Source organism: Trachurus trachurus (genome assembly GCF_905171665.1).
Source record: "Trachurus trachurus genome assembly, chromosome: 6".
NCBI classification, from domain to species: Eukaryota; Metazoa; Chordata; class Actinopteri; order Carangiformes; family Carangidae; genus Trachurus; species Trachurus trachurus.
Window position 1 is genome coordinate 30873098 of NC_139897.1, and position 65791 is coordinate 30938888.

At 40.9% G+C, this 65791-nt stretch overlaps 4 protein-coding genes across 4 annotated transcripts in view; all 4 read right to left on the bottom strand.

The window, feature by feature from the left end:
• LOC310987938 (cadherin-related family member 5-like) overlaps nt 1-6097 on the bottom strand; it is a gene marked incomplete at both ends in the record, with an annotated part of 8770 nt that extends 2673 nt beyond the window's left edge. The window contains 12 exons of the mRNA XM_083974407.1: nt 478-669; nt 1339-1405; nt 1488-1598; nt 1694-1894; nt 1990-2087; nt 2197-2287; nt 2432-2611; nt 2725-2826; nt 2959-3048; nt 3209-3298; nt 4253-4425; nt 6007-6097. Of these exons, the coding sequence (XP_083830533.1) occupies nt 478-669; nt 1339-1405; nt 1488-1598; nt 1694-1894; nt 1990-2087; nt 2197-2287; nt 2432-2611; nt 2725-2826; nt 2959-3048; nt 3209-3298; nt 4253-4425; nt 6007-6097 (1486 nt within the window). The remainder of the gene's footprint in view (nt 1-477; nt 670-1338; nt 1406-1487; nt 1599-1693; nt 1895-1989; nt 2088-2196; nt 2288-2431; nt 2612-2724; nt 2827-2958; nt 3049-3208; nt 3299-4252; nt 4426-6006) is intronic.
• Nucleotides 6098-23528: 17431 nt separating this feature from the next.
• LOC310987939 (E3 ubiquitin-protein ligase TRIM39-like) lies at nt 23529-24854 on the bottom strand (the record flags this gene model as incomplete). The annotated part of the gene is made up of 1 exon (XM_083974408.1): nt 23529-24854. One exon carries the CDS (start codon nt 24852-24854, stop codon nt 23529-23531), a length of 1326 nt encoding a protein of 441 aa, XP_083830534.1.
• Nucleotides 24855-29553: 4699 nt separating this feature from the next.
• Nucleotides 29554-47582, bottom strand: LOC310987574 (ceramide kinase-like). The gene is made up of 13 exons (XM_083973891.1): nt 47289-47582; nt 43652-43792; nt 42904-43026; nt 41745-41870; nt 41576-41642; nt 39571-39716; nt 38159-38233; nt 37346-37498; nt 37142-37247; nt 36310-36389; nt 34660-34865; nt 33540-33760; nt 29554-32028 (listed from the first exon to the last, which is right to left on the bottom strand). Exons 1-13 carry the CDS (start codon nt 47434-47436, stop codon nt 31941-31943), a joined length of 1680 nt encoding a protein of 559 aa, XP_083830017.1. The 5' UTR covers nt 47437-47582; the 3' UTR covers nt 29554-31940.
• Nucleotides 47583-51216: 3634 nt separating this feature from the next.
• On the bottom strand, nt 51217-57730 carry LOC310987940 (zona pellucida sperm-binding protein 3-like; the record flags this gene model as incomplete). The annotated part of the gene is made up of 9 exons (XM_083974409.1): nt 51217-51281; nt 51958-52046; nt 52171-52253; nt 52357-52474; nt 53329-53506; nt 54031-54134; nt 54228-54349; nt 55810-56117; nt 57625-57730. The coding sequence occupies 9 exons, from the start codon at nt 57728-57730 to the stop codon at nt 51217-51219; spliced, it is 1173 nt and encodes a 390-aa protein (XP_083830535.1).
• Nucleotides 57731-65791: the final 8061 nt, after the last annotated feature.

Sequence of the window (65791 nt, forward strand, 5' to 3'; positions counted from 1 at the left end):
GCGGTGCTCACTCACTCACTCGCTCGCACTCACTCGCTTGCTCGCAATCACCCCACCCGTCGAGAAGGTGACCATGACCTCTGAGAACAAAAAAACCTGTTTAGCATGACTGGGACGACTGGGAGTATTTCAGGGGCATGAAGCAATGAGGCGAAGATCTAAACCATTTTACGATATGTCTGCTGCCATGAAACTCGCGAAACGTGCTCTCTGGCTGGCTGGATTTTCCATTCGGGCCGCTACATGGCGGCACAAGATAGCAACACTCTCTAAAGCAGGACGTATATAAAAGAATAATTATAAGGCTATGAAAACCAAACAGATTTTATTTTATAGTGATTATTCACTTATACAATATGTATCATGGGCAGTATATTCAGATTTTGCCAGTAAACCTCGCAAATTATTACACACTGGACCTTTAAAGGGACAATATTTAAATTGATAGAGAAGCTGCGGCAAGAAACATATGACCACCTGTTGGAGGGGGAGCTGTGCTGGCGGTGGAGACGCTTCCTTCACTGGTCGAAATGGGATTACTAGTCGAGACGCTGCTGTCAGTGGACATAGTGGGGTCAGTGGTGGACACAATACCTTCGGTGGTCTTGCTGTCAGTGGTGGATTCCGCTGTGGGTGTAGATGTCATAATTTCTGTGGTAGTGGAGAGACCTGGGAGGAGAGCACACCTGGAAGCTTAATGGTTTCACCTCGATTTACTGTTTCCTACTAACCTTAAAGGTGCGACAGACGGGTCACCAACTAAATTATTGCTTTGAATTAATACCAAAACCTGACCTGCTACAAAAGATCAGATTTTCCTGAAGTGCATAGCTTTATGAGGGTTAGGGTTAGGGTTAACTCATAGGGGTAACTCATGCTGCTGCTGCTGCATCTTTGGTTTGGTTCTTGGCTCTTGGTTCATTACAAACAACTGCACTAAGACCAGAAGAAAAGATCTTTGTCCACATCCAGGTGGACTCTGTTGAGGTTTTTGGGGACATCCAAGTAGACCAACCACTGGATTTTGTTATTGTGTGCATGCATGTTTTGTTCGTAAGTCAAAAGCCGGGTCAAAAACTCAGCCTCTGTCTCTGTTTCTGTCTCAAGCATTGCCCAGGTACCAGATTTACAGCCTGACTTCTTAGGTAAAAATTCCTGATAACTTTTCATCAATGTTCATAAAATTGTTCTTGGAGAAGCCCTGTGGTAGAAACTGGCCTATCTTGATGAAAACAACAAGGCATCAGTGGATCTTCTGATCTGTACTGGGTTGATGATAAGGCGAGTCAGAGGGTTTTCAGTTTTCAGTAGAGAAATCTGTGACAGTTTGGTTCCTACCTGACGTCACCTTCACTGACAGCTGAGCTGTATCTGACTCATCGTTGGATGTGTCTTTTGCCTGCACCTGTAAGTGCAAAGGTGAAATCAAGTGAAAATATCCAATCCAATATCTGATCAATTACGTTTCCCGAGATTTGTTAGCTCACCTCCAGGGATAATGTCTCCTCTGGGAGAGGTTTAATCATGAACAAATGGCCGTCAATGATGGAGAAATCATTGCTGCCAATAACGGAGTAGGTGATGTACGGATTCACGCCCTGTTTGAACAGAGACGAAAAAGTTCACACTGCACATGGTGTTGTTAACAGGAAACTGAAATACCTTGACTTAATGAAAGAAGTGAGTGTTTTACCCCAGAGGAAGCATAGTCTTGGTCCGTAGCGACGAACTTCAGCAGGGTGTCCGTTTCCGGGTCCATCGCCATGGAACCCACTCCTGTGATGACGGCTTCATAGCTTGGCTTGGGAAACTTAGGAGGGTGGAGGCTCTTAGGCTTAACAGTGATTGTGACAGTGGTGGTTGTAAACTGGTGACTGTTGGTCCTCTGGGCCGCCTAGGAGATGAAAACTTAAAACTTAGAATTATGCTTTTATAGGCTCCAATGGTATGAACGGATTAGGAAAAGGCTTGTGAGCATTTTGTTTTTACCAGCGCTGTCAGAGTGATTGTGCCCAACTCGGTGGCTGCCTTCAACATGGTGATGTTCCCAGTGTCTGCGTTGATTGCAAACAGGCCATCATCATTTCCTGTAACAAAGAGAGGACTGAGCTGCTTCGACCTGCCAACAATCAACATCTTGTGTCTGCAGACTGATAATGGAAACCACTTTCTTATGTTATAATGTAAGATGCTCACCACTCAGAATTCTATACGTTATCGGCTCTTTTAACCCAGAGTCTCCGTCGATGGCGTGAAGTGGTCCTGGTTTCAGTGGTAAGACTCCGGTCTGCAGGGGAGAAAACACAATCAAGAGACTGCTCTGAAGTATTTGTACAGTAAGTACTAGACATGGTTGACCACAGGTCAAGATCAAACCCAGTCAAACGCAAATTTCGTTTTGATGTCTGTGATGGACTTTGTGGATCCACACCTCTTGCTCATTTAAGTTAACACTGCCAGTGTAGCCGCTGTTGTAGCAGACCACAGCCTCCCCTATCTCTTCTATGGCACAAGGTTGGAACCACGGCGGCCTGTTGTCCTTGTCTAAGATGGTGACTATGATGGTGGTGGTGGCGGTACGCGGGGGATCTCCTGGTATCGATGGTGTGTCCTGATGAAAAAATAATATTTGGAACAATAGTCACAAAATCTCCTATATGAAACAACTACAACAACTCTTTAAAAGATGATCAGTGTCAAGAAGTAGCCTTCGTCAGTACTCACCACAGCAGTCAACACCAACTGGACACTTTTGACTTTGTCATAGCTGAGAGGTGTCTTAACCAGAAGCTCTGGGTTGGAAGACGACCTTAGTTCAAAGGCGCTCTGCCAAATTTAAACAGGAGGGTTTGGGTAAACAGATCCAATTACTCCTGCTTCCCGTGTTGTGCTAAGTTGACTAAACACATCCCTGAAGTTAATGTCCCTAAGAAAACTCAAATTAATATGCTGTCTTACAGATGCAGGTGTCAGTGTGTAGGTGAGTGGCTGTTTGTCCGCATCTGTTGCAACAAAGTTGCCCTCCACGGGTGTTCCTACATGAGACAACTATGACAAACAAAAACAAAGAAAACCTATGTAAGGTAATGTATACGTAGATTCTTAAAAGTTTACAATGAAAATGTGCTGTCAAATAACAGATAAAACAAAACAAAAACAGAAATCCATTGATTTAAACATGTTCTGTTTTATTCAAGTGGATTCTTACCTCGGTGATATTAGCATGGTAGGGGTTCTTCGCAAAGACTGGGTCGTTATCATTCAAATTTTGCAAATTTACAACAGTGACGATGGTGAACTGGAAATAAAGAGACACAATGCACCTTTTAAATTATGCATATATTGATGACATTATCTTATGTTCTGTTACAAACAAAACAAAGACAAATAATTCTGGCCTCTCAAGAACCAATATCACCTCCACAAATTGAGAACTTCCTCAACCATCTGGTTCAGACATCTGTACAACCTGTTTGTTTTCCTGAAACACCTGGAGAACCAACCCTAACCTCAACAAGAATTTGCACAGCATCCAGCATACTTTCCAAGCTCTACATCTACATTCAAGTTAAACACTCATTGAGGGAGAACGGGGAGTAGAGTACCCCCAGAAGAACCAATAAAAGCTCCTTAAGCAAAGGAATGAGCAGGATGAACCAGGATATCCATTTTCTAAATCAGCCACTCCATGTACCTTCTCAGGGACTTCTACAACCTCCTCAAGACCCTGTAAGTCATCCTGGGAGCCTCCTCAAGCATATACACAGGTACCTCAACCATCTGTAGAAGCTTATCAAGGACCTAACAACCTCCCAGAAGCCCAGAAACCTTGACAAGATCTGGTACAGCCTCACCAAGAGACTCCGTAAAACCCCCAAATACACTGTAAAACCTTTTCATATACCCTCTAAACCTTCCCTAAACCCCGAGACTCTCTGGAGGTACCAGGAGAACCTTGCCAAGAACAAGTATAGGCTCTCCAAATACCTCTACAACCTCTTCAGGGAGAATGCCTCACTTACTAATACAGTACATTGACTCTCCACAATAACAAAACACCACTGAATTAGTTTGAGATAAGTTTTACCGGTTGGATTGCTGGCCTAGTGCACCTCAAATGGACTACGTAGGTCGTCTTTGCCTGCAAACAAAACAAATTTGAAGCTCAACAATCAGTTTTTGTTTTTTAAATTGTATTTTTTAGAAATGTTGGGATCATAACTGGGACATGGTTTCTGCTGCAGTACTGTACCTCGTAGTCCAACACGGCTCCAGCAACCAAATTGTGTCCGTCAATCCTGAACAGGTTGCCGTCGCCATCCGAATCGATCGTGATGACCACCCCTGATTCAGCAGTGATGGGTGTTATAACTTCACCCACTTCATTGTTTTCTTGAAAATTCACACTTGTAGGAGCAGAACAGACTGTTCGGAGAGAAGAACAAGACAAGTGCCACAGTTAGAGGAGTTTCATGCATGTGTCCCGTATGCCAAAAACTCAAAAACCAGAAGTCCACATGTTCACACACTGAAGCAACATTATTCTTCCCAGCGATGATTCTGGTGAAGTTAGTCCTATGGAAATAGAAACTATGCTGATTTTATCTAAGACTCATGAGAAAATGTGAGGAAAGAGTTGAGTTTGTTTTTAAATGGGAAACATCTTACTAACACAGGTAGAATCAGGACATATGAGTGGATTAAGAACCATCACTAACATCAGAATAAATCGGAAGAACCAAAACATACTGGTCTTCACTAATGCATTATTGTGTATTATTAATATGATGTTTCAGCTGGTTATTACATCGTATATTTGCTTTACGTTTCTCCACCATGACACAGCCCTATTTTTTTGCATTGCTGAATCTGCAATAGCTGCTGCGTGGCAAAAGCTAATGGGGATCTAAATAAACTAAACTAAACTAAACTAAAGTATTTGAGTGAATGTACCTGTTACTTTCCAGCAAAGCTCATTTACTCAACTGTGAAAGGTTTTTACACTTTTAAACAGCTGTCAATTTAAGTTTAACATCTTCACAAAAGATCAGTTTTAGTTAGATTTCCATTCTCTGTATTGATAATCATTTCCTGTCTGTTGTTTCTTGTTCGTTACGCGTGTGAAATAAACATTTTTATTTCAATTTGGTTCAAAATTAAAGATTAACGTCCAGTTGACGTGTTGAGGACACACAGGTTAGGTAACCACAGAAACATGGAGGGTGTTCCTGCTTCAGAGAATCTGATGGTGGATTTACTTTTATAAACACAAACTTCACTTTTGTTTTCTTGTTCTGTGATTACATTGCCAATATTTACTAAAATACTAAATCCTACTATACTTAACTAAAATACTTAATGTGACTAAATAATTTTGTCCTTTTTTATTTTCTATCACTGCATTTAGATTTGCACCAAGAAGTGATCAGTGACCCTTTTTATTGGCATGTGTCATAAAACAAAAGAACATTTAGAATTTGTAAATAAACTGAATAAAAAGAAACATGTGTCTTTTTGAATGTTTTATAACTCTAATGTAGGTGTAATCTGATGATGGGACAATTGAAAATTTATTGATGTACAATACCTCGCGTTTTACTACTCTGTCCTTATCTGTTTGTACTGTACATCATCGTTGGTTTGCATAGCTGCTAAAAGCTGCATTATATTTTGTTATAAAAACGTACGATCGTCACACACAATCGTGCAACTGACTGAAATAAATCCATAGATCAATTGATAAATGATCAGGATTTGCACTTTGATCATCAGCGTTTAACGTAACTCGTCTCCACCCTCCTCTCTTCGGTCTCCACACTCAGACTTTCCACTGTTGAACTACTTCCTGTTTTAGTCACATAGGTTCTATATTCTATATTATGTATTTATTTATCTATTTACATAAATCTGTAGTTGTACCAGGTCTATTTATCCCAGTATACGTCCCTAATGACAGTTTTCTGTGCCAGATTAAACAAAGCTGGATCAGTGGAGGTCAGTACTCACGTTGTTGGGCCTCGGTGGATGTTTGAAGCAGGATCAGGAGCAGAAAAGTTAGAGACGTCCTCACGGTGAAGTGTCGGTGAAGCCCGTCCATGTCTCCTCCGTCTGTCTCTCCGTCCTAACTGAACTGAACTGAACTGAACTGATCGTGCTTTCTGCTTATCTCCTCGGCTTTATGGCGGCAGTGGACTTTTCCCCGTCATAAAAAAACACAATAAACACGTGTATTTGCTGGGAAGTCATATTAGATTCTATCTCTTTTTTTTGTGACCAAGCGTTTTTTTTTCCATTGCTTTAAATTTAACACATCACTTTACCACCTGTATTGGTATGATTCTTTTTAAAGTTTTTAACTCACTTATTAATCCTCATACACATGATAATATTGTGCCATCATTTTCACTGTGCAAGAACTTTCAAAAAAAATTTTGTTGACAAAGTTGCTGCCCTCAGATCCCCACCCACCTCCCCCCTCCGAGACCCTTCTGTCCCTCCTTTGTGCTCAGCTGTCCTGAATCAGTTTGAGCCCATCTCACTTTGCACATTATCTGAGGTCGTCAATCACCTGCGTCCTACAAGCTGTCCCCTGGACAGCCTACCCTCAAACTTATTTAAAGACGCTTTTAACACCATTGGTCCATGTGTCTTAAACATAATTAATACCTCTATCATTTCAGGCTGTGTTCCAACTTCCAACTGCCTTTAAACAAGCTGCTGTGCAACCTCTCCTCAAAAAAAACAACCTTGACCCTTCTGTACTCTCCAACTTCAGACCAATCTCCAAGCTGCCCTTTCTCTCAAAAGTCCTGGAGAAAGTAGTTCTTAACCAACTTCAACCATTTTTAGATAATTTTAGTATTTGTGAAAAATTTCAGTCGGGTTTTAAATCGCGCCGTAGCACTGAGACGGCTCTTTTACGAGTTTTTAATGATCTCCTTTTAATCTCTGATGCTGGGGATCCTGCTATTTTAGTTCTTTTAGACTTGACAGCTGCTTTTGATACTGTGGACCACACAATTCTTTTATCACGCCTCGAACAGTGTGTTGGCATCAGAGGTAGCACCCTCAAGTGGTTCCAGTCGTACCTGGCTGACCGAACCTTCTCCGTCCACCTTGGTGAGTTCTCCTCATCTGCTGCCCCTTTATCATGTGGAGTCCCCCAAGGTTCCATTTTAGGCCCCATTCTCTTTGCTTTATATTTATTGCCTTTAGGATCAATTTTTAAAAAACACAACATCTCCTTTCATTGTTATGCAGATGATGTCCAAATTTATCTCCCACTCAAACAAAACAACAAAGATTCACTGGAGCCTCTTAGTAACTGTTTGGAGGACATAAAAACATGGATGCACCCAAACTTCCTGAATCTCAATGAAAGCAAGACAGAGATTGTAGTGTTTGGGCAATACCTGAACAAGGACATTGCACTTGGCCCTTTAACCAGCTCAATTCAGCCATCTGCTAAAAGTCTTGGCGTGATATTAGACTCTACATTCAAATTGGACAAAAAGATCAGTTCTGTTGTTTAAACAAGCTTTTTTCAGCTACGACTCCTTGCCAGAATTAAACCGTATCTGGTTTTTAGAGATTTTGAGAGTGTTATTCATGCTTTTATTACTTCAAGATTAGATTACCGCAACTCTCTGTATGCTGGCCTGGGGCAGTCATCCCTCCACCGACTCCAACTCGTTCAAAATTAAGCTGCCCGTCTTTTAACAGGAAAGAGAAAAAGGGACCATATCACACCAGTTTTAGCCTCACTACACTGGCTTCTTGTTAAATTTAGGATTGATTTTAAGATTTTATTGTTTATTTTTAAGATCTTAAATGGCTTAGCCCCACCCTATTTATGTAGCCTTTTAAGTTTTGAAGTTGCACCCAGAGAAACAAGATCAGCAAATACGCTTCTCCTGGGGGTCCCAAGAACAAGATGCAAAACTAGAGGTGACAGAGCTTTTGCGGTGGCAGCACCCAGGCTCTGGAACAGGCTTCCTAGACACATAAAATCTGCTGAAGATGTTGTGCAATTCAAGTCCTTGCTCAAGACCTACTTTTTCTCGCTGGCCATCAGTGTGGGTTAATATGGGAAACTATGTTTACTATATATACTGTGGAACTGTCTATTTGTGCTGAATGTGTTTGATAATATGTCTGATATGACTGTTTTTAAACGTGCTATATAAATAAAATTGAACTGAACTGAACTGAACTGTATTACATCTTTGCACTCACAGTGAAATAACCAATGATCACATTAATGAACTTGTATATGGTCTAAAGCAGCCATTGCCAAACTAAGGAATGCCATGGTCCACTTCAAAATCTGTAAATCCTCCGAGTTAGGGATTAACCATTATCCTGACTGTTTGCACGTTGATGTTAATGAAACACATGCAATTATCAACATGAAAAAGCAGACAGAAAATCATGTCAACTTTCAACTTCACACATATAAAACACATTTAACAATAAAATTGATAAATATAGACCAGATGAATGCAAACTGATACAAAATGTAATCAATCTTGTTTTATTAGTTATGATTACTTTTTAATATGAATATGGGACTCAGAGGTCAAACATCAAAGATTTAGAGCCTGACTTCTTAGCTAAAAATTCCTGGTAACTTTTCATCAATGTTCATAAAATTGTTCTTGGAGACGTCCTGTGGTAGAAACTGGCCAATCTTGATGAAAACAACAAGGCATCAGTGGATCTTCTCATCTGTATTGGGTCATTGAAGCGAGTCAGAGGGTTTTCAGTTTTCAGTAGAGAAATGTGACAGTTTGGTTCCTACCTGACATCACCTTCACTGACAGCCGAGCTGTATCTGTCTCATCGTTGGATGTGTCTTTTGCCACCACCTGTAAATCCAAAAGTGAAGTCAAGTGAAAATATCCAATCCAATATCTAATCAATGAGTCACTTTATGTTTCCAGAAATTTGTAAGCTCACCTGCAAGGATAATGTCTCCTCTTTAATCATGAACAAATGGCCGTCAATGATGGAGAAATCATTGCTGCCAATAACGGAGTAGGTGATGTACGGATTCACGCCCTGTTTGAACAGAGATGAAGATGTTCACACTGCACATGGTGTTGTTAACAGGACACTGAAAAACCTTGACTTAATGAAAGAAGTGAGTGTTTTACCCCAGAAGAAGCATAGTCTTCGTCCGTAGCGATGATCGTCAGCGGGGTGTCCGTTTCCGGGTCCATCGCCATGCAACCCACTCCTGTGATGACGGCTTCATAGCTTGGCTTCGGAAACTTAGGAGGGTGGAGGCTCTTTGGCTTAACAGTGATTGTGACAGTGGTGGTTGCAAACTGGGGACTGTTGGTCCTCTGGGCCGCCTAGGAGATGAAAACTTAAAAACTTAGAATTATGCTTTTATAGGCTCCAATGGTATGAACGGATTAGGAAAAGGCTTGTGAGCATTTTGTTTTTACCAGCACTGTCAGAGTGATTGTGCCCAACTTGGTGGCTGCCTTCAACATGGTGATGTTCCCAGTGTCTGCGTTGATTGCAAACAGGCCATCATCATTTCCTGTAACACAGAGAGGACTGAGCTGCTTCGACCTGCCAACAATCAACATCTTGTGTCTGCAGACTGATAATGGAAACCACTTTCTTATGTTATAATGTAAGATGCTCACCACTCAGAATTGAATACGTTATCGGCTCTTTTAACCCAGAGTCTCCGTCGATGGCGTGAAGTGGTCCTGGTTTCAGTGGTAAGACTCCGGTCTGCAGGGGAGAAAACACAATCAAGAGACTGCTCTGAAGTATTTGTACAGTAAGTACTAGACATGGTTGACCACAGGTCAAGATCAAACCCAGTCAAACCCAAATTTCGTTTTGATGTCTGTGATGGACTTTGTGGATCCACACCTCTTGCTCATTTAAGTTAACACTGCCAGTGTAGCCGCTGTTGTGGCAGACCACAGCCTGCCCTATCTCTCGCTTGTCACAAGGTTGGAACCACGGCGGCCTGTTGTCCTTGTCTAAGATGGTGACTATGATGGTGGTGGTGGCGGTACGCGGGGGATCTCCTGGTATCGATGGTGTGTCCTGATGAAAAAATAATATTTGGAACAATAGTCACAAAATCTCCTATATGAAACAACTGCAACAACTCTTTTAAAAGATTATCAGCGTCAAGAAGTAGCCTTCGTCAGTACTCACCACAGCAGTCAACACCAACTGGACACTTTTGACTTTGTCATAGCTGAGAGGTGTCTTAACGAGAAGCTCTGGGTTGGAAGACGACCTTAGTTCAAAGGCGCTCTGCCGAAATTAAACAGGAGGGTTTGGGTAAACAGATCCAATTACTCCTGCTTCCCGTGTTGTGCTAAGTTGACTAAACACATCCCTGAAGTTAATGTCCCTAAGAAAACTCAAATTAATATGCTGTCTTACAGATGCAGGTGTCAGTGTGTAGGTGAGTGGCTGTTTGTCCGCATCTGTTGCAACAAAGTTGCCCTCCACGGGTGTTCCTACAGGAGACAACTATGACAAACAAAAACAAAGAAAACCTATGTAAGGTAATGTATACGTAGATTCTTAAAAGTTTACAATGAAAATGTGCTGTCAAATAACAGATAAAACAAAACAAAAACAAAAACAGAAATCCATTGATTTATACAACATGTCCTGTTTTATTCAAGTGGATTCTTACCTCAGGGATATTAGCATGGTAGGGGTTCTCCGCAAAGACTGGGTCGTTATCATTCAAATTTTGCAAATTTACAACAGTGACGATGGTGAACTGGAAATAAAGAGACACAATGCACCTTTTAAATTATGCATATATTGATGACATTATCTTATTTTCTGTTACAAACAAAACAAAGACAAATAATTCTGGCCTCTCAAGAACCAATATCACCTCCACAAATTGAGAACTTCCTCAACCATCTGGTTCAGACATCTGTACAACCTGTTTGTTTTCCTGAAACACCTGGAGAACCAACCCTAACCTCAACAAGAATTTGCACAGCATCCAACATACTTCCCAAGCTCTACATCTTCAAGTTAAACACTGTGAGCAATGAGCAGGATGAACCAGGATATCCATTTTCTAAATCAGCCACTCCACGTACCTTCTCAGGGACTTCTACAACCTCCTCAAGACCCTGTAAGTCATCCTGGGAGCCTCCTCAAGCATATACAGGTACCTCAACCATCTGTAGAAGCTTATCAAGGACCTAACAACCTCCCAGAAGCCCAGAAACCTTGACAAGACCTGGTACAGCCTCACCAAGAGACTCCGTAAAACCCCCAATACACTGTAAAACCTTTCATATACCCTCTAAACCAGGGGTCTCCAACACGTCGCTCGCGAGCTACCGGTAGCTCGCGGAGCCTTTCCCAGTAGCTCGCGAGGATTAATAGCAACATTTGAAAACTTGATTGGTCACTCGGCAAACCTGCACCTATATCCAGGATTTTCCCTGCCTATGGCGCCGCCTTGGTTGAAGCGTGTGCACGCATAGGGCCATACAGATGTAACGTGTATGTGCGTCATGTGTGCTCACAACCAAAGCGACGCTGTAGCGGGCGGCACACAGAGGAAAGATCTCAACTTTTTGGGAGGCAGCGAGCGCACCGCATGTCGTGTGATAAGAACCCCCCCCCCACCACCGCCACCGCCGCCGCTCACTCTCCCCTTCACACACGCACACAGCAGGCAGGTCTACACACCCTCCTCATCACTACGTGAGTTAGTTGTAGACTAGTGCATAACAATATTGTCGCTACAGTAGGCTACACATTACTGTAATGTTGGCCGTCTGATTATTAGCCATTAACGTTATCAGGCAGGGAGACCAAACGTTCTCTTTTGCCCGCGGACATGTCCACTTTTCACGTCCTGTCCGGGGCGTCCGTTTTTAAATTTTTTTTTATGAAATCATGAATATGTCTGGTGTTCATTGTTTTTCACGGGATCGCGCATCGCGGATCCTCTGACGGATTAAATTACCAGATGCGGTATGACGCACGGGGCTGAAGCCCGGACCTGGCCCATTGAGAACTAACATGTAGGAGCCCAAACAGATCCATGGTCATGTAGGAGCTCAGAGGAACAGACAAGCAGCCCACTGCTTCAGAGCCCAGTAGAGAGGCAGGTGTGTGTGTGTGTGTGTGTGTGTGTGTGTGTGTGTGTGTGTGTGTGTGTGTGTGTGTGTGTGTGTGTGTGTGTGTGTGTGTGTGTGTGTGTGTGTGTGTGTGTGTGTGTGAGAGAGAGAGGGAGAGAGAGAGAGAACCTACAACCCCCCCCCCTCCCTTGAGCAGATCAGAAAGTAAAGAAGCAGGTGAGAGAGAGGGATTTCTCTCTCTCTCTTTTTTTTTTATCCCTGTGGTATCGAATATGGTATCGAGTATCGAATATTTTCCTGAGTGTCGGTATCGAGTTGAAAATTTTAGTATTGTGACAACCCAGAGGAGGGACAATAATAATTGACATTAGAGGCTTAAAACATAGGCTACTATTTTCATGAAGAGTGGGAAACACAGTTTTGTTTTACGAACGTAAAGAAATAATGTTACAAAACATGAGTAGCTCTCGGCCATTTTCATTTTGTAAAAGTAGCTCTCAGAGGAAAAAAGGTTGGAGACCCCTGCTCTAAACCTTCCCTAAACCCTGAGACTCTCTGGAGGTACCAGGAGAACCTTGCCAAGAACAAGTATAGGCTCTCCAAATACCTCTACAACCTCTTCAGGGAGAATGCCTCACTTACTAATACAGTACATTGACTCTCCACAATAACAAAACACCACTGAATTAGTTTGAGATAAGTTTTACCGGTTGAGTTGCTGGCTTAGTGCACCTCAAATAGATTACGTAGGTCGTCTTTGCCTGCAAACAAAACAAATTTGAAGCTCAACAATCAGTTTTTGTTTTTTACATTTTATTTTTTAGAAATATTGGGATCATAACTGGGACCTAGTTTCTGCTGCAGTACTGTACCTCGTAGTCCAGCACGGCTCCAGCGACCAAATTGTGTCCGTCAATCCTGAACTGGTTGCCGTCACCAAGCGGATCGATCGTGATGACCACCCCTGGTTCAGCAGTGATGGGTGTTACAAGTTGACCCACTTCGTTGTTTTCTTGAAAATTCACACTTGTAGGAACAGAACAGACTGTTCGGAGAGAAGAACAAGACAAGTGCCACAGTTAGAGGAGTTTCATCTCCATGTGTCCCATACGTCAAAAACTCAAAAACCTGAAAGAGCAACAAAAGTCCACATGTTCACACACTGATGCAACATTATTCTTCCCAGTGATGATTCTGGTGAAGTTAGTCCTATGGAAATAGAAACTATGCTTATTTTATCTAAGACACATGAGATGAGTTTGTTTTAAAAACATAGTCTATTTATTAGGCCTCTTCTTGAAAATTGCATATCCATAATAAAATGAGTATATCTCTGCAACCCCCCCCCCCAAAAAAAAATAAAAAATAAAAAAATAAATCATATTTTAGATGAGTGTCCTTCAGAATGATGCTAATAAAGTTCAAAACCTCTCTCAAATGATTGTACAATGTATGAACATTGTCTCTGCAGTGGTTGATTCTGATAAAGTGAAGCAGTAGAAAATTATGGAGATTTCACTACAAAATATTCAGGCAAACTTTCCAAAATGTCCATTTTTGGCACAGCTTGGAACCACCTGCCACTATAAACCATTGTTTCATCTTTATTTTCACACAATTTGCATAAACTAACTAAAAAAGAATCAACCGGGACAAAATAACAACTACTTTCTAGGCCCTCTGTGTCCCTCTGCGTAAAGCTGCCCTGACATGCTTATTTGGGTGCAGTTATGCCTGGCTCTGTCTCCGCAGCAGATTGGTTGATCCGAGTGATTGACAGCTCATTCAAACCGTCCAGACCGATTTAGATGTAACACCGGTCAAAGTTCAAACTGGAAATATTGTGGATTTACCCATAAAACTAAATTTTCCGAGGCTAGAAACGACAACAATCTAGCCTCAAAGAACAACCACTGTTCACAAGTGGCAAGTGACTCCAACGACTGTCGTTATAACACAATAGGGCACTAACAAAGTCGAAACCAACCTTCCATCAAAGACAGTCATTTTAACGACTGTTGTTGGCACTTGGAGCACAAAAGGGAACCAGTGACATCATCACCCTTGTGAAACGCCCACACAAGAGGTTAAATAGTGAGTCTCCACACCAGATAGTTGGACCAGTCCCAGCCTGGTCAGCTGCGTACATGAACTGATGAAGCCTCTTGGATGAGAGGTGAAACGTCTTCCTAGACAAATAACTAAGTCCAGTTGCTTTCGATTTAACCTCCTTTGAAAAAAAAAAGAAAAAAAAAAAACCTGAATAAATCTGTCTTTTTGAATGTTTTATAACTCTTAATTGAAAAATTATTGATGTAGCCTATAATACCTCGCGTTGTACTACTCTGTCCTTATCTATCTGTACATCATCGTTGGTTTGCATAGCTGCTAAAAGCTACATTATATTTTGTTATAAAAACGTACGATCGTCACACACTCAGCTCAGAATTTACAAATCGTGCAGGTGCAACTGACTGAAATAAATCCATAGAACAATTGATGAATTATCAGGACTTGCACTTTGATCATCAGTGTTTAGTGTAACTCGTCTCCACCCTCCTCTCTCGGCCACCACACTCAGACTTTATATACTGATTGACTGATAGATGAGTTAACTTACACTAGTGTTAAGACCCACGGTGGACTCAAATTCAATTTTCTTTTCTGTACAGCTTTAAACAAAGCTGGATCAGTGGAGGTCAGTACTCACGTTGGGCCTCGGTGGATGTTTGAAGCAGGATCAGGAGCAGAAAAGTTAGAGACGTCCTCACGGTGAAGTGTCGGTGAAGCCCGTCCATGTCTCCTCCGTCTGTCTCTCTGTCCTAACTGAATTGAACTGAATTGAACTGATCGTGCTTTCTGCTTATATGCCTGGCTTTATGGCACCGGTGGACTTTTCCCCTAATAAACACGTGTAGTTTCTGGGAAGTCATATTAGATTATTAGATTAATATTAAAGGGATAGTTCACCCAAAATTCAAATTGCACTCATTATCTACTCCCCCTCATGTCGACTAAGGGCTGGGAGAAGTTCTCTTCTCTTCTCTTCTCTGAGCTACAGGGGGTCTCGGCGTAGCAGTGCATGTCCATATGACGGTTGCAAATGGATACCACTTTTCTTTGTAACAAAAATACACACCAAAAAACATCCAAATACCTCCAGGCTGCTCGTATGTAATGTCCCTCTTGTATTGAAGCCCCAAAATGCGAAATTGTTCCGAAAAAATTAAATAAGTCTATATTTCAAGCTTGTTTTGTAGCGGGTCCGTCCAAATTGGATGAACCAGGAAGAGGAGCTTCTGCTACAAAACAAGCTTGAAATATAGACTTATTTCATTTTTTCGGAACAATTTCACATTTCAGGGCTTCAATACAAGACAGACATTACATACGAGCAGCTTGGAGGTATTTGGATGTTTTTTGGTGTGTCTTTTTGTTACGAAGACAGTTGGTATCCATTTGCAACCGTTATATGGACATGCACTGCTGCGCCGAGACCCTCTGTAACTCAGAGAAGCCACGGAGGACTCTGAAACTTCTCCCAGCCCTTAGTCCACATGAGGGTGAGTAGATAATGAGTGCAATTTGAATTTTGGGTGAACTATCCCTTTAATATTAGATTAGATTATCTCTTTTTTTCCCACTGCCTTAATTTGAGACACGACACTTTACCACCTGTATCTTTGCACTCACAGCGAAATAATCAATGATCACATTAATGAACTTGTATATGGTCTAAAGCAGCCATTGCCAAACTAAGGAATGCCATGGTCCACTTCAAAATCTGTAAATCCTCCGAGTTAGGGATAAACCATTATCCTGACTGTTCGCACGTTGATGTTAATGAAACACATGCAATTATCAACATGAAAAAACAGACAGAAAATCATGTCAACTTTCAACTTCACACATATAAAACTAATTGAACAACAAAATGGATAAATATAGACCAGGCTACTGCAAACTAATACAAAATTTAATCATCCTGTGTTATTAGTTATGATTACTTTTTAATATAAATACGTGACTCTGCAGCAGGGATGTTAAACTCATTTTGGTTCAGGTCCAATTTGATCTCAAGTTTATGGACTATCCTTTCACAAAACAAATAATGAACAGCCTGAAAAATATGTGCAATTTCAACAATATTATGCCTCTTCTGTTTTCTATGTAGGTTTCACAGATGGCAGATTAATCCTGCGGGCCGAATTGGACCGTTTGCCAGGCTGGTTTTGGTCCACGGGCCGCATGTTTGACACCCCTGTTCTGCAGGTCAAATGCCACCTGCAGGGAGCTGCAGCCAAAACCCTAACCCTAACTCTAAATCGTCCATACTATAATATAATCCAGGGGTGGCAAAAGTGTGAAAATTACGAAGAAGACAGAAGAGGCATAATATTGTTGAAATAACATATTTTTCCTCAAGAAATTCCAGGTTATTAAAGATCTTTTGTAAAAGAATTGTTATTAATTGTAAACATTTTATACTTGTAGCCTACTTCTTTGCACTAAAACAAAGGGAAACATTTAGAGCTCTCGTTATTTATAGGTTATCTTGCTATTATTTTAATCGTCTGGACCACTTGAGATTGAACTGTATGTGGTGGCTGAACTAAAATGAGTTTCACACTCCTTATATAGATCAACATGTTGAGTCATTTTTATGAAATATAACATAAACATCCACTCATTTTATTTCCGATAGGTCAATTTCATGTCCTTTAATTTAATTTTCACTCTGAACTGGCCAAGAAGCTGATATTATGTTTGTTGGAGCAGCTACAGCTACACCTGACCTGCAACTGTATAAACATTTAGTGACGGTTCATCTCCATATAGGAGCTGATTCATGTTATCTAACGTGTTTCAACGTTACATAACGAGGCTGCATTTGAATTTATTGAACACTTGGTTCTTCAGAGTTTGAACATTTTTGCATTTGAATGACCCTGCGGCCTTTTTTTGTCTAGCAAGCACCACCATCAGGGTAAAAATGCTTGTGCTTTTATGTTGACATCCACTCATCATCATCATCATCATCATCATCATCATCATCATCAATAATCACAGTGAACACTTGCCATACTTGATAAAATGTCTTTTAATAACAAAGATATCCGCATGTTTCCACATTAAATATGATCACAGCTGCAAACAAAGACCTTTATTCAGAACATCAGTAACATGTTTGTTGTCTTCACATCTCCCTCTCTCTCTCTCTGCTGTGTGCTGTTTAAAGGTCGCTCGGCCAGTTGTTGTAGGACGGACACATGTACTGTTTCAGCAGCAGGTTCACCCTCTCCATGTCTCCTCCCACCCCGCTGTGGACAAACAAACACACATAGCCTATGTTACGAACACTTCCTGTAGGATTCATTAACATATTCTAATAATATCAACATAAATATATCTATTTAATTCGCTAATTCTACTTATTTTATAATAAAACTGTCATTTCAGTGGACTATATAATCACATTAAACACCATTTTCTCTTATTTGATGAACATGTAGATGAGTTTTAAGTGTTTTTTTACTGCCCTCGGTTTTGCCTGCAGGCACAATAACCACCACCCACCATCAGAGGCTGGAGCTGCAGCCCCGAGCCTCCTGATTATATTTAGCTTGTGTTATTGTGTAATTCTGAAAAGCATGCTGGGTAATCGCACCTCTTCTTGACACTCTGCATGCGGCGCAGGAAGGCGCACATGGAGCTGTGTTTGGCCTTCGACCTCAGGAACTCTGCGTATCTGTTGGAGAACTCGATGTCTCCGAGCTGCCTCCTACGGTCCAGACCAGCAGACAGCAGCTGCCTGAAACACGACGACCGCATCGTCATTTTAAACATTAAAACAACTTTATATTGAAATAAAGTGAAGCTACATGCAGGTAAAAACCTTGTTGATTTCATTTAATAATTTCACATTTGAGACATAATTTCTGTGATAATTTTTCCTCAGCAGCTTTAAAGGACACATATCATGCTCCTCTTCCACAAATTAAAATAGTTCCCAGTGTCTTAAAGACATGCTTCGGTCAAAATACACCAAGGATCAAACATCACAGCTCTTTTCATCCTCTCAAAACAGCCCTGTTCAGAACGGCTGGTTTCAGTGCCTGTCCCTTTAAATGCAAATGAGCCACTGCTTGCCCCGCCCCCTTCTACTGGTACCAGTACACACAGGTGGGGATGGTATTATGCAAAATCGAAAACTAATAACAATATTGGATGACAACTGAGGGACCAGCTCGTAAAACCTCATGGATTTCAACCTGAAAATGACAGATTTCTTTGTCCATTCTCACATTTTGGGGGCCGGAAGGCAAATACCCAAATAAAGAACCTTCAAAAATTGATAATTACATAATACGTCCCATTTAAGTGACACACCAAAGCTCTACAGAGACATGAAGATTCAGTTCTGCACCAAAAATGTGTCTGTTTCCAGGTGAATCTACCTGAGTTGAGCCTCCAGCAGAGCGTCTTCAGAGGTCGTCCCTGACAGAGACCACGGTGCGTTCAGGTGTCTAAACTCAGTCAGGAAACTCTCCACTTGATCTTCATCCCTGAAGGTCACAACATAAAAATGAAATAAGAAAAGAAAACTTCAAATCTTCAACCAAACAAGACGATAAAATCTTTCAATTATTTTTTTTAAATCCAGCTGCTTTTATGAAAATGTAATTGTTGCTATGAGACAAATTGTGTTGGTTAAATGTGTGTTTTTTTTTCTTTTACAGGTTTTTGAGAATTGGTTGAGGTGAATTACGCACCTGACAGGAAGCGATGTGGAGAGTTGGAGCAGCGCCAACAGCAGGAACACCTGAGTCACTCTGACGGACGGCATCGTGAGGATGAGGAGGGTGAAGATTTCCTGAGGAGACGAGTTTGTTTTATGTTTAAAAAATTCAAATATAACAATACACTATTTTTTATATTCTCTCTCTATATATGAATCTATCGTAGGTCAAATTGTAAATCAGAAACTTGTTTATAATAAGTTATTTCTCCAACAAGACGCTGTTTAAGAGTTTAATATCACAGGAATTTTAAATTTAATTTAATTTAATTATCATATTATTGATTGATTTGCATTTGTATGATTCATCTTCTGCTTTGAGGACATTAACATTTTCACTGTTTATCTTATTTTATATTATTTTGAAATGAATGGATCTCACAGTGGCCTTTCTACATAGTATCTGTGTTTATACAAGAAAACTATAGGCTACATTAAAAACAGAAAGTTCTGCAGTATTAGTTTTAGTTTTATGAATTTGCACCATCAAAATCAAGGACAATTACAAAAACAGAAATGAAACAAGAACAGTAAGTGCAGGAGAGGTTTAAAAACCCTATGGGCTTATACAAAATACCTCCTTGAAAAATATCTGTATGATATGTGATCATCATTTTACAATCTGAGGAGTTAAATTAAACGTTTCATCATCTACAACTAAAAGACGTTGTGTTTTTCAGGGTTTTTTGTTAAATTAAAAAAGTAGGCTACTGATCAATTGAAAAATGAATACTTTTGAATAACGGATCATTTAAGAATATTCTTAATAAAAGTTTGATAATTGTTTAATTGGCTGAAAGATAATGAGCCGTTTTTGACATTAGTAACTTTAACATTGCAATAAATTGAGAAAATAAAAAAATCATTAGCGCTGAGCTACAACTCTAAATCAACAGCTTTTATTCTTGAAGGCACAAGAATAGAATAAAATAAAATATTAAATAATAAATAGGCTATATATAAAAAAAAAAAATACAACCTCTGACTCTCTGGAATAAAAATGTTTGAGACTCACCTGGACAGATCCGTCACAGAGACCAGAGAAAAAACAGATCTCACCTGCAGACTGTGTGTCACGGTCCGGCCAGCCTCCTTTTGTACCCCACAGGTATCAAACCCCACAACACACACACACACACACACACACACACACACACACACACACACACACACACACACACACACACACACACACACACACACACACACACACACACACACACACACACACAACCTCCTTCTGTCTTTATTGCTCCGGTTATTTACTGATGCGCTTGGAGCCGCTCACTTCCTGAAGTCTTAATGAAATTACAGGCTCTCACTTCCCTAACGAGCTCTAATCGCCTGTGAGAGACGGCTGCTGTTTGCTCACCTGAGATCGATGCTGCATCAGAGCAGAGCATCGATCCGCAGACTCACCGCCTGATTGTTTTATTGCCGTGATTTGTGTTTCTGTTTTTTGCTCCATCACGACTGTTCCCCAGTGGAAGAGCTCTCTGACCTTTTACGTAATGGTCGCCGTTTGCTTCCTCTTTTTGGGTTCAGACTTCACAGACAGCTGAGCTCATAGCCTACTTTGCCCCTGTCAGTCTGTTTCCATGGTTCCCATCCACCTGTTCGCATGCACATTTTCAATTAGTGCAATAAAAAAAAAAAGAACAGAGAGTGAAAATGTTGGCAAGTTTTGCAAAGAGGAACCAGCACAAACAGGAACAGGGATTCAAACCCAGAAAACTTCTTGCTGTCATGTGACACTTCGACCGCCCCTGTATACCTGCGAGAAAGTAGCTGTTTAGATCCCCAAGGTGTGGTCGGTTTATCCAAATGAGGCTGTTTAGAAGTTTGCTCCGATGTTTCTGGAGAAGTGAAGCTCCCAGAGCTCACAGAGGCAGCAGCTCGTCTGGAGAGCCTGTCAGCCGGCCAACCTCCGTCGTCATCCTGCGAGAAAAGACAATCACTAGCCTAATTGACCCTTCGCGTAAGCCCCGCCCCCTTGGTTACTGTTGCTACGGCGGGCAAGCTTTCACTCCCAGCCATGCTCCTGGCAGTATTTGGTATCGATTTCAAAGGAAATATCAGCAAATTTCTGGATAAACTGTTCTGAGATAATAGAGAGAAGAAGTCACAAAGATCATTCATAGTTTTCAGTGACGTGACTCACGCAGGAGGATAAAACATCTGTTCAACGACACGACTGGACAATGTACAGAGCAGCAGTAAGGACTGGTAATTTTACCGTCTATCAACCCACGAAGACTTAGGTCATCTCACTGGTCATGAAACATTGTCAAACTGCAAGTTTTTGGGCGATTGTGAACCACATACAGCTTTCGCTGCTGTTTTGTTTTCTCCCACCGCTGTATCAGTCAGTGAAAGCAGTCCCTGCCTGGAGGATCCCTCGCCTGAAAGCCCAGGTAAAAGCCCTAAAAGTACAGCTGTCATTTCGGAGGTGAACATATGGTTATCCCCATATTTACACTTGCTCAAGTCGAAAAAAAAGTCCGCTCGTATCTGAACATCTCTATATTGCCGCTGCCGCCGCCGCCACCGCCGTAGTAGCAGCAGCAGCAACAACATCCTTCTCTACAAACAAATGTTTTTCGTTTTTAGTCTCAAAATGTGTCCACAAAAGCAAACGTAATGACTCACTGCGGAAAGCTTGCCAGGCCTATAGTTACGGTTGCTAACGTAGGATTGGACAATAGCCATTTGTGGGAGGAGTTGGCGAAGGGTCAATTAACTTTCCCGCAGGTTTTTAAAGGTTTACCACCGGGTAGTTACATTGTTTTTAGGAGATAAATGCTGGTCTTATTGATGAAATGTAACAATTGTGGCAGTCGCATTAATTTGATTGAATTAAAAGTGAAGCTTCATGTGTGTTTTGGACACAGGAGCAGCGCTGCCTGGGGGCTCTGGAGCCTACGTACAGAAATCACCACATTCACATCAATAAATAAATGTTTTACAATGAACCGATCAGTCTGCATTGAGTTCTATTTTATTTTATTAAGTTAACGTGGTTTTGAATACAGGATTTGTGGCAAAAGTTCATCACGTCTGCTTATGTGAAAGCCAGCAGAGACTACTGATGATGACATATGTGATTGTTAAAGTGGTGTCCCAATTCGTACCCCTTGTAGCTCTGTTTCAAGGGGCAAGGGTTAAGGGGTAGGGCTAGGGGTAGGGATAGGGATGAAAAATAGAATTGGAATTGGGCAATTGTCTCAGTGATGCTTCAATGAAAGATTTCTTAAAATCTGGTCCAAACTTGGACTTTAAAATGTGATTAATCATCAGAGTTTAAAGTTTCAATATCACTGTGACAAAACACAGTTTGGTCCAAGAGCTTTGCGTGACCTTGTGATACAATTCAACAGAAATCTCGAATCTCATCAAGTGAAATGGCAGAGTGACATTCAAAAACACTTCTGTCCGTCATTCAACACTGAAAATCGATCAGGAATCAAACATTTTTATTGTTTGAAAGTCACAGAGCTCAGTTAAAAGACAGTGAACGTCTAAAAATGAAAAATGAAAATAACTAAAATTTGACCAAGAAAAATAAATAAATAAAAACAAAGGCAAAGGTTTTCAGATTAGTTGATTTCTATTTGTTTTTCTTCCTGTTTTCTTTCATTTATTCATCAGATTATTTTCACATCTGTACCTTGAAGATGAACATCACCTGTGTGTTTTTACTGCAGTACAGTCACATTACCACGAGGTGGCAGCAGAGGATGGACTCACCAGATCTCAGACACGAACAGGAGAATCATCATCTATACGACATAGAGTTAATAATATTCATCAGAGGATATCCCAGGAACATTTTTTGTACTTCATTTAACTTCATTAAAGTTTTGATCACTAATTCCACAACAGGATAAACCACAGACTGTGTAAAAACTGGTTTCCAACCCGATGCGGCATCAGCTGGTTGATATTGATTTTTATTAAAACACATTTCATATCATTTTTAAACCTTAGTGACTGTTTTCAACTTTTATATCATCACATCATAATACACTAGTGTAAACCAAGAAGAGACCCCATTATTGCATCAATAATAAAATAACATATGAAGAGGTTTTAAAAATGTGTTTAATAACTAATTACTATATAATAGTATTTATTTATTATAAAAATCAGGTCATAAAGCTCACTTGATAGCATGCAGCTAACTAGTGCTACAAAAAACTAGTTTGATAAATACAAGATTAAGACCCCTTACTTATTTATTTATTTTTGCATTTGCTGTAATTTTTCTGGGAGATTTGCAGCCATAAGATAAAGCTACGCAGGGACATTAGCATGAACATGTTTGGGTCTATTTCTGATCATTTTTACTATCATTTATCCATATTATTGGTATAGGCTATAGGCTACAGGAAGTGACAGGGAGCCTCAAACAGAAATAGTCACATAAAAAAAAGTCTGCACCACAACTTCAGTTTGTTTGATTATTAGAAATGTTTTTATTTAATTTTTTACATTAAAAAAAAGAAAACAAAGTCAAAAGTAACTGTAACTGTTAAATGTAGTTGAGTAAAATGTTTAGTATTTATCTGTAGTGTGAAGAGAAGTCACTCAAAATTGTTCACGAGTTGACAAAGAAAATCTTTTCTGTTTTAGGCGGCGCCAGGTGAGATGATGAGGGGGGCGGAGTCAGAGTTCCCGCTGTTAAAGTACGGGTGGAGCTCGTCGGTGAAGGAGTGGATGAGAGCGGCGGTGTCGGCGTCGTAGAAGGAGACCAGGCGCCCCTCGTAGTCCACCAACACCCCGACCGTCTGCGGCCTCGAGCTCAGAGGGAGCGGCGCCGGAGTCGAGCCGGAACTCCTGGACACGGTCTCGTCGTACAGCTGGATCACCCAGTATCCGTCCGGGTGGGTCGCCAACGGGTGGCGCTCCCTGTCCACCGACTCTCTGACCACGCCCACCTCCCAGCTCGTCTTCCCCCCGACCCCGACCTCGTAGTAGAACCTGCCTTTGGCGAAGCTCTGCCTCCCCAGCACGCAGGGGCAGCGCGTGAACCTCCTCGGCCCGTACGCCACGTCGGCGATCGTGTCCACGCCGTGTCGGACTTGTCTCAGGTCGTGTGACAGGACGAGCCGGGGGTGCGCCGTGTCGGGGTCGAAGGTGAGGTCCGGCAGGGCGTACTGCTGCGCCCGCTTCAGCTCCGCCACGTCCAGCAGCTTCTTCATCTCCTTCTTCATCTCGTTGCCGAGCGCCTCCTCCAGCCGGGCCACCGACAGCAGCTCCACCTCCATCCTCCTCCGCCGCAGCTCCGAGATCTCGTCCTGCAGCAGCCGGACGAAGCCTTCCGCCTGCGCCTCGGCCGCTCTCTGCCGCCGCTCGATGGTCTTGGTGAGCTCGGCCCGGCCCGTCTCCACACACCGCGTCAGGGCGGCGAAGACCCCGGCGGCCTCCGACATCTCTCCGTACGCGGCTTCGTGATCGAGCTCCAGCGAGCGCTTGATCCCCTGGAGCTTCTGTTGATTCCTCTGGATCATCTGCTGAAGCTCGGCCTCCGTCTTCACCAGCTCCACCTTCTTCCCTCCTTCTTCTTCTTCCTTCAGGGGAACCTGTTTCCAGTGATCGATAATGGCCTGCTGCACGCATAAAACTATCACTACGACCACGGTTAACTTGAGCACCTTCTCCCTCCTTTCACAGCAGTTACCCCACGGGAAGCTGCCGCTGTCGTGGTGGTAAGCGGAGTATCTGAACTGACGGACCACGTAGGAGATGAGAGCGTTGACCTGCAGCTCCGGCCTCGGGCGGTGAACCTGTCCACAGGTGGGACACCGGCTGCTGATGTCACCGTCCCAGTGCTCGGTGATGCAGGCGCTGCAGACGTTGTGTCCACACGGTAACGTGACCGGGTCGTTGAGCAGGTCCTGACACACCGAGCACTGCAGCTGCTCCCGGGTCAGCAGACACCTGGTGGCCGCCATCACCTGCACCGAGACAAGTGTAATGTTAAAGCAGAAGTAAGCGATCTGGGGCCTCATTTATCATTGTGGATACACCTTTTTTTACACCCTTTTCCCCCCGTTTTGTGCGTACACACTTTTCTCCGCCAAATTTGGGATCTATCAAGCCAAAACCTGACGGGAAAAAGTGCAGACATTTACACCCATTTTGACCCTGGCGTACCGTGATTTACACCTTTTTTGAGGAACAGGAGGAATTGGCGACACCGTTGCTGAGTCAGAGAACTGCAGCGTGAGAGGGAGAGAGGAGCGGAGTACATTTAGAAGAGCACAGTAGGATTTTTTGAAGTAAGTAGGCTAGTGGTAGTGGTGGACAATTGCTGCTGGTAATCCAACCCTCTCTATAATAACACTAGGCTCTATGTTAATTGATAAACAGAGCGGATTGAGGATTTTGCTTTTACACACTCTAGTGTGACGTCCAACAAGGATCAAACCCGCCAAGTTTAAAAACACACGGGCAGCAGCGCACACTGATCTGCAGCTACTGAGACTGTTATTATTCTGTCACCTGAGTTAACGAGGTGCACATGTGTTTGGAGCTGACGAGAGAATAAAGAGCGAGACAACGCGGCCCTGAGGAGGAACTGTGAAGGACTCTGTAATGGAAAATAACCTAAACCGAGTCCAGTAGAGCTGTAACTGTGTAGTGGAAAGCCTGCTTTACATTGTTTTAACATCTAGGTAAAAATTTCCTGGGATATAGGGGGCAGATTACATACGAGTATTATTCTGTCTGCTCTGCTCTGTGATTAGTTGAGATTTGGGAGGTTTTTGTTTTGTGTGAAATACCCCCCGCAGCAGACAGAGGGGTATGAAACACCATAGGGTGGGGCATTCCTCAGGTATAAATGTTAGGTCTCCCCACTTCTCTTTGTCTTTCCTTTCCATCACCGCTCGGGTGAGGATTGACCTTTCTTTGCAAGGAAATAAAATAATGTCGGCCGACAAAGTCTCTATTTCATTATTCACCAACAGCAAACAGCTAAAAATGTCCACGACACAGGAAGGTGCATTTAAAAAGACAGAGAATCCCTGTCACACACACACGCACACACATTTCCAAAATCAATAATAGTTCAATAAATAAGGGTCTGAAAAAGGAGCCAGGCACCAAACTTAAAACTTTACACCCATACGTTTAACGCTGGCCCCATATACACATAGTCTTCATCAGTGATCACTACATGTAATTTCCTGCAAAGGATTAATAAAGTATCTTTATCTTTAAATGAGCTCCTGCTGATGCTGGAGGCTAAAACAACATCTGGAACATCTGCTGCACTCACCACCACCGAGACTCCAGAGAAACGTAGTCGGTGAAGTTTAAAAGATAAAACAAAACGTCCTCGACTGCAGCTCCAGTGAAGATGGGCCTTAACTTTCAGTTTCCTGGGTAGCTCCTCCTCCTCCTCTTCTTCTCCCTCCTCCCTCTGCTCCTCCTCTTCTTCATCTTCCTCCTCCTCTTCGTCTTCCTAACCCCTCTGCTCCTCCTCCTACTCTTTTTCATCTTCCTATCCCCATGCTCCTCCTCCTGTTCTTCCTCCTCCTCCTCTGATCGAAGCTGTAGTCTGACACCAGACAGCTTCAGTTTTCAAATGTAATGTCTTTTCAGCTATTGAATCTCGTACATGTTAAATAAAAGCACAATGTAAAAACACATGACACATGAATCTATTACTTAAACAAACACAACTGTGTCTGTCAGAATAACCTTCACCCTCAGTAATCACCAGTGATCAATAATGATGTCGGCTAATAGCCTATCATTAATAATCAATTTGAATTGAAATGGCCTTCAATTTCTTGTTGCTCCTGTGGGCAACAATTCAAAACATCAATGCAGGATTTAAACCATTTTAAGCAGAAATGATGAGAATAGACATAAAACATTTTCAATATTTTAATTTTACTCAATTATTATAATAGAATATTCTAGAATAGAATAGTGTAACATCATCCCATAATATTATGAACTCTTCTTCAAACTTTATATTAGGCTATCTATTGTATAATCTGCTTTTACAATATTTTAATGATTTATACTGTTACTCTCCTCTATGTTTTACATTGTATTTAAGCTGTTTTATTATTTGTCTTCACTGAGGTTTTATGCATTAACTACATGAACCACACAAAAAAACAGAGGTAATCTAATAAAATACAACTGTAAAATCCAATTAACTCAATATAAAACACAAGAACAAAGTGATTGTAATCAGAGAACGAGGGTTGAATGTGATTTTAATTTCCTGATAATGACACAGCTACAGCAGAAGGTAAAATATCAGTCACAGCACGAGGTTGACTGATTAAATCAAAAATAAAATAATGTTCAGTGTCAGGTTTAAAACTAAAACAAACATTAACAGGAGATGCTTTTAATTTGGGAGTGACTACACTGCTACATTCATTCATTCACTCAGTAAAGAAAAACTTGAAAGTTGGAGAAAAACTTTGAACTCTGATGTTTGAGGGTTTTTTTTGAGTAGAATGAAGGAGAATAAATAAGATGAATCAGTGCTAATAGCAATGGTCGCTACATGTTAGCAAAACACCAAACATGTTCTCATGATTTGGTTTCATCTATAATTTCATTAATCTATGTTCTCAAATATGTAAATATCTTTAGAAAAGGTCTCGGTCACGTCAGGAGTTCATGGTTAAACTGTTTGATTTTGATCTTCTCTCTGCGATCCGTGTCAAATTAGCGATACAGCTAGCATGCTAGTTGCTAACTGAACTTTTTCAGTGATGTGTTTTGGATGTAGCTTCCTTGTAAATCTTGTGAGTTTCAACTTGAAAGTTATACCAAACAATTTTTCACACGTAGCTCAGCTTTGAGCTTTAGCTTGTTTTTTCCATGTCCTCTGTTGAAAGTTGTGAGATTAACAAGTCTTTTGCATAAACTGTGTAAACATTTGCTACTAAATTGTACAATAAACTTATTTCACTGTGAAATGGTTCTGTTGACAACCAGTTTGCTAACTAACAGTGCTTTTCCCGCCTTCTCAAAAATGTAATTGAAGGAAATGCCATCAAAATCATGCAAACAGGAAGTTAGCATTTCTTCACACAATAGGAAGTTAGCCAGATACAGAAGTTCACTGTTTTTTTTTTTCCCACACAAGACGCAAAGATGATGATTTTCTGTCGTGACCAAACCTTTTCTGATTCGTGGATACGACATTACAACTTGTAGCGCCTAGTTTGGCTACTGTTAGCAGATAGCTAGGTCATGCTGTCTTTACAGCATTTAAAGCGCGTGCTAACATTAGCTCACCAGCTACAGTAGCTAGCCAGGTATTTACTAAATATCTGAGCTAACAGCATGCTAATTAATTTATCAGTAATTGATTTGATGCTAATTGAAACTCTAAACTCTATGATAGTAGGTACTAAAGCATCATGTTTAATTAATGATCACATCCAGGCTACAGGTAAGTCATTTTCTATCCTCTTAAGTCGTCGAATCGACCTCTGTATGCACACATTTGGTTTGTTGTCTGGGTTTTTACAGCAAAGATACAGACTCTGATTGTGCATCCATACACAGTATTAAGACATTAATCAACATGACTGAGGCAGCTGAGCTGAAGGTCTTCACAGATCCACTCAGAAACCACAAACCAAGGCTGGTTAGTCAGGTGGTATATTCCTTTTAGCATCGTGCTGGTGTTTGATCTGTTTCCTTCTGGTAAGATAGACCACACTTGTTTGGATTTGGATTCAAACTGGCTCTGTATAGGTCCATTTCCATTGATTTCTTGCTTAAAAATAAACGTATATGTTTTGAGCTTGGAGTGGGTCCATCATCTTGGATCGGTGAAGACCCGTCACAGCTACACACCCGTCACAGAGAAACAGCTACATCACGAAACCTCGGCTGGTATTTGGTCAGATTAAAATAAAAAAAATCAAGGAGACAGCTTGAAGGTGATTAGTTAGTTGGTGTTTTTCCGGAGCACCGTGAGCTGCTACTGGTTCCCTCCTCCATCTGTTTTGAGTCCAGCTCAACGTCAGCCGGGAGGAAACAGAACCGCTGGTCAACAATCAAACAAATCAAACAAACAATCCATAAAAACACAAACAAACAAACAGCTTTGACAGTCCAGTGCTGAGAAATGTCTGACTTGTCTCTCGGTTGATTGACAAAGCTCCGGATTCTAGAAACCATCATGCACCAAATGATTGCAAATGTTATCTTTACGATTCATCAATTCCTCTCTGAATGAATAACTGGAATATCTTTGATGATCTGAACATCTCCATCCAGAAGTAAATGCAGCTTCACTGTGAATAAAGTGAAAGAATATGACTAAGACTACTGTACAGCATGGATCTAAAAGCAGAATATCAACAATTTAATGCTGCCGTCAGTCTGCGTTGTATTGTCTGAAAACTTAAAATCAACTGTGAGCAGCAGCTACAGAGTGAGTCGACATCAAACGTGCTCACAGTTCAAATATCTCAAATTAAAAACTAGTGTTTAAAAAAATGACAGAAAAGAAAAAAAGATTCTGCAGGAAATATCAACACTGGACTTTACAGAGACATTATTCTTTCTTTTTTTTTTTTTTAGTTAAACACAACCAGGATTCACAAAACTTCACAAAAATTGGTCACATGAACCTTCCACCAATACAATCAATACAATCCATTTAAATAATCTTCATTTCTCAGGAACAAACAAGCAGGAAATAAGTGTAAACTATGTGGTGTATTACAACAGAACCACTGTGTTAGTGTTTGTTTGGTCTGGACACATTTTGGCCTCGTTGCTTATGACCTTTATTAACATAAAGTATGGGAATTTTTGTCTATTTTCAACAAAAGAAATCCTATGACTTTGAACCAGGTTAGGTCAAAACCAGAAGTCATTACAGCAGCTGATTGATGCCTAAGCTTTTGTGTCAAATGATAGGATTTAAAAACCCTACTTGTCTGTAAAACACTCAGCGGCCTTTGGCCCGATCCAGAGTCAGAACCAACCCAGGTGAAGCAGCTTTTAGTTTCTACGCTTCATTGACACCTGAGATCTGCAGAAACTGTCAGTTCGTTCAAATCAGAGCTTCAAACATCAACATTTGCGACTAAATCAAACATATAACATCTTTCTAATCTTGTGCATTCCTCATGTTTTATGGTTTTTTACTTCACTCGTGATGTAATGGTATCAGATATTTCTGTTTAGTGTTGTTAAATGCCATAAAAAGCACTTTGCTGTCTGCATAGTGCTTTGTATATAAACTTGCTTCTTGTGTTCAGTGCTCCACATACTGTTGGCAATGTCGTGTATCTCGTTTGAACATCACAAACATCCAAAGACGTATTTTTAACCTTTGGAAGATTGGCTTGCAGAAACATTTTAGTGTCTGTTGGATTGTTTATTCTCTGATCAGTGGAAGGTTCAGACGATTTTCTTGATGTTTTATGAAACAAAATGAACCAAAGGAACCAGAGCGTCACATCGACATGAGACTGAACATCTGTTCATATCAGTTCGGCTGGCGTTACAGCGACACTACTGCATTTCTAAAGACGATCTCCTTTGTGTCACATCTTCATTTGCATATGGAAATAAGAGATTAAAAACATTCATTCATGTGTGCGCTGTTCAGCTCAATCAGCCACGACCAGCTTGACTGACACAACTTTGTCTAAAACTGAAATTTGAGAATTTTCTTTGTTGTTTTTTCTTACGTTTAAATTGCTGGGAATTAGTTTGTGTAAAAATACATCTTCATAGCTACGACTGGAGCTCAGGTCGTCCTCAGAAACAGTGGGAGCATGACGACGACACTGATGGACGTGTTTGGGAAACAGAATGTAACAGAAACATTCACACAGTCGAACGACATAAACAACAGTGACTGTTCATCACCTGTCAGTGTTTTTTTTGCCCTTCAAGTACTGACCATATGAATCAGATTTACTTTCCTCTTTTCATAAGACCCCATGTGACCCTGGGAATGACCGGCAGGTGTCTGGCATCCTGAAAACATGTAACAGATAACTCCAAATCTCAGATTTTTGTTCTTTAAAATCATTAAAACTGTTTTAAAAAGTGCAAACAAGCTAATACTTACGTAGCAGTTTCTAATCTAATTGTAGGCTATGCTGCGTGAATACAAAAACCTCTAAATCTGGCTGTAACTGGTCAAACCTGAGGCCGAGACCCAAGTCAGAGTCTGAAACACCAAATGAGACCACAACGAGAGTCATTACAAGTCTCGGTGTTAAAAGTTCACAAGGTCAAAACAAGTCTCAATCAAAATGGTCAGAAGATCAAGAGAAGTCCAGTTCTAGAAGTCCAAGTCTAGAAACCTGTTGAGCCAAGACAAGTACGGGTCAGTATGTACGAAAGCTCAGACAAACATCCACAAGACTCAAGACGGGTGATTCCAGAAACCTGCCGGGCCTCTTCGAGTCCCAACAAGCCACAAGACCGACAGAAAAGAGTCAAACGGTCCACAACAAGAATAAAAGACCGGACCTAAACACGGAAGACCTTTGGAAAAGACAGGGCAACGCTGCAATGAGTCCATGTTGCTTTGACCTTTTTCCAGCTAAAGCAGCTTCTGTCTGGTTACACATCACAAGTCAGGATGTAAAGGACTGTAGAGAAAAAAACCCATCACACAGAGCAGGTCTACAGGTCTACAGGTCTACAGGTCAAACACAGATCACTGTATTAGATGTACCTTCACTATCAGAAGTAAACCAGGAGCCAGACACCACACAACCATTCAACCGGTCACATCAAAAACAAGTCCAACCTCCATCGGAGCGTGAACCTTTTTACTCTACGGGTCTAAAGATGATCGGTTGATTGTTTCTTCTCTACATTTAAAGCTGTTTTTCGGAAGCTCGTTTTGTACTTTTTAAACCCAGCAGGTAAAATGATGTCAGACTAAGACCAAGACGTCGAACCTCCAGGTGAAGGATGTGGGTGAGTGTTGCATGGCGACAGCAGGAGTGTTGTCGAAACTGAGCCCGACTCCAGTGTCGGACTGGGAACGATGGGAACAGCGGGGACAGCCGGGTCTATATTGCACAGGGGTTGGTGAGATCCTCGAACACGGCCGGTTCTTCGATCCCTCGTGCAAACAGCTTGATCAACTGGCAGTGCACTCTGGGAAAAGACAAGAAACGGTGTTATAGATCTGAATCATTACATTTTATCTTCTTCACTTTTCTCCTTTATTTTGAAATAGATTTCAGTGCAATACGTTACATGCATTTCCTACTGTGTCTATGTGTTTGCTCCTGTTTTGTTACTTCAAGTGTAAAGCAGTTACTATTATTATCATATTACAATATCTTTTTCAATTTCACTAATGACAATAATGTTCACAATGTGTATGTTTTTTTAGGGTTAAGGTATTTATGAGAGAAATCAAAACTGGGTTAACAACCCTCCTGCTGTCCTCCTGGGTCAAGGAAGACAGGAAGGAAGGAAGGACGAAGGGAAAGAAGTAAGGAAGGAAGGAAGGAAGGAAAAAAGTAAGAAGGAGAAAAGATGGAAGGGGAAAAGGGAAGGAAAGATAGAAGGAGGGGGGGAACAGATTAGGTCAATTGGGTCAAAAAGGAAGGAAGGAAGTAAGGATGAAGTGAAGGAAGGAAGGGAAAAAGGATTGTGGAAAGAAGGAAGGGGAAAAGGAAGGAAAGAAAGATGGATGAAAGGAACAGATTTGTTCAAGGAAGGAAGAAGAAGGAAGAAAGAAGGAAGGAAGGGAGAGAAAAAGGAAGGAAAGAAAGATGGAGGGAGGGAACAGATTTGTTCAAGGAAGGAAGAAGGGAAAGAAGGAAGGGAAAAGGGAAGGAAAGATGGAGGAATAGGGGACAGATCAGGTCAATTGGATCAAAAGAGGAAGGAAGAAGAAGTAAGGACGAAGGGAAGGAAGGAAGGAAGGAAGGAAGGAAGGAAGGAAGGAAGGAAGGAAGGAAGACGGAGGGAGGGAACAGATCTGTTCAAGGAAGGAAGAAGAAGGAAGGAAGGAAGGAAGGAAGGGAGGGAAAAGGAAGGAAGGAAAGAAAGATGGAGGGAGGGAACAGATTTGTTCAAGGAAGGAAGAAGGGAAAGAAGGAAAGGAAAGGAAAGAAAGATGGAGGGATAGGGAACAGATCAGGTCAATTGGATCAATAGAGGAAGGAAGAAGAAGTAAGGACAAAGGGAAGGAAGGAAAGAAGGAAGGGAAAAGGATCGTGGAAAGAAGGAAGGGGCAAAGGAAGGAAAGAAAGATGGATGAAGGGAACAGGTTTGTTCAAGGAAGGAAGAAGGGAAAGAAGGAAGGGAAAAGGGAAGGAAAGATGGAGGGATAGGGAACAGATCAGGTCAATTGGATCAATAGAGGAAGGAAGGAGAAGTAAGGACGAAGGGAGGGAAGGAAGGAAAGAAAGATGGATGAAGGGAACAGATTTGTTCAAGGAAGGAAGAAGAAGGAAGAAAGAAGGAAGGAAGGGAGGGAAAAAGGAAGGAAAGAAAGGAGATTTGTTCAAGGAAGGAAGAAGGAAGGGAAAAGGAAAGGAAAGATGGAGGGATAGGGAACAGATCAGGTCAATTGGATCAAAAGAGGAAGGAAGGAAGGAAAGAAGGAAGGATGGAGGAGGGAAAGAAGAAAGGATGGAGAAAGGGAACAGTACCTGACGTCGATGGCCGTGTGCGTCAGGATCTCTCCGTCGCAGTTCCAGCTGCTGTAGACGGGGGCGCAGCCGCAGGCCGGGTGGTCTCGGCAGATCTGGCTGAAGATCTGGCGCTTGTTGTTGCCTAGCAGCTCCAGCTCCAGGTCCGAGTCGCTCTGGCAGTGGCGCGGCGTGAAGCGGAAACGCCGCACCCGGTGCACCTCCACGAAGCCCAGGTCGAACTGTGCAGAAGAAAGAACAGAACGGGTCACGGATAAAAAATCGATTCACATAAATATCGCAATATATTTTTTGACGATTTTTAAATCGATTTTTTCTTTTTCTTTTTTTTAAAAGGGACAACGAGGAGTTTCTATTTGGTTATAAAAAAGTCTCACGTTAATGTGGATGAATCTCCGCTACCCACACTTGTTAATGGGCCCATTTTCGATAAATATATCGGTTTGTCTCTATCGTTATTTTGTTATTATTAGTGGTGGTGGAAATGCTACTTTCGGTTTCGTGGCGAGTCATGAGAATAACGCAGCCATTCGTTTATGGTTGGAACTACGACGGTATGTGATCGTCTTCGAACCTGTGACTTCAATTCTTGATGAATGAAAACATGAGTCTGTCTTGCGCCGGTCAAAGAATTTCACGGTGCACGGAGGCTCATAAATCTAGTGTGAAAACGCTTTGCTTTTCCAAAAATCCCCGTTGTCCCTTTAAATCGATTTTTTTTTTTCAAAAATCTATTTTTTTCTTTTGATTTTTTTTTTGTTTTTTGAATTTTTTTATAATATTGTGCAATGTGCATTTGTTAGCCTTTTTTTTTTTTTTACATACAGAGAGTACAGGTTTTGAAAAGGGTTTAAGTTCACTTTATAATGGAGTATGTTAATTTATAGGCTCCTACAGTATTTGTGTGCAGATAAACGTTAAAAATGCTGACTAAAAATCGAGAGAATCGGCAATACTGTAGAATTGCAATTTAAATCGAATCGCCATCCCAAAAAATCGTAGAAGAATCGAATCGGGAGAAAAGCATATCGTCCCAGCCCTACGAATAGCCAATAAAACTGATGATTCGTTGCAGCCCTGTAACGGATTTCTCATCTGACTCCGAGTCGTTCGTTCGTACCTGGTCGTCTTTGCTGGTGTGACGCAGGAGGTGTCTGAGGAAATCGAAGCGGGAACATTTCCGGACCAGGATGAGGTCGGTGGTGCCGTCGGCGAGGTGAGCGGCGGGCGAGAGGCCTTTGGGACTGCGAGGACAAGCACAGCTCATACTGGCGGCGTTGATCGCCAAGAACTTCCCTCGGATCGACCTCCAGTCGCCGTCGCTCTCTGGAACAAAGAGCCACCACCAAGATGACTGATACTGTACGACGTTTCATACCGGACAAGAAATCCAACTTTATCTCATCAAACTACAGACTGAACAACTTCAGAGAGTTTATTCCTGACCCTGGGGATGTGATGCCTGATGATCTAGATTGAAAACCCCAGAACTAAAGTCTTATTTCAGCAGCAGAAACTGTCCTAAAGAACCATGAACTTTTTGAGGAACTATTTGCAATTCAACTGCAGAAACCAGGAATTTTAGTTCCAGGTTAAATGATCTATCCGGACAAAGTCACTGGTCACACTACTCTGAAAAGCATGTGTGTATCTGTCTGTGGGGTGAAGCTGTGGAACAAGTTAACTGATGAGATCAAAAAAAAAAGTAAAAATCTGATGCAATTTAAAAATAAGTTAAAAATGTTCATTTTGGAAAGATACAGTCTTGAAGGTGGAGAATGATTTTAAATGTAGGTAGGAATGATTTGACAAATGTTAAATGTCTATTTTTTGCTTGGTATTTGCTGAGTATGTACATGTAGGTGTGTGTATATGTGTGTAGATGGCATGTATGCTTGTTTGTTTATGTAAAGGTACTGTATATTATACATATATTTACATGTATGGTGTAAGGTTAGGACATCTATAAGCTTGTAGCTTCAGCCCTGACCCTTTCCATCAGCCATGCAGCCCTGCTTCTAGAGGGATGTGTAACTGTTTTTTTGTGGTTTTATTTATTTGTTTATTTTTATTTTTATTTTATTTATTTAAATAATGTTTTTTGATACATGATCTGCTGTTGGTTCTAGTTTACCAGGCTGTGGTGTACCACAGGGCTTCATTCATGGCCCACTGTTATTTTCCAAATACAGCATATTCATGGGTACAAGATATATCATGTAAAATAAGATGGTTTTGAACCAGTTGGAAGCTCCATCACTTACACAGGGTTTATACAGCAATCTTGAAGTTAATTTTAATACCTTTTTAAGACTTTTTCAAGACCTTCTCAATATTTTTTAATACCTCACCGCAACTTCAAGCTGTAACCATTTACATCAGTGACACTTTTAACGTACTTACAGGTTTAGTTTGTGATAAAGACTAAAGACCACTAGATACAACAGAATTCAAAATAGGCTGGGATGATAAATCAAAGACAAATTTGATCAAAAAACTAAACAAAAAAACAAAAACAACAATCTTCTTTTCTTTTTTATGTACCGGTTCATCTTTGGTTTTTAATAAAATGAATAAATTCACACACTTTTACAATGTTTTTTAGGACTCAAACTCTTGGACAGCTAATTCAGAAATAATACCTTCAAAATGTAAGACTTTATAAAGCCGTGAAAATACTTTTTAATACTTTTTAAGGGTCTTAATTTTCCCCAAATTGATTTATCACCTTTTAATACTTTTCAAGACCCCACGGATCTGTTGAACTTACCGCTGTCTGATGATTCATCCACCTCGTACTTCTCAGATCGCTCCGACAGAAGCTGCCCGTTGTGTTGACAAACCACACAGCTGGAAATTCACAGACAGAAAAAAAACAAAACAAAATGAAACAATAATGACATCATGTAAGAACTTTATTTCAGCCGTTCCACACATTTGAATTGACCTCTGGCTAAACCCCGCCCCCTCCACTCACTCCGACAAACAGTCAACATTCGGTGACAGTTGCTATGGCAACAGCTGTCACAGTAGAGACATTTCATAGGAGGCAATTGATGATTTTTGGAGACAGAAAGATTAAATATCATCTCGAAGTCACCAAAACTTCACTTAGCTTTACTGCTATGGCTGCCGGTTGCCGCGAAACCCCGATAGCGACAGGCTAATTTCTGTTAGCCTGTCTATGGAGTTTTGCATTATACGTTAGCATTAAGCTAGCGGACTTTATGCTTAGTTGTGATACTGGCTAACATCTAAACATCTCTGACAATATGTTGCCTCAAATATGTTGTTGACTTAACTTAGAACAGATGTAGACGTCCTTGTTAAGTTTATCCACGTTTAGTTGGTGTTGTGGTCTACCGCATAACTTTATCCAGAGCAGACACTTCTCTTGGTTGAGATGTGGCTTGGGAAAAGGTAAAAAAAATCCACCCCGTCGCCCAGCCTCTCGGGATTTCAATGGACGTGGAAGCAGAGAATGTCCGAGTGTATGGGCTAGCTATGCGCACTGTGATTGGCTCATCGCGTTTGGGGGCGTGGCTTAGCCATAGGTCAATTCTTGAATGATTTTATTTTTTAAATCAAAACATCTTCCTCACCCTGACAGACACCTGGTGGCGTCCCGCGGCGTCCCCACGATGCCTCTGGCCGGCAGGTAGGACACGGTTCCCTCGTAGTAGTGATGAGTCAGGAACATCTTCAGACCTGTAGGATGAAACCAGCTCAGTGTTAACCACCGGGATCATCATCAGTTCACTGGTCTCTTCTTCACATACTGCGTTGTCGCGTTGTCCCGTCTGTACCTGACAAGTCGTATCTGGCCGGTCCCATCCACCTCTTCCTCTCGCTGTCGGTTAACACGTCGCCGTAGAAACCGTATCCCAGCAGGGAGACGGAGTATCGAAGGAAGGTGTTGTTGTGGTGAACGGAGCACACGTCCATCGGCTGAGAGTCACCTGAACATATAAGGTTAATATTATGTTATATTATATTATATTTAAAGGGATAGTTCACCCAAAATTGAAATTTCACTCATTATCTACTCACCCAGTCATTACGACTAAGGGCTGGGAGAAGTTTCAGAGTTATCCGTGGCTTATCTGAGTTACAGGGGGTCAAAATTGTCCCGAAAAAAATTAAATAAGTCTATATTTCAAGCTTGTTTGTAGCGGAAGCTCCTCTTCCTGGTTTGTCAAATTTGGATGAACCGGGGTCCGTCCTCTTCCCAGTTTGACGAACTGGGAAGAGGAGCTTCCGCTACAAACAAGCTTGAAATTTAGACTTATTTAATTTTTTTCGGGACAATTTCGCATTTCGGGGCTTCAATACAAGACGGACATTACATACGAGCAGCATGGAGGTATTTGGATGTTTTTTGGTGTGTCTTTTTGTTACAAAGACAGTTGGAATCCATTTGCAACCGTCATATTGACATGCACTGCTACGCCGAGACCCCCTGTAACTCAGAGAAGCCACGGAGGACTCTGAAACTTCTCCCAGCCCTGAAAGTCGACATGAGGGTGAGTAGATAATGAGTGAAATATCAATTTTGGGTGAACTATCCCTTTAATTAAGTTATATTATATTATATTATGTTACAGTAAGTGGTGACTGACCCACTATGATGTGCAGTGCAGAGGTCACGGGGTCGTTGGTGCCGACTGTGGCGAAGCAGATACAGTCGGTGGAACCTGAAACAAACAAACAGATTAAAAGTGTTAATCAATGATCTCGCTGCCTCTCATTGGATATTGATCAGTTTCAAATCCAGGATCAGCACATACAGTAGCTACATCCTCCTGAAGCTGCTTTAAAAAAAAAAATAGCTGGAGAGGATTTCACTGGATTATTTTAGCTCTCTGATTGGCTGAGAAGACAAAGTTTTATTCATGGTAGCATCGTTATATAAATATTTTGTAGAGAAAAGCTGTATGTAGGGCTTTACAGTAGAGATTTGTCTGTATGTTTTCTTGTGTTTGTAATGTGTTTCCTGGTGTGTTTTACTGTGTTTAAAATGATTTTTCCAGCTGTGTTTATTGTGTCAACACAAACACTCTGTTCCCTCTTGTGTTCAATGTGTTTCCAGATGTGTTTACTGTATTCTCATGTGTTTTAAGTCTTTTTCCAGATGTTTCCACTGTGTGAACAGGTGTATTCCCAGCTGCACTGAAAGTTCTACTTGGTTTTAAACAGAATTATTTAAATTTTCAATCATTTACTTCAGAAAACAGAGCCTTTAATACATTTTTTTTTAATGTAAATAGAGAAACAATATACATGTTTTTTTTTTACAACCTTTAATCTTGTTAAAGCAGAAGTAAGCGATCCGGTCGTTTTGGCTAATGCTGCGTTCCAGGCAGGCTTTTGAAACCGTAAATTACAGCTTCAAGTCACGACTTTGTAGCGTTCCAGGCAACCCACTCGTGTTTTTCCGACCTGTTTTACCTGTGAAAGTCACTATAACGGCCACTCGTAACTTCTGACCCGTGAACTCGTACCAGATCGAACTGGTACGACTTCACAGGTCGGAAAAACACGAGTTACGAGTTTCCTTGAACGCACCATAACGTCTTGTCAGCCGATGGAGTTAGCAGCCCCCGCCCTCGTCATGGATCTATTGGTCCTTGTCCCTACGTCAACACATTCAGGTGCATCCCTTGGCTGCACACACAGCCCTTCATGCCGTTCTCTCTCCTCATTGGATAAAGGTTGTAGGATACAAGAAAAGTTTTCTCCTCGGCTCAGAGCAGAGCAGAGGGACTGACAGACCCGTGTTTCAGACCAAACACTCTATGTAAGTGATTGCTGTTGGAAGATATAACTATTTAAGACTTATATTAACACAAAAATATCGCTTACTTCTGCTTTAATTTGTTAAAACATATAGAGTGATTATCACCTCCATTTTTATTTAAATTTTCTGGCACTTTTTTATATCGGAGCAGGAATTATATTGAATTTGTACTGAAAAAAAAAAGGATAGAGGATAAAAATATCGACCACCCGGCGCCGCGTCTCCGTCTCTGACCTGCAGGAATGATTCCGATCCGGAGCGAACAGGGAAGCAGCGTCTCATCCGGACAGTTCGGGTCCACGGCGCCGTCCATCTGCGTCCTCCAGATCAGCCCGTGGACGATCTCGCTGAACATGCCGTCGCCGCCGACACACACCACGCTGCCGCCGCCGAGGGAGAGGGAGAGGAGGAGGGGGGGTCAGAGGTCAGAGGTCACAGTGTTTATCCAGGAATCTTTAAGTTAATTTTAAAACCTTTTTAAGACTTTTTCAAGACCTTCTCAATATTTTTCAATAGCTCACCGCCACTTCAAGCTGTAACCATTTACATCAGTGACAGTTTTAGTTTGCGATAAAGACTATAGACCACTATGATATAACATAATTCAAAATAGGCTAGGATAATAAATCAAAGGCAAAGTTTATCAAAAAAAAACATTGCTCCACTCTCAAAAAAACAAAAACAACAATCATCTTTTCTTTTTTATGTACCAGTTCATCTTTATTTTTTAATAAAATGAATAAATTCACACACTTTTACAGTGTTTTTTAGGACTCAAACTCTTGGACAGCTAATTAAGTAAAAATACTAGGGGTGGGAGAAAAAATCGATTCACATAAGTATCGCAATATCTTTTTTGACGATTTTTTTTTTTTTTTTAAGAATTTTTTTTTTTTGGAATTTTATTTTATTTTTTGGAATATTTTTAAATATTGTGCAATGTGCATTTGTTAGCCTTTTTTACATACAGAGAGTACAGGTTTTGAAAAGGGTTATAAGGGTATAAAGTAGTGCTGCACGATTTGATAAAAATGTGCGATTGCGATTATGGTGGAAAATATTGCGATTTGCGATTGCGATTACGATATTGTAAATTAATGCTGTAAGGAGTCTATTTGCTTGATTATCAAGCACAGCACAGGAAATAACCATATTTTAGGAGTGTATTTCTCAAATAATAAGTGTTTCCTTACAGTATCTTTGTATTAAATAAAAATAGGTAACTTTTTGTGCAGTTTCATAGTCTACTGCGATGCCATCATTTATTACAATGCCTTTCTCCCCCCTCCCTCCTCTCACAGTACACAGGTACACAGGTAGGACACAGAGACAGACAGACAGACAGACAGACACACACACAAGCACGCACGCGCGCGCACACACAACGGACGAGAGGAGACGGCAAATGAGTGTGGCTGTTACCGTAAAATAAAAATAAAAAATAAATTAAAAAGACAGTTAAAAGAAAACCAAACACTGGAGCTTTCTGGACGTTCGCCCCAACAGGCATATTACACCTCCTCGTTTTTTAAACGCATTGCACATGTTGCGGAGGAAAACACAGTTCGCTCCGTGACGCTAAAGCTCCACACCTGCTGTAATCACGGGGAGACGGTCCTGCAGCACACGGAGCGCTGTCTGCCAGCTGGGTAGTCACATGATCAGACCTGCTGGTCACATGACTACTGACGGAGTCTGCTATGCTGCACACATTAGCGGCTCTGCTCCACACACTACAGGAGTTAAAGTCCCGTTTACAGGCTCACGCGGTCGCACATTTATGTACTTTAAATCGCCAATCGCACTCTTTCGTGCGATTACGTAATCGCACGGCGTGACATCGCGATTGCGATTGCGATTAGATTAATCGTGCAGCACTAGTATAAAGTTCACTTTATAATGGAGTATGTTAATTTATAGGCTCCTACAGTATTTGTGTGCAGATAAATATTAAAAATGCAGACTAAAAATCGAGAGAATCTGCAATATCGTAGAATCGCAATTTAAATCGAATCGCCATCCAAAAAATCGTAGAAGAATCGAATCGGGAGAAAAGCGTATCGTCCCAGCCCTAAAAAATACCTCCAAAATTTAAGACTTTATAAATTAGTGAAAAGACTTTTTAATACTTTTTAAGGGTCTTAATTTTCCCAAAATTGATTTATCACCTTTTAATACTTTTCAAGACCCCGTGGATACCCTGTTGTAACCTGATAAAATAAAATAAAACACAACTCACCCGTCGTACTTCTTCAGCTCCGCCTCCTTCCTCAGGTGATCCCTCGCGTGATTGGCGTACTCCGTCACTATGACGACGACAAACACACAAATACAACGTTCAGATGTTTGAACACTGAAGCAGGAAGTTGCTGCAGCAGCAGCAGCGGCGGTGATGATGCAGGACGTACCGATGACGTCAGTAGAGACGCCGGCCTCAGCGAACAGCGGAGCGACCTTCTGCTCGTAGATACGTTTACCCTGACGCTTCCCGCCGAACGGGTTGATGTAGATCAGCAGCTGCTTGGGTCGGTCGGCTGGAAACAACAACAACAAAGGTTTTTTTTCTTTTTTACTGAAATAATCAAGACATTCCTATTAAAAACAAGGCAATCATGCTTAAAACGTTTGAAAGATCATCTTGAACATACAATGCATGAACAAAATAATAATGATGAGAGATGAGAGCAGTGTATACAAACAGTTACAATCAGCAGCATCTTTATATCAATTTCCATGAAAATGGTCTTACAAAGTCTTTCAGGTTGGTCCTTGTATCTTACCCAATTTTTGAAATTTGACTTTGCAATTGTTAGAATTAGGTTTTTCATAAATCTCTTGTCTTGGGGTGTATTACGACCCAATATAATATTTGACATATTCACAACAAATCCTAGTTTCACATGAGACATCAGATTAAAAACCTGTTCCCAGAAATGACTCAGGCTTTTACTCGATATAAACATTATGCTCTGTGTCTTCTGGTACCAGACTGACAGCACACAGTGGAGTTGGGGCGAGTTTCCATTTATACAAGTTTGACATATTAGGAAGAATCCAATATTTTAAAATTAAATTCTGATAATTTTCTCTCTGGAGAGAGTTTTATTGTTTGTACCTGCCACACCCTACCCCATGTGATGGCTTATATGCCTGCATGTATGATACAGTTGTTTTCTTGTATATTGTTTTACAGCTACATCCCGTTTAATCTCCACATTTATTGTTCGTATTGTCGACTCTGGCATTTTTACTGTTTAACATTGAGAGAATGACGAATAATGCATATTACACACACACATCATACCTCCTTCTCTCTTCTTTTATTTCTTTTATCATTATTATTATTGCTGCTCATTGTTGTTGTTGTGTTGTACTATTGTTGTTTTGTAATTGCTCTTTTTATTAATTGCTGGCTTCTATGACGAGGACAGCAAAGTAAGAATTTCATTGTCAGGGAAACTCACCTTTCCACTGTGCAAATGACAATAAACACTTTGAACTTTGAACTTTGAATATCAGCCTGTGAATTCATTGTGTGTTAATCAGTGTGTTGGTGTGAAGTGGTACCGATGGCGGCGAGCTGCTCCCTGATGCTGCTGACCCAGCGGTGGCGCAGCGCCCCCTCTGGACAGGTGAAGGTGACCTCAGCGCTCCGCCAGCGGTGCTGCCGACTCCTCTCCACGTACAACACTGAGACACAACAAACACAACAAACACAACCTCAACTTCAGATCTCAACTCACGTTTCTACTTCAAATCAATGTGTGCTTTTATTGTGAAAAACCTTTAGTCACCATGGTCTCATGTTATGTCATTCAGTCACAACTGTCAAGTGTGATTCCAGATGTTTTTTAACTGTTTCTGGGTATTTTCTTTTCCAGATGTCGAATGCACACCTTCTTCCAGATGTGTTCAATGTTTCCAGATGTGTTTAATGCATTTTCCAGATGTTTTCACTGTGTTTACAGATGCTGAGTGTTACAGTATCTTTGCTTCCAGTTGTGTTTTCTAGTGTTTTCATGCATTTCCTGATTTGTTTATTGTGTTTTAAAGCTGTCTGCAGGTTCTCCAGGTGTTTGTACAGGAAGTGTGTTTCCAGATGTGTCTCCAGGTGTGCTAACTGTGTGTACAGGTGTGTTTCCAGATGTGTTTGAAGATGCTGAGTGTTACCTTTACTTCCAGTTGTGTTTTCTAGTGTTTTCATGCATTTCCTGTTGTGTTTATTGTGTTTTAAAGCTGTCTGCAGGTTCTCCAGGTGTGTTAACTGTATGTACAGGTGAGGTGTGTTTCCAGATGTGTGTGTGTGTGTGTGTACCTGTGAAGGCCTGCCTGCAGTCCTTTCCCTCTCTCTCTTTGATCTTCTTCCAGCTGCCATCGTCTCTTCGTCCCTTGACGTTTTCCTCCTCTTCCTCTCGGACAGAGATGATCTCTGACACCGACACGCTGTGGTGCACACCTGGAACACACACACACACACACACACACACACACACACACACACACACACACACACACACACACACACACACACACACACACACACACACACACACACACACACACACACACACACACACACACACACACACACACACACACACACACACACACACACACACACACACACACACACACACACACACACACACACACACACACACAGCGTTATGACCCAGCAGCACCTTCCTCTCTCTTACATGTCAGATTCCTGCGTCTCTCTGTGGCACTTGAACGCACCGTCAGACAAACAGGTTCGACTCTCACTTCCAGTTTCAGGTTTGAGCTTCGACTGCGACCGAAATAAAATAAAAAAACACACATGATGAAGTTCACGTGACATTTAAAGACACGAAGTGAAACCAGATGTTTATTAGAAAATTAAAACAAATCAATTCAGAACAAAACGAGATCAACAGCTCCAAGTTCAACGTCCAGATGTTTATGTTTGTTCTGTATTCATGAAGAACAAATGAACATGAGTTTGTTACACAGCGTCGGGAGGGAAACCGAAACCTGCCGAGGTGAAATCCTGCCGCCGTTTCCACGGAGACGACCGCAGACCGGGACAAACTGAGAAACGCGAGACGAGACGAATGAATCTGAGACCAAACGGACACAGACTCACATATTAGGATGATTAATGAAGTAAATAATAAATGTGAGCAGTGTCACTTCCTCTTCTATTCTTGTTCAGTTGTTGTTGGATTTTTCTTTTTTTTTTAACTGATTCTTCATTATTTATTTATTTATTTATTTTATTTATTGTTCTTTGCACAATTCATTAGGTCAAAGGTCGGTGTAATAATAACAAATTAACTAAAATCAAAATGAGATAATTAACTGTGAACGACCTGAGTCGATTATAGATTTTCTTTGTACGATTATTGTCAGAGAAATAATCACGTTGTTACGATTATCACGATTATTACGCATTAGCCTAATTAATTTCTCAAATATATGAATGTGTAAAATCAAACACAGTCAAAATATAATTACATTACAAATCTTTACACTAAATATTTTAAGTATCTACTATTCATATGTAACCAGTTATTAATCCTCCAGGGGAAGTGTTTTAAATATTCAAATCATTAATTGTCATCTATACCAAATGTTTAAGTTTATTTTAATTGTTTGTTTTTTATCACAAATGAGACGCTAACATTTAAATTTCTACCATGTTACGTTAGGTAAATGGACCAGTATTTCTTACATTTACTTTAACTTTTGTGCACATCTGCCTCTGTGTTTCCAAAATAATCCTTTTTTGGAAAGTGATGGTATTTAAGAATCTTTACGATTCATTAATTAATTGTGGCGTTTAATACCGCGATTAATTGTGAAAACAAGTAATTGTGACATCCCTAGCCTCAACATTATCACACACACACACAGGCAACATAAACACAAGGCTAAGAGCGGGTGATGATAAACAGCTGGTGAAACGTGGACAGAGGAGGAGGAAGCTGCAGCTGCCGTCAGGTTGCCAAGACGACGGCGTCATCACTGCTGCTGCTGGTGATGATGATGAGGATGATGATGATGATGATGAGTCATCGGTGCAGAAGACGAAGAAGCAGAATGAGTGTTGAGTGTTGAGTGTTTAGTGCAGCTGAAGTCGTCGCTGTGAAGCTGCTGCTGCTTTGAATATTCAAAACGCTGTGTTTTCTGCGTCAGGACGCCGGCACATGAACGCACCACCTGGTCTCATCTCATCTGTGACATCAGCGCGTTCATTAACTCTAAAAAGTTGTTGTTGTTGTTGTTGATAAGAGACAAAAAGATCCACAACACAACATGTCAGCATGTGAATAAACAAGTATTGATAAAATATTGTAGCGTGCTGGGGAGGGTAGATGTAGGCCGGGGTTTCCCAGCATGCTTTGTGACAGTGTGTCTGTGAGTTTAAGTTAGTGTTACCTCTGTTTTAAACCACCACAAATGTTATCTTTTGCAGTTTTGCAACTTTCAGTGTTCCTGTCTTATTGTTTACGGTCTAATTCATTGATCTATTTAGTTATAATTACTGTTAGGAAATCACCTTGACACCATAAGTGAGGTTATGTGTGTGGTCAGAGACCTCCCTTCATTCATGTGTTTTCTGTGTTCAGAGCATAATAAAGTGGCATCTCCTGGAGTCGAGCAGTGTATGGAGCACAGGAGCTGCAGATAAAGCTAGAAGTAGTCTCTGTTTGAGTTTGCTGTAACTTCAAACCCTAGATTGCCACAATATCAATACACCATTGATGCAGTTTCACGTCATGAAATATTGTGATGTCACAGTGTTTCTATATTTTCTCACAGTCGTACTTCACTCATCTGTGATTGATTTTAGATCTGAACCATTTACAAACCATTAAATTTTTATCTTTTTCACTTTTCTCTTTTATTTTGAAATAGATTTCAGTGCAATACGTTACATGTATTTCCTACTGCATCTATGTGTTTGCTTTGTTACGGTACTATTATTATCATATTACAATATATTTTCCATTTCACTAATGACAATAATGTTTACAACGTGTATGTTATTTTTAGGGTTAAGGTTTTTATTCACCATCATTTTACACAATTGTGTTGTGTTTGTGCTCATAATTTACATTCTATTCTATTCTATCATATGCTTTTCTGTTCTTGGATGGTGTTTTAAGCACTTTTTATTACTGTTTATGTGCCTTTCTGTGTCTTTTAACATATTACTGGAGCCCTGCACAATCCCCCATGAGCCTGGACTTTGGTTTGTGCATAAATAAATCTCATCTCATTATTATTATTATACACAGCTCTTTAATTGATTCTTATTGATTGATTACAGCTCTTCAAAGTGAAGTATTGATTATTTTCAGTGACTTCCTTCAGCACCACCTCTGCTCTAAAGGTGAGAGCAGAACAAAGGAGGAGGCCTCGTGCTGCTGATGTAGAAGAGACATTTGAGACTTTTAAACATGATTAAAGGAGTTTTTTTTTCTTTTTTATGTAACTACGGGAGCCGAGCAGGAGGTGTCCCCGTGCCCTGCCCCTGCCTGCAGCCTCTCTCTGACCTCCACAGATTGTGTGTCACACTGGAAGAAGTGTGTATGTGTGTGTGTGTGTGTGTGTGTGTGTGTGTGTGTGTGTGTGTGTGTGTGTGTGTGTGTGTGTGTGTGTGTGTGTGTGTGTGTGTGTGTGTGTGTGTTAGGTAACCGGATACAGCCGCAGTCTCACTTTACTGCCTCATTGTGTCTCTCTCTATCTGATAATAATAATAATGATTATTATTGTAATGTCACCTACTACAGGTCCCAACATGTCCTCTCCTCCTCTCTCTGCGTCCTCTCTGCCCTTTGTTTATTATCACACTGGATGTCGTGGTGCGTTTAAGGCCACACAAACAGAAAGACACACACATAAACAGACAGACAGACAAAGAGACACACACAAACACACACACAGAACAGTTTTCCGGGTCTTACTGGGCTTGAACGGGTGGTACACCGGGCTGGAGGTCCGTCTCTTCCAGGTCAGCAGGCACCGGCTCAGGCTCACGTCGTACGCCGTGTTTCGGACGCGGAGCTCGGACAACAACAGCAGCCTGCCCGCCGCCGCCGACGACCGCTCCATCTGCGGTGTCCTACCCGGGGGAAGGTTACCTCCGACCGGCCATGTTCCCTCCGTGTGTCCGCTGAGGCTCCGGTGGTGGAAAGAAGAAAAAACTCCGCTTTAATTAAAACAATCCAGCAGCGGTGGTGGTGGTGTGTCCGTGTAGCGGTCCTGGATGTTTTTTTTTTCTGACAGATAGCGGTTTCTGACCGGAAGTAGGAGGAGCCAGGCGGTGCGTTCGCGTACTGCACAAAAACTGGGATTATTGAGCTTTCTAGTAGGTCACCGTTATTTGGGATTGTGGTGGAGCCTTTTTTGTGTGTTTTAAAAGTTTAATCAAAAACAGATAATTACAAAAGTAATTTAAAAACGTAATATACGATGTGTGCCGTTCATTTCTCTATTCTTGTGGTGATCGTGTATAAATTCCCGTATTTTACCGTGTTATCGAATGCATCATAAATCTGTTGCGTTTGCTTTTGACGTCCACACGTTATCACGTCATTACGTCCCATGAGTTATTCTGAACGTTGCTGCAAAGACGTCAATGATAAAAGTTATAAAAAATAACAGAAAGAAAACAAAGTTTCAGCCAGAACAGTTATTATGAATTTTTAAATTATGTAATAGAATATATTTATGATATAAATAGCCTATGTTTCATTAACGTGAAATCGTTAAAGGTCAAAACATGATTAACACAAATTACATTTATGATGTTTAACTTTACAAACAGGGATAAAATAAAAATAAAAAGTGTGAATCAACAAAATCATACAAAACAAAAATATAAAGTCCTGTAAAAAAGAAAGAAAGAAAGAAAGAAGAAGAAGCATGGTTTAAATAATATAAATCAATAGAATAAAAGTGTCAGCCTGCAGCTGCTCTGACAGTTGGAGCAACATTTGCTGTTTTAAATCACGTTGTATCAGCGCATTGAGTTCATTTAACTTTCTCCATCAACACAGTTTTTAATCTGATACTCGCTGTGGTCCGACTTTATACAATTTTCAGACATTTCCTCTTATTCACACAGTTCCTGATTCTCCAGGATGTGATGTGTCTGCCAGCTGTGCAAAATCCTCTCATTTCACTTCTATCAAAAAAAAGAAAAAAACAAGAAAACCCTAGGCAGCAGTTTGACAGCAGGGGGCGCTGCTGCTGCACACACTGCTGTAGGTATGTGACTGTGAAATTCAGATTTTATTCACTGTTTGATTTGCTCAAACTGTTTGAGTCTCAGCTCAAACAGGAGAGGAAACACTGAATGGAGGTTTATATAAATCCAGACTCAGCATAAAAAAGCAGCTGAATGATTTTTTTTATTATCTCGAAACTGTTGTTGTTGCTTCTTGTGATGCTGGAGGCAGATAATTAGAGCTGAGTTTTCTAATTTAACCCCAGACTCTCAGGAGACTCTGTGTCCCTGCTTTGTTAGAAACATCATTCCCTGTCTTCACTGAGACTCTCAGTGAGAAATAAAACTCAACGTTCAGCCTGTTCCTCCTCCTGCTGATTAAACTGGTTCTCAGGTTTCTAAAAGAGACGAGTTCAGGTTGATATGAGACAGACGACGAGGCTGGAAGTGATGATTATTGTGTGTGATTGTGTTTTATTGTGGCGGGGCGTTTTGATGACAGGAAATTGGAGAGTGAGTGACAAACTCTGAGCTGGCAGTAATAATCAGGGATTATCTGAAACCAAGACCAGGACCAGGACCTGAGCTACAGATGGAGCCGTCAGCTCCACAGATAAAATAACTGAGTAGACCAGAAACCTGACAGATGTGGAGGCGTCCATGTTGGTTTGATTTGGACACTGCAAAAACTCAAAATCTTTCCAAGAATATTTGTCTTATTTCTTGTCAAAATGTCTCATTTCTAGTCAAAACTAATCTCTTTCCACTTGAAATAAGACTTGTCACCTAAAACATCTACTTGTTTTTAGATCATTTTCACTTGTTTCAAACTAATTTTCTCTTGAAATAAGTAGAAAAATGTGAGTGAAAGCAAGTTTTTTGTGCTTGTAATAAGAAAGAAAAACTTGCTCCACTATCAGATTATTTCAAGTGAAAATATGCTTGAAAGAAGTAAAAAGTGTCTTTTAATGTGATGAGTCTTATTTGAAGTATGAGATTTGTTTCAACTAGAAATAAGACAAATGTTCTTGGTAAGATTTTGAGTTTTTGCAGTGGAGAAACTGCTGATAAACCTGTGATTCATCAACAAAAACCTTCCTCCTCCTCCTCCTCTGATGTTCTGGACCTGATCCAGGTCACATTAAAGGTCTTATATAAAAGCCACCGTGATGATTTTTAATATGATAAATGATAAAGACATTGAATCAAACCATCAGACTGAAGTCCAACGCTCTGATTGTAGAGACTTTTATTTTGGAGGCCGAACTGCTGCTGCTGAGTTTGACCCCTGTGACCTCTCGGTTTGAGGTCGTCCCGTCCTCCCCAGAGAGAGACGGATGAGTCCGACAGGAAGCTCCTCTCCGGCCGTGATGGATGTCGCTGCCTCCCGACTCTCAGGCCGCGGTGATGAAGAGGAGGAGGAGGAGGAAGGTCAGGGTTATATATAGGGAACAGTCGTGTGTGTGTGTGTGTGTGATACATGGTGACGCGGCCGCTCCAGTCGCCTCCACTCAGGTGTTTTCATGTGAAATGGACGACGGTGGAGGAGCAGAGCAGATGTTGCTGCTCAGGAATTAACTCAGTGGTGGCTTCAAACCTGTGGGAGCAGAAGGTCGACGACTAATTATCAATTAATTGCATGAATTTTTAAAAATGTTTTTGGATAAAGTTAAGTTTTAAACTGTCACTGGTATCATATGGATCACTTCTGAATAAAATGGAGCTGGACGGAGATGGATCGACACCACTTCCTGTTTTCTTTTCATCTCAAGTCATTAACCTGACCAATCACAGGCGAGGAACACCAAGGCCCAGGTAGATATGAACTCACATGAATGCATTTCACCTAGTGAAGATGTAAATAAATGTACAAATGACTAAAATAATTAATGTAACAAATTAGTAAATTAACCAACACTTACCAAATAACTCAAACCCTGTGATTGTTACCTTTTCCGTCATACAGTTCCCTGATGTGTGGTTTGCAAATTTGTCACAAATTTTCATATAAGACAAATATAACCCAAGTAAATATAAAATGCAGTTTGTTTTTAAATTATTTCATTGATTAAAGCAAAAAAAAGCTATCCAAGGATCACTGACAAAAATAAAAATTGTTTTAGATAAATGAAAATAGAGAATTGATTTAAAAGCACTGGATTGTTATAATGTACATTTTGTATTCACGTTGGTTTCATGTAATTTTATGTCACACCATTTAATAGTAAAACCCCTGACAAATGGTTAACCACAAAGAATTATCAAATCTTATCCACCTACAAATTCAAGAAAAGATGAAAAAACAAAATCATTATCTATATATATATATATATATATATATATATATATATATATATATATATATATATATATATATATATATATATATATATATATATATATATATATATATATATATATATATATATATATATATATATATATATATATATATATATATATATATATGAACCACATGTGGAAAATTTTTGCCATGATTGCCACATGGAAAGGAAAGGTAGCCTCGGTCCTCGGGAATCTTTGTGCTCAATCTGAACAAGTGTACTCATGTCAGTATCAGTCTAACATGTTGAGTTTTGTCTCGTTGGTATGAAAACAAACACTTTCACCCATTTATCAGAAATGAAACCTTTTTTATTTTGTCAGGGTAGAGGTTTCTCCTTCACTCTGATTGGTCCAACAGCTTTCTCCTGTTCCCATGGAGATCCTGAAAGACAAAACACCAACATCTTAGAGTTGATATAACACAACACGACCGGCTGCTTAAAAACATTTAATCATTGGATTATTGTATATTGATCATTAGTGTAAAACCGTCGTGCCTTGATTTGAACACAAACCTACCGTTGCAGATAATCCACATGCTGAACAGTAACACAACCTCGATTAATATTCATCCATTTACAATATTAAAGCCACAACAGGTAAAAGATTAAGCACAAAATAAAAAGTATCAATACAAGAACCAATGTGACTCACTTCAGGTGTAACCTTGTAGTAAAACAGCTGAATGATCATATTCAACTTATGGAAGTTATTCATTAGCATTTTGTCTGCAGCCCCACATCGTCCTTCACATGTAAAGACGAAGCCAAACGCGATTTATGTAGCATCGTTTATTTTATTTTTCTTTATAAAATGTGGACAAAAAGGAGGAAATTAGAAGGTTCTGATGGATCCTCATTTAATAAAATGTTCAAGTATTCAAGCTCAAACTCATTCTCCTGTTGAATGACCTTCTGTAATATATAGAAAATTAGCTGCACTGATGCCGTCACTTTAAAATCTACATAAATTAAATGCCAAGATAACAAAAAGAAGCTGCTATAATAAAAAAAAAAACAATCAAATTCTCTCCAATTATACAAAAAAACCCCACTCACCTATCCCGGTCTGGTGACTCTGGCTTCCCGTCCCACACTCTGAATCGCAGCAGGAGCAGGAGTGATGGCTGCCGCTGGCCTCCAGCCACCTGTCAATCAAAAGCCCTTCATCATTTACCCATCATATACATTTCATATTGTTTACCAGTTTCTGATGAGGCAGCAGAGAGGATCATGGGAACTGTAGTGTTGGTGGTGGTGGTTGTGTCTCACCCGTTGGAGAATGAACAGGCCTTGTTGGTGGCGTCGACGGCCGTGGACGCTGCTGTGGCTCTCAGGCTGCAGGTGACGTAGATCTGAACAAACACAGAGGGTTTTCAAAATGAAAGTCTGGTGTTGACGAAATATAGCCTATGTAGTGAAAATTGTCCAAAAAAGGTCAGAGCGTTGGAGTCTCACCACGCCACTTTCATCCTGCTGGAACCTGAACGCCTCGACCTCGAACTGCAGTTTGTCGGCCTGAGTCCGAGGCAGGAACCGAGAGCTGGAGCCGGTCAGCTGACTGTCGAACAGACACCTGAACACACCACAGACAGAACAATGCCTGTCAGACTTAAAGGGATACGCCAACATTTCTCTTTTTTTGTGTCTTGCCTCACTCCCGAGTCTATGACCAGCAGATAGACACCATCCTTTCGACTGTGCGTGCAGTAACAAGGGAGATAGAGCCGTATCGCCCGTAATTAGCTTAGCTCAAACACTGGAAGTGTATGGGTAGTGTTAGCCTGTCTCCTACCCGAGCCGAAATCAGTAGTCAGAAGCTTTCATTTTAGCTCTAAACTGTTAATATTTCACTTTCAAACATTATTACGTGAGAAAGTAGCCGTCGCAGTGTGTCGTTAATTTGTCTAAATACCAGCTGTTTACAATTTTGTTCGGACGAATTCGGCGTTGTGACAACGCACTTCCGGTTACTTTCACACACACAAAAAAAAAAATCGCCTGTTGCCCTTTACATACAGAAAACCATGACGATATAATTTGTGCTTTTATTTTGAAATGGGAAGCTAACCTACCCTCGATGTAGCTAGCTTGAACCAAAATAAAGCGTCTTTGCTTGAACCCTCCGTTTTGACCGATCTCGTCCCGTTACCGGCATTTGACCGCTCAAGATGCCTTACCGGAGAGTTTTGTCAGCTCTGAGACCAAGATCGGTCCGTTTAGAGTTGCTGAAGAGTTTCTCTGATGACTTTAGGTGGAGGCAGGCTAACACTACCGATACGTTTGAGCTAAGCTAATTACGGGCGATACGGCTCTATCTCCCTTGTTACTGCACGCACAGTCGAAAGGATGGTGTCTATCTGCTTGTCAAAAAAAAAAAGCTCCTGAACGCAACACAGGGGACCATAAGGAGTTCATGAACAAACTGACCCGTTGTTCCCTACGAGGACGTATCGGGGGACGGTGTCGATGTTGGGGACGACGGTGGCCACACAGCTGTCCACCGTCACCCTGAGAGGGACGTGATGAAACTGTTGGACCGACACTTCAAACTTCATCATGTCTCCCAGCAGGAACTCGGCGGACGGACGAGCAAACTGCCAGTCGTCTGAGAGAGACAGAAGACAAAATCAGGATGTTAGAGCCTGGAAATGTTAATAATAAATTTCCCAGAATGCACCAGCAAGATGGCTGCACAAGCAAACAAGGAGACGCATACAACCCTGTTCTTCATAGACAAGTTGTCCAAAATTTTAAGAAGCCATTTGTAATGTTGCCGATTTGCACGACAGTCCTGACAGTGAATTAATTGAAATTTCCCAGTTGCATGATATCAATGCATTATGATGTATATGATGGTGTATTACAGTAAAGTAGTGGTTGCACCATTCTGAAGGGGAATATTTCTACTCCTAGAAAGATGCGTTTGATAGATGTGATTGCACCATAACCTCTAAACTCTTGAGATAACCGAAGAGGATTTGTACCAGACGGCTTCAAAGAACTTCGTCTCTCCACTACAGAGACTGATGATGTAACGTTCAAGGACTAAGTTCCAACAACTGTGATGTGGAAACTGTAAGAAAAGTGAAACCTTTTATCACTGATGATGAAGTCAGAACATGAACCCACCAGTCATGAGTCTGACGGAGAAGTAGAGGTTTTCCTCCGAGGATTCGGCGCCACTGAACGGAGTCCAGGTCGGCTTCAGCAGCCCCATGCTCACGTCGTGGTTCCTGAGAAACAGCAGAAAACAAAATGAGATGTTCTGATATCAATGTCATGCAGGAAACATTTTAAATCTGAGGTCGAGTTGTGCGTCGGGTCACGACCTCTGGTAGTGACACTCGATGGTGACGGCGACGTCCCTGGTCCGGACGATGGGACTGTCTCCCAGAGGACTCGGGGTGTAGATCAGCGTGAAGATGTAGACGAAGGAGTCGTCGGACATCTGAAACACAGTTTACTGGACACTGATCAGGTGGATTGACACAGTTACAAGAGTCTGTGTAATTATGAATACAGAGACAATTTAACCTCATTTCATTCCTGCACTGCAAAAACTCAAAATCTTGCCAAGAATATTTGTCTTGTTTCTTGTCAAAATGTCTCATTTCTAGTCAAAACTAATCTCTTTCCAATTAAAATAAGACTCATCACCTAAAAATTTACTTGTTTTTCTGATAATTCTCACTTGTTTCAAACAAATTTTCTCTTGAATTAAGTAGAAAAATCTGCCAGTGAAAGCAAGTTTTTTTGTGCTTGTAATAAGAAAAACTTGCTCCACTATCAGATTTTTCTACTTATTTTAAGTGAAAATATGCGTGAAAGAAGTGTCTAAAAACAAGCTATTTTTTGTGACGAGTCTTATTTTAAGTATAATTTGATTTGTCTCGACTAGAAATTACATTTTGACTAGAAATAAGACAAATATTCTTGGTAAGATTTTGAGTTTTTGCAGTGAGGTTTTGGTTTTAAAGGAGCTTCACTGTCAGTAAAGGGTTGGTCTAAGTGAGAGGCAGCGACTGAGTAAGACCGGACTTGAAGAGTCAGTTTAGCTGTAAACAAACAACTGGAATCTCAGACCTGCCAAATATTACAGGAGGTTTAATGTCTTTCGAACTGAACCGTAATTTTATCTGGACATAAAACAAGCAAATCAAGGCGTTTGTAAAACCAATGTTCCTCATGAAACCTTTACTGTATCTGCTGCCCCTCTGTGGTCAACTGGGGGACAGCAATACACCAAAAAAAAGCCCATAGTTCATCTGTGTGTCAGGTTATTATGGCCTATTGTTAGGTTGTTGCTTGGTGACATCTAGTCGCTCTCTTCAACACCACATTAGAGTGGCGGCGTTTGATTCCCATGGAAAAACCAGCAGTTTGTTGCTTCTATGGGTTATTTGCACAGCGCCACTACTTCCTGAACTTAATGCTACTCCTTTATTTCCTGTCTTTATTGGACAACCTGATTAATCCAGGTGTGTCTGACCATTGTGACTACTCAAGACACACCTGGATTCATCAGTTTGTCCAATAATGTAAGACAGGAAATAAAGGAGCTGCACTAAGTTCAGGAAGTAGTGGAGCTGTGCAAAGAACCCATTGTCAATGACCATTTGAAAAACTTGACCATGTTGTTATTGTTGTAATCAGCTAATGTTGAAGAAGTAGCTTCTTACTTTAACCCAATCATTTCCAAACCTAACCAAGCCATGACTGCGCCTACAATAACCATAACCCTTGATACAGGGGTTGAATCAAGTGGTTGCAACAAATGGGAACCTATTGGGTTCTCAGTTAGACCTACAACCTACAGAAGGCGAAGCACTTCACGTCAAGTCTACAAACATCATCAAATCTGGACGATGGACATCTCAAGAGTCCACATCCTGTCCCATGAACCCTCACCATCAGCTGGCTGCCACATCCCTGCAGCTCCGACTCAAAGACCAGGACCTCGGCGCTGGGATCGTCCCCCGTGGCCGCGCACCCTCCCAGTGTGACGTCCCTGGACAGAACCGGTCTGCCGATCCCCAGCAGGTCCTTCTTGGCCTCCACCCGGACGGAGCTCTCCCCACAGACGGCGCTGACGCTGTTGGCCGCCACCGGAGGCTTCAGCTCGAAGTCCGGAGGATACCGAGGTTCCTCCTCCGCTGGCGCCTCCGGGTACTTCCAGGTCAACGGTTGATGGAAGGACTGTTTCTCCTGTTGGAGACCTGACAGAGGAGGAAGAGGGGCTGTTAGTTATTATGAAGACTACAAATGATGGAGCCTGGAGGTTGATTCTTGACTTTGGACTTCACTTCAACATTTTGGCTTCATTTTGTTATTTGGAAAGAGTCTTTAAAGGGAACTATACAAGTCCAGTTTCTCTTGTTTTAATCAAAGCCAATGAGAAATCAATCCATGGGGTCTGATGATCTTACAAGGTCGGTTTTCAGCCAAGAGACACTAGATGGAAGGCAGAGAGCCTCCATTCTCCCTGGAACTAGTTACAAGTCATTGATTTAACCAGAACTAGGACTCTGGAGCTGGTTCATCAAGGTAAAAATAAAGCATAGTTAAAGTTGAAAGCTTGCATAGTTCCTCTTTAAATGTCCTTTAAATTTCTGTTGATGTTGAGGAAAAGTCTTAAAGGTATAGTTCAACATTTTTGAAAATTGGCCCATCGCCATGATCCCCCTAGTAATAGCAGTAGGTTCGTTACCTTTAATTGTTGGTCCAAGCTGCTTTTAGATCGGGGGAGAAGAATACCGAGCGGCGCAGCTACACTAGAATTGGAGAAAGAAACTGGAATTTCTTGGTTTTGCTCATCAAACTCAGCAAATACACAACCAAAAAACTCAAAAACGCTGTGGTGGACAAGTTGTGACCTGCACATTTACCACGCTATGAGATAATAGCGGAAAGTTAAGAGAAGTGAAGCAAATACTCGGAACTACTTTCTTCAGTGAACCACTGGTCGGAGGGACACAGTGTGCGCACCTCAGCCAGTGCCGTAGTATACGGACGTATCTGCAGTAAACAGGCGCTTTTGAAATCACTCCGCCGAGCAGCCGTCTAGAGTGTAAAGTCCGACTTTGCCTCTAAAACAACTCCATCTCGCAACTTTCCGCTATTATCTCATAGCGTGGTGAATGTGCAGGTCACAACTTGTCCACCACAGCGTTTTTGAGTTTTTTGGTTGTGTATTTGCTGAGTTTGATGAGCAAAACCAAGAAATTCCATTAGCCTCCGTAGTGTAGCTGCGCCGCTCGGTATTCTTCTCCCCCGATCTAAAAGCAGCTTGGACCAACAATTAAAGGTAACGAACCTACTGCTATTACTAGGGGGATCATGGCGATGGGCCAATTTTCAAAAATGTTGAACTATCCCTTTAAGGAAAAAACATCTACCAATAGAAAATAACTCATAATGGAGAATGGCCCATTCAGGAAACTACACAATGTGCACTCCCTAACGTTTTCAGATGGTATAGACTGGACTGTTCCATCTTTTATGTCTTCAAACTGTTTTTATTTGGAGGACACACAGAGCTCAGACTTTAACAGTGAAACTTGTTGATGGATCTTGGCTGAAGAGTTTCCTACATTTCTGTTCAGGTAAATTATCTCTGATCTGCTGCTACTGAACATTTGATACTGAAATGTTTCTTAAAGACAAACACTGACTGAATATAAATCACATTTCTCTGGATCTTTGTCATGAATCATTATGTTCTACCTGCTGGATCCTTGACTCCAGGTGGATTTGGTCTCTGGTCTCCAAACCTGCCGGCGGCTGCTAAAGCTGCACAGAGCAGACAGACGAATGATCTGAAGGTCGACATCGTGTCGGTGTGTTGTTCACTGTGTTGTGTTTCCGCTGTTTGAAACACACTCTCTTGGGAAGCAGGTAGATTTGTAGAGTTGAGATTTGGCCCCGCCCACCGTCTGATTGACCTGATGGAGCTCCAGCTGTGCCTCGTTCACCTCCTCTGAGACTCACCTGAACCTCCTTCACAAATGATTGTGATCTGCAGTTCCTCTCCTGACCACTAGAGTGAGTCTCCAGCAGTGACTCAGGCCCAATTCCAATCCGACCCCTCACGGACTCACTGACTTAGAGGCGCGTTCACGGGAAGTCCGTGAGTGTGTGAGGGCTGTTCCATTGTCAGATCATCAAGTCAGTGAGTCAGTGAATGAGCCCTTACTGCCCCCTTACCGTAAGTCAGCACCGATGCTGACTTTGGGTAGGGGAATTACCCACAGTTCATAGCGTTGTGAAGTCAAACCATAACACATGGGATGCCGTCGGAACGCAAGTGTTAAAAAAAAAAAGAAATTAACACAAGTAGTCAGAGAGAGCTCCGCCAGTCTCTTTATTGTTAATGGACAGGAGCCAAAAAAAGGAATAAATAAAAAGAAAAGAAGAAGTTTACTGTCAGTATTAACGTGCAGTTTGTGATTATTGATGATGATTTGATCAGATCTGATCCAGGAATATTTTGTTTTGAGTCCGCCTCCCTCGCACACCTTGTGCGTATTGAAAGTACAGTAAATTTATCGGTCCAAGGGCGGAGTTAAAAACATTTTGTTGTCAAGGTAACGTGTCGTGAGAGTGGGTAAGTGCTGTTCCATTCATGTTTACAGCATCTGGACCCTCACAGACTCTCACACTCTGTCACTTAGAGCTGACGTCACTTTAGTCAGTGAGGGTTCAGGGCTCGAGTCTTTAGGGAACGGATTGGAATTGGGGGTCAGTCTCCATAGACTGCCATAATGTCCTTTAACCCTATGTCGCCATTTGTATCAAATTTAATACATGGAAATACATGAGTTTTTCAGACCTCTACATCCTCACTGTGATTTTATTCCCTCTGAAAACCCTAATGTATACAATCAGATAGATGCAATGATCAGATAATCCACCAGGGTGCAGTTATTTATGCACCAGCAGGCCTTCTTCACTTGGGACATCCAATATGGCCGCTGTCAGTGACCCAAATCCGTTTTCTCGTGGATATTTTTGCCAATTTTGAAAAAGTTAAGGTAAGAAGAACTTAAAAATGTTACTGAAACTTCAATAGGAATAGTTACTGCATTGATGCAAAGGAAAACTACTTAATATTTCATAACTTATTTTATAGTAGAACCAAGTTAAAAATGTGCCAGATACAGCAGGTATGTAAGGTAATTTTCTATGCAAATCTGATATGCAATTTTTTTATGGAATGATATATTTTCTTTTACATTTTTTGTCAGAAGGTCCAATTTCAAAATTTCAGAATTTTCTGACGATTATTTCATGGTTCAGGCTTTACAGCAGAAATAAAACATGTTTACAGCCTGGTACAGAAACACACTTCATCACTTCCTGTTTATATAACTCTTTACATTTTATTAATGATCCAAGTTCTGCATAATTTAGGGTGTGGCCTCTCTGAGTGACAGGTGAATGTGTGCTTTACTCACATTGGTAATTAGAAGTAGGAAATAAAAGGCAGATTAATGCTTTCTAATAATAATTTCAGTATCAACCTGCTACAAATTACACTTTAATGCAATAATAAATAGCCTACAGTACATATTGGCAAATAACAGTTTTTCTGCATTATTGATACTTTGACAACATTTTGCTTCTGATTCTTCACTCAGTCAGACCGACAAGGAGACAACAGGTGGTTTTACATGATGATGATGATGAGCGTCCTCTGTGATTCCACTTCAGTTTGCTCTAAATGTGTGTATGCATGTGTGTAACTAATATGTGTGTGCGTGTGTGTTAGTGTTAAGGTGTGTGACCTTGGCTGGACTAATTATTTATATGGAGGACACAGCACGTTTTTCTGCCTCTAATGATTCATAAACAATTTTAACAGGATGAACTCCATCAGGACCCTAATTAGTCTGGGACACACACACACACACACACACACACACACACACACACACACACACACACACACACACACACTGGTTTCCTGGTGACGGAGATCCTCAAAGGGAAAAGTGGTAGAAGAAAGAGAGGAGAAGCTAATGAGAGGAAAACAAGGACAACAGATACAAAAAATCTATAATCTATGATCAGTGAACATATATGGTCTGTTATATGGATTGTGTGTGTGTGTGTGTGTGTGTTAGCATTAGCATTAGCTCTGGTCATGTCTCTCCATGTATTTCCAGTGTAAACAGCAGCAGCAACAGCAGCAGCCTCCTGGGGCCGTTCGCTGTTCACCTTCACTGATATTAATGAGCTCTCTCTGCTCATTTCCTTTATTTATTAACTGCTAACAGCCAGAGGAAAAGGTGTGTGTGTGTGTGTGTGTGTGTGTGTGTGTGTGTGTGTGTGTGTGTGTGTGTGTGTGTGTGTGTGTGTGTGTGTGTGTGTGTGTGTGTGTGTGTGTGTGTGTGTGTGTGTGTGTGTGTAAAGGGTTCAGTCGTTTAAGTTTAATGTCGTGTTATTTTTACGCAGACGTGGCTGTTTTCTCTTCTTCTTTTTTTTTTTCGTTGTTTCTGGAAAACGAAGCAGTTTGTTAATGATGATGATGGCAGCGAGTTTTTGGGACGACCTTGATGAAGGAGAGTTTTTTAAACAAGCGACAGTTTAGTCGCAGACAAAAAGGGACTTAAAGATACAGTGGAAATGATAAACAACAAGACCAGAGAGATAAAAGACAACAGTAATGAATGTATTAAAAAAAAAAAAAGGTTTTTATCGGAAATGAAAAGACACAGAAGAGACAACAAATGAGAAACAGTTAAACAAACGTTTGTACAGATTTCACCCTGAAACACTTCAGTGTCCCTTTGTTAATTCTTCAGTGGTTTATTTTTATATAAAGTTTGAAAACAGTGAAAGAGAAGATATTTGAAGGTTTGATATGAAAAAAATAATGTTGTTGTAACATGAACATTCAATAACAATAAAGATGTTCATCATCATCATCATCATCATCATCAAGAAACCACTTTATTGCAGGTTTTATTTTCTTATTGTTTCATATTATTTTGTATTTAATTGAACATGAAAGTCTTTTGTTCCCCCCGGTCATATGACGGCATAACATTGCTCAGGAAACAATAATAATAAACTCTTTGCACAACTATTTTTATACATTATTGCATATTTAATTTTGCACAGATTTTTCTTTTTTCTTTTAATATTTTATTCATAACATATGAATGTACATAGTTTATATTGATATATAGGCTAATTTTCTTACTTTGCCTGTCTTATTTTGCTCTCCTATGCCCTTACTATATATTATTGTATGTCTGCACTATTGGATACTTGAATTTCCCTTGGGGTCAATGAAGTATCTCTTAGTCTAAGTTAAACAATCCAGCACTAATTTCCCTGATTTTAAATATTCAACACTGAACTGAAACTTTTTTCTTTCAAGGACCATTAAAACTTTTATGTAAATGATAAAATTGCTCATTTTCGTATTCATGACTCATTCACAAATGCTTCCGGTGCTGTATGAAAACTGAGTAAAACATCATGAACAAAACACAGAGATCTCCAGGAACAAAGAAAAAAATAAGAATAAAAGCTAATGAGGAAACAATGTGACGCCCAGAATACAAAAAAATAAAAAAATAAAAAAAGACCGACCGGGGGCTGTCAAAGTGCAGTGTTTGTTTTGAAAGGTTGTTATTTATGTGTAATTAAGCTTCAGCAACTCATTGATGGGAAAATTATAAATATATATCTCAGCCTGAACAGAAAACTCTTTTCATCATCAATTACTCTCTTCACTGGAACTGGGATTAATCAAGAACTAAATCAACGAGCGGCGCCCGGAGGGAAAACAGGCGCAATCAGGATCAATTAATTATTGGAGTCAAATATCAACACACAGTGCAGTGTGACATCAGCAGCATCGGGAACTCAATAAATAAATAAATAGATGGTGGGATAAAGTTAATTAATGACATTTTATTAACTGTGTCACAGATTTAATGATTTAATTTATGAAAAAGTTCTGGAAACACAGTGAGATATCGTGAGCATACAACTTGTCGAGCATTTGTTTACTGTATTGTTTTGTAAATGTGATTATACATGCATGCATATATGTTTAACATTAACATATTATATATCATTAACAGTTACCAGTTGGTTCTGACGATGCAACAATGTATGTTAGAAATTACATACAGGAAAAATTATTAATCAGGTGAATTTTTATGTAGATTTTATGAATTTGTAGCAGTATTTTGGTGCCTCATAATAAACACACCAAGAAGAAAAAATGAATTAAAAGCGAATCGGGTATTAGATGAATGCATGAAATTTAAACTAAATATTTAGAGTAAAATATAGAAAGTATTCCCCCAAAAAAATCAATGTATATGAAGCCAAATCAAATTAAATGACCTTTAAATCCTCCTACTGTTAAGGCTCTATTAACAATGTAATGAGGAAATGTTGTTTTATACATATTTGAGAAGTTTGAGAACTATATTGATGCTGCGTATTGATCGGTAAAATATTCCCGGACAACAAAACATCTGATCTGATCTCACAGTTCAACATTATTTCCGCTGTGAGCTCTCTCTCCTTTTTCTCTCTCCGTCTATGAATCAAATGAAACCAGGATGAGGATTCAATTATATAATGAAACATGCTGTAATTGAGGGCGTAGCTCATTATGTCACATTAGTCTGATATAAATAGTGACCTATTAGAGATCATTTATTAGAACTCAGCTGCTTATTAAGGAGCCTGAGCCGTCGTCCTCGTCCACTGTGGCTCCACAAACCACTGAGAAACACTATGAGAAATATGAGTCCAGACTGATTGTTGAAGTGTTTTACCTGGTTCTCACCTGGTGAAGCATCGTTTCTCCTAAACGTGCTGCTTGTTTAGTCCTTCATTATGAAAGGGGTCGGTTTATTTCAAGAAAAGTCACTGCTTTACATTAGAGAATAAAACAGTTACACTTGTTTAAGGTTATAAAGTCAAAAGAACCTATAGCGTAGAGCCTCACCCATTTATCTGTAGTTCTGAGTAATGTTAGCTAATTTCTAAGCTTTAAATGGATAGTTCAACATTTTGTCAAATTGGCCCATTGCCATAATCCCTATAGTCATAGCAGTAGGTTCGTTACCTTTAATTGTCGGTGCAAGCTGTTTTTAGAATGGCGGAGCAGAGCCGTGAGCTGCTCAGAGCTACGCTACGGAGGCTAATGGGATTTCTTGGTTTCCCTCATCAAACTCATCAAATACACAATCAAACAACTCCACAACACTCTGGTGGACAAGTTGTGACCTGCACATTCACCACGCTATGAGATAATAACAGATGTTACCAGACAGAGTTGTTTAGAGGGAAATTCATGCAAAACCGCTGATGCACGTTCCTGTCGAGGACAGTTTTTCGGCTAGGCCGAATCACGACCAGACGCGCCGGGTTTGGGTTGAAAATATCGAATAACTCGGGTCGGACCGACACCACGGGCTTCCTTTTTTTTTGCGGCGTCTGGGCTGAGAATTAATGCTTCTAAGTCCAGCCGTGTCGGGTCTGAGCTTCAACACCAGTGGGTCGGACTAGGTCGCGTTTTATTTTTCAGGCCCGTTGAGAACTCTAGCTTGAATGAAGCAGCTTAGAAACTGCTCAAACTGGCCATCGTGGGCTTTGAGAGGTTTTGTACATTCACAAGAACTTGCAGAAAATAGAAATAGACCCGGCGTCAATTTGAGACTCGGCTTTTATTTCATAACTTACTGTATCTGGTGTGATGTTTTACCACATTCCTTCTCTATGTGATTCACTTCCCTAGAGAAACAGCTGACTCTGATTGTCACCATAATAATGAAATGCCTTAGAGTCTTAACTAGGGTTGCAAAGGGGCGGAAAATTTCCAGTAAATTTCCGGTAAATTACCAGAAACTATCCATGGGAAGTTAAAATGGGGAATTTTGGAAATATTCCAAATTGGAAACTTTCCATTGGAATTATGGGAATTTATGGGAATTAACTGGAAATTGGGGATAATTTAAACAAACTGTATCATATCCAAACATAAATGTAAATATTTTGTTTTGTAATAAGCAGACATCCATGCAAGACATCCCCCAAGTTCCCTGTTAAGGACCAACCTTCAATTGACCCTTTGCGTAAGCCCCGCCCCCTTGGTTACTGTTGCTACGGCGGGCAAGCTTTCACTCCCAGCCATGCTCCTGGCAGTATTTAATATCGATTTCAAAGGAAATATCAGCAAATTTCTGGATAAACTGTTCTGATATAATAGAGAGAAGAAGTCAAAAAGATCATTCATAGTTTTCAGTGACGTGACTCGCGCAGGAGGATAAAACATCTGTTCAACGACACGACTGGACAATGTACAGAGCAGCAGTAAGGACCGGTAATTTTACCGTCTATCAACCCACGAAGACTTAGGTCATCTCACTGGTCATGAAACGTTGTCAAACTCTAAGTTTTTGGGCGATTGTGAACCACATACAGCTTTCGCTGCTGTTTTGTTTTCTCCCACCGCTGTATCAGTCAGTGAAAGCAGTCCCTGCCTGGAGGATCCCTCGCCTAAAAGCCCAGGTAAAAGCCCTAAAAGCCCTAAAAGCCCAGGTAAAAGCCCTAAAAGTACAGCTGTCATTTCGGAGGTGAACATATGGTTATCCCCATATTTACACTTGCTCAAGTCGAAAAACAAGTCTGCTCGTATCTGGACATCTCTATATTGCTGCTGCCGCCGCCGCCACATCAACATCCTTCTCTACAAACAAATGTTTTTCGTCCTAGTCTCAAAATGTGTCCACAAAAGCAAACGTAATGACTCACTGCGGAAAGCTTGCCAGGCCTATAGTTACGGTTGCTAACGTAGGATTGGACAATAGCCGTTTGTGGGAGGAGTTGGCGAAGGGTCAATTTTGTAAACTTTGGTTTTATTCCCGTAAATTCCCATATATTCCCGTTCATTCCCATTTATTCCCATTCATTCCCATATATTCCCGTTATTACCATATATTCCCGTTAATTCCCATATATTCCCGTTTATTCCCATATATTCCCGTTAATTCCCATATATTCACGTTTATTCCCATATATATTCACGTTAATTCCCATAATTCACGTTAATTCACGTTTATTCCCATATATTCCCATTAATTCCCATGGAAATTTTCCAACTTTGAAAATTCCCAGAATTTTGCAACCCTAGTCTTAACTGTGTTTCTGAGGTGATTGACAGCTTTGATATCAATAGATGATCTGTTAATGATGATGATTTTTTTGTCCAAACCTTCCTCTCAGACGTGGTAAAGTGTTTGACACTAGTCAGACTCTCCAGTTTCTCATTTCTCTGGGGGTGGATTGCCCCCCGCCCCCCCGTCCTCCATGCTTCTCTCTGGCAGGAGCAGCTCATCTGTCATCAGAGCGACGGCTCTCCTCCCGCGTCAGAACAATAATATCCCTGCGTGGCGTGATGGACAGCCGGGCCGAGGCGGTGACAGCGCCGAGGCGTCCGGGTGGAGATTGAAGGTGGAGCGGTGGGGAGGGGGCCGGCGTTGACCTTTCCATCAGGAGTCTTTTCACGGTGACATCTGAGCCGCCTGGAGACGCCAATAAAACACCTCCGCCCTTCAAAAGTCTCTTCAAGGCCTCGGCCGTGATTGCAGCGCAGAGACGCTCATTGAAAACTCTGTCAGAAGAAACAACTCGGTTCCGTACACGCCGAGATTTATTGAATCAGAGTTTCTTTTCCACTTGGACATTTATTGCAACAAGAAAAAAGCATGTTTTCAGCTCCCTAAACTTTTCTATACGCTAAAGTTTGGTTCGGGAAGTGGAGATTTACACATGAACTCTGTTGGCGATGAGATGTTGGAGTTTATTTAACCCTCCTGTTTTCCTTCTGGGTCAAAGTGACCCAACCTGTTCCCTTCCT

Bases quoted from the DNA above. Each gene is read 5' to 3' on its own strand.
- LOC310987574 (XM_083973891.1), bottom strand. From the start codon at position 47,436: ATGGAGCGGTCGTCGGCGGCGGCGGGCAGGCTGCTGTTGTTGTCCGAG. The intron at 43,793-47,288 runs GTAAGACCCGGA...TGTGTGTTCCAG, and splicing joins GTACCACCCGTTCAAGCCCA to GTGTGCACCACAGCGTGTCG. The intron at 39,717-41,575 runs GTGAGTTGTGTT...CGGCGGCGGCAG, and splicing joins GAGCTGAAGAAGTACGACGG to CGTGGTGTGTGTCGGCGGCG.